Raw genomic sequence first — 71118 nt, 5'->3', positions numbered from 1 at the left:
TTTAAGTAGTGAAAAATAACTACCTTTCTTTTTATTTTTTATTTTAAAAAACAATTAATGAATAACTACCTTTTTTATTTTTTATTTAATTTAAATTTTAAAATTACTAAAGTATTCTTATATTTAAAGTATGTTTTTTTCTTAAATAAGAATATTTTTGTAACCTATTTAGTACACTTTGCTAAAATGTACAAATAGAAAAAGCACTTTACGTTTATATATATATATATATATATATATATATATATATATATATATATATATATATATATATATATATATATTTAAATTGTATATTCTGAAATATAAAATAAAAATATATTTTGAATTCTATTCAGAGTAAGATTTTTATATTTTGAATTATGTATTTTGAAATATAAAAAGTTGTATTTGAACTTTACGTTCTAATATTCGAAATGAAATGTATATTCTCAATTATCCTATGTAAAATATAAAATTTACAAATTACATAAAATATAAATTATGGAATATAAAATTTGTGTAAAGTACAGATTAAATTTATGGAAATACAGGAAAAAAAAGTTGTCTTTTATTAAATACCTTCTAATTTCGAGAGGATTTTTAGCTAAATACTAGTGGTTGAATCATTAAAGCACTCAACTTATAATTGGGGAATTCATAGATTTAATTCCTAATAGATACACATTAATAGGATTCTTCCTTCAAAAAGTCTATCAATTTTTTGTTTATGGTGGTGTTCGGTGGGATATGTTCCTACTATAAAGAATTGTTATTTAGCAGAAGACAAATTAATCATGGAAGGAATAACATAGAGAATGTGGAGGTAGTGTCCTTCAAGATTGACTTTGAAAAGGTCTCTCTCACTTAATGGGTTGGGTTTCCTAAATTTCATGATGTATGGAGTTTCATTCGAAAAGGAGGAAACATAAAAAATTTATCTCATTTATTTGTTTGGTCAATATGTGCCTTTTAGAAAAATTTAATAATGAAGGTGACCTCTTTTTATATTTTTCATAAAGTCTCAATATGATTTTTAATGAGGGAACAAGAGATAAATAAGTTTGTAGGGTTTGATTGATTAAAGTTAAGCAATGTTGTTTACTATGTTTTACCATTAGAGTAAATATTAGTGTTACTTGTATAAGTAACCATTACTGAGGATAAATTATATAATGAATAAGATAAACTAATAACAAAATAGGTACTAATAGAGTTAATAGTGTAACATCCCAATTATATAACAAATATATAATATGATAGTCCACAATTATAATATAAGAGAACAGTTAAAATTTAAACTTTTTAAATAAAGTCTTAAAAATTACAATCATTTTCGAAATACTTCCATAATTTAGAAAAACAACGTAGGTTCAAATGAGAAAGTCCTAATGGAACTAGGCTGCAGCGTCGTCCTCCTCCAATGCACGCTTCAGTGGCTCTTCATTAACCTCTGTTCACATCCAAGTGGATGATCATTGCAAAAGAAAAGCATACACAAGCAACACACAAACACAGAAGCAAGGGTGAGCTAGGTAAATAAACAATATACATATAGCACAATCCATCAGCACCATCATGTTTAGAGATATATAAAGTAAACAATTAAAGACATACAGATCTAACCATGCATCAAGTACTCAACACGACTATCCGAATTTGTATAATTGTCGAACTATTGGTCGTCTTTGCACTTGCATAGCTCAGTTGGCCCTCCCCAACACTATGCAAGGTAAATCCCCATACCAGTCTATAGCTTTACTCTGAGTCTACATATGAGGACCTCCCTCTACTCTCACCACTCACACCATTCTTCTCTATTTGAGCATGAACAATGCTTAGAGTGTAGGGATAGACATACCATTTCAAAGCTCCATACAATTATACAATACAACAACAATTCTCTACAACCACTTCCAATCATCTCACCCTAAATGTCCAATTCATACTCAATTACATCATTATAATTTACAATCATATTCTTTCCAACCACACAAGCCATATATATATAAACATACAAGACACTCTTTCAATCAAACAACATAAATCAATCCATGGCATAAGGATACTCAAATTTAGTTAAGGAAAACAACTCTGAAACCCTCACTAACAACTCCAAAAGGGTCCAAAACCCCAAAACGACCTAAGGAACATCCAAAATAGACATCCGAAACCCCAAAACTATCAAAAACAAAAACATGATGGTACGCCCAGGGGCGCTTGGGGGCGCCCAGCACAAATCGTTGCGGCTCCAGGAGCGCCAGGGCTCAACCAGGGGTTCTGGGGCACCATACCAGTTGACAACAACCATGAAAATTGGCTTACGATGCACTTGGAACCTATTATAATGACTAAAGGTGTTCTTTACACATTTGTATTGATGGGAAATGAAGTTTATAAGTTAAAACAAATATCCATTTATTTGATCACTAGATCTAAGACTAGGTATATCAAACCAGTTTTGACACTTTAAAATCCAAATTCACTTCTACAAGTTGCCCAATTTCATTTCTATTCTTTAAAACTCTCAAACCAGTTTGCAACCTGCATCAACAAGTACAATTGCACTTGCTAGGACTCTCCAAAATACAGAATACTTCCAGTAGTCCTACTTCTCATTTTCACCCCTGATAGGACTCCTAATAAGGATCACAAGGTGAGAAGTGCATATGGGCTTATTACTCAGCCAAGAAAAATTATAGAAGAAATAGATAGGCCCAAAATATGGAATGTGTATGTAAGAAGAAAGAAAGTGGGGTTAGGAAAAGAAATAGAGAAAAGTTAGTTAGGATGGGGAATGACATGTCAAGAACCCTGGGAGAATTCTGTTATAAGAGGAGTAGGGAGAGTGAGGGGGGATCACGGAAAAGAAAGTTGTGAGTTGGTTAGGAGGAGAGTCATCCTCTGGAGGAGTCTAGTACTCTGGTTTTTTTTCCTTGTTGCTGTAGAGCTTGCAGCTCAATCATCTTTTACTGCATAATACTTGAATAATATACCTGTGATATTCAGTTTATTGTTGGGTTTCTATCATTGGTCCGACCTGTCGGATCCCCGAGAAGAGCTAGCAGTGCTGTTCCATGCCACCCAAAATGTCCGACCGAGTTGAAGCATTGGAGGAAAGATTGTTAGCGGTGGAAGTGTCAGTACGTGAGACGTTGGGGGAATTTCGCCGATTAATGTTGGAAGAGTTTAATAAGTTGCGTAACGAGCAAGGGGGAGATCGTCGAGAATCTCCATTTTCAGATATGGATTCAGGGGTAGAATATAGGATGGCAGCAAAGAAGGTGGAATTGTCATCATTTGATGGTACGGATCCTGTGGGATGGATTACTAGGGCAGAGACATATTTTGAAGTGCAAGGCTCAACAGAGGAGGTGAAGGTTCGATTAGCCAAGTTGAGTATGGAAGGTGCATCCATTCATTGGTTCAACCTTCTACAAGAAGTAGAGGTGGGGTTGTCGTAGACCAAGTTAAAAAGGGAGTTGATCGGTCGTTACGGTGGTCATACTAGCGATAATCCTTTCGAAGAGTTGAAAGACTTGTCACAGACCGGTAGCGTAGATGAGTACCTGGCAGAGTTTGAATATATCTCGTCTCAAGTATATCGTTTACCAGAGGAGCAATATCTTGGCTATTTTATTGAAGGATTGCGATCGGAAATTCGGCGGAGGGTTCGAGCCTTCAACCAGGTGAATCGTCTCCAAGCCATGCGCTTGGCTCGAGATGTGGAAGCAGAATTACAAGGAGAATGATTTCAGCGTGGAGGAGGAGTACGAGGTTGGAAAAGCAATCGAGATTGGGGTACAGGTCAGGGAGAAAAGTTAGGATCCGGATCGGGTCAAGGCCCAAATTTAGGGAAATTAGGGGTTGGGTTAGGCCCAACCCAGAACACACAAACTAAACCCTCGGTAGGGAATTCAAGTCCTCATGAGTCTAGCAACGTTTCCGGTGATCGTTCTTCGGCTGCCGATCGGAATCGCAGCACGAAACATTTGCCTTACTCTGAATTGATGAATAGGAAAGCTCAAGGGCTTTGTTTTAGATGTGGTGAAAAATACCACCCCTTGCACAGATGCACGGAGCGGCAACTGCGGATGGTGGTGTTAGCGGACGACGAAACAGTAAATGAAGCAGGGGAGGTTGTCGCGAGTGAGATGCGAGAAGGGGAAGATGATTGTACCTTGGAGTGTGGTTCTATGGAGCTGTTCGCAGAGGTTGAAGCACCGTGGGATGGTCAAAATCGTCCTTCAACTCTGCGCATAAAGGGTAGTCTCAATGGAGTAACCGTGGGAGTGTTGATTGATAGTGGGGCTAGTCACAATTTCATCTCTCCTCATGTAGTAGCTGCTCTGGAGTTGAAAGTGGACAAAAGAAAAATGATTGGGGTGCGTTTAGGATATTGGCACCGGTTCTCTACTGTGAGAAAATGTGAGAAGTTGGATGTTACACTAGGAAAATTTTCTACTACGGTGGAGTCAAATGTGTTGGAGCTGGAAGACATAGACATGATTTTGGGAGTTTCGTGGTTGCGAAAATTTGGTAAGGTGACTTTTGATTGGGAAGAAATGACTCTAAGTTTTCTTTGGCAAGACAAATATCTTGAACTACAAGGTCAGAAACTGAAAGAATATGAAGCAACGTGTCCAATAGAAGTACTTCACCCCTTGCCTATTCCGGATAGAATTTAGGAAGATATTTCTTTAGACTTAATTACGGGTTCACCAAAATTGAAAGAGTTTCAAGCTATACTCGTAGTGGGGGATCACTTGTCCACATATGGCGACTTAATTCTGTGGAAACATCCTTACACGGTAAGGAAAATTGTTGAATTGCTTGCTAAGGAAATTGCATTATTTCACTTATTGGGAACAACGCTGAAAATGAGTTCTGGTTATTATACTGAGACCGATGGTCAAAAGGAAGTGATAAGTCGATGTTTAGAAGTTTATTTACAATGTTTGGTATCGGAACAACCCATGAATTGGTCATATTGGGTACCTTGGACAGAAATTGGAGAAGTGTTTTATAAGGTGCAACTATCGGAATTAACTAAAGTACATTTAGTTTTTCACATTTTCCAACTGAAAAAGGATATTGAAAACCTTGCAGTAGAACCGACTTTACCAACAAAGTTGACTCTTAAGGAGGAAAATAAGGAAGAGCTTGAGGCAGTGCTAGCAGTCAGAGAGGTTCCGAAGGGCGGTAACATCATCAAACAATGGGGGGTGGAATGGAAGAGAAGAACGAAGAAGGAGATAACTTGGGAAGGTGAGGTGCTACTGCAAGGTCAATTTCCTTCTTTCAGCCTTGAGGACAAGGTTGTTGTTGCAGAAGGGAGTAATGATAGGACTCCTAATAAGGATCACAAGGTGAGAAGTGCATATGGGCTTATTACTCAGCCAAGAAAAATTATAGAAGAAATAGATAGGCCCAAAATATGGAATGTGTATGTAAGAAGAAAGAAAGTGGGGTTAGGAAAAGAAATAGAGAAAAGTTAGTTAGGATGGGGAATGACGTGTCAAGAATCCTGGGAGAATTCTGTTATAAGAGGAGTAGGGAGAGTGAGGGGGGATCACGGAAAAGAAAGTTGTGAGTTGGTTAGGAGGAGAGTCATCCTCTAGAGGAGTCTAGTACTCTGGTTTTTTTTCCTTGTTGCTGTAGAGCTTTCAGCTCAATCATCTTTTACTGCATAATACTTGAATAATATACCTGTGATATTCAGTTTATTGTTGGGTTTCTATCAACCCCTTAGAACTCCTAAAATGAGCTAAAAACTCAACCTATGAAGCCATTTTCCATTTTAGAACAGATTTTACTGGTTTAGTCATCTAGACAAGTCCTAATAGGTGTGATAACATATCCCCAACCCTCCAAAATAATGCAGACATCTTACCTCACCATTTCACTACTTCCACACCCTCTTTTTTTCTAAAACCATGCACATAAACCCTCACAAGACCTCTACTCCAATATAGATTAGATTTTGTTGTTTTAAGAGTTCCAACAAGTCTAAGATAACTCAAAAACAGTCCCCAAACTTCTATTGTTATTAAACCATCATTCTCTCTAAAATTCACCTCTCAAAACCTCTCCAATTTCACTCTAAAATGGTATAGAATGCACTCAAATGTTACTTCTCAATTTCAACGTCATACTATAACTATTTTAGGATTTAAACCAAATATAATAGACCCCAAGACCTCTACCAAACTGTAGAATTTCCTTTTTAAACTCACTATTCCAAAATTTGACATGCTAACACCTATCACTTTAAATCTCTAATTTACACATCAAATCCTCAATTCTTCCAACTACCAATAATAACACAGTTTTATATCAACACCTATACCAGCTCAGAATTTAACATACATACATATCATACAACAAATTTTTAACAAGACACTAGCTTCCCTTACCTTGCGAGTTTCTCAACACGACTTAGAACACTGCTTCTAAAGTGCCTTCCCCGGAGGAAATGCAAACAGTGCCCCTACACCCACTAAAATGGTAGTAGAAATAAGCTCTTAGAGCTAGAATGGGCAGAGAAAATGAAAAGAAGGGAACACTAGGCACATGCGACTTGCCTTAGGTTTCAAACAGTAGAGAAGTGGGGAGAAAACTACTTATCGGTCCGAATCGAGAAACCAATCGGTTCAAACTAAAGTCTTCGACGTTGCAGACGCTTGGGTACCTTCAGAAGGAACATGCACCGAGTCAGTGAACTTGGAGTTTAAAAAGAAAGAAGAGAGAATGGAGGAATAAGCTTCTTAGAAAAAGAATAGAGTTAGAAAAATGAACAAGATTTGGTAAAATGTTGTACCCTTTTTCAAAATAAAGGAAAAAACGCTTTCCATATATATATATATATATATATATATATATATATATATATATATATATATATATATATATATATATATATATATATATAACATTTTCTAAGTCCTTACAAATAGCAAGACTTATAACATAAGATTAGTCATTCACTTCACCAACTTTTGCATTAGAGTGAATGTTTGTATAAAGTGCTTAATTTTACTGTATTATAAGACCTATAAAATTAAAATAAGGCACTGATGAGCAATCATGATGCTCACCTTTCAAAATTATTCTTGGATACATTAATCTATTTTTTCCTAATTGAGAAAAAGATTTTATTTCAGTGGCCTTTCATATGCCTTAAAAGCAAGTATATATCATGTTGTGATGAAAAAAATTGAATAAACACGTATGAGAAAACGATATCCTACTAACATTGAAAAGTTTTGAAACAATCAACTGCAAATCACAAGTAAATAATTTCTTAACATAGATTTTGAGATTTTAAATTAGAAATGATAAAGGTCTTCTCTGTTTAGCGTGCACAAAGTAAAAATTACTCATAATTAGTCTAACGTGAATTTCGGGTAAGACGAGTGAGGGAATCAGGAAGGGAAATGTTAGATAGTGTCAATAAATTTTCTCTAAGCATAAATAAAGATCCTAACACACCAACCAGACACTGGCCGACAATAACAATATCAACATTTGTCAATTGGTATTAATCTACATTAACACATTCCAACCTCCAAGGCGTTAGAAAGGTGAAGCTCTGTAAACCATCTAGAGGTGAATAACACCATCTGTCAATGTTTATCCCCATATGAAGGCTTCATACAAACAAGATGTCCACATGCACCGTAACAAGGGCCTCCGTGATGTTTCAGATAAAAACTTAAGGCCCCAAGAGGTTCTTTCTCTTAACAGTTAAAACTGCTTAGGTAAGATCTCAACTAGTGCTATCAAAGCCTACTACTACTCAGAGTTTAGACAGTAGGCGGAAAAAGGCAGTAGGTAAAATAGACTACAGATTAATTCTGGCCACATCTAATTCTAACAATTTACATTATTACACAGCAATTTCCCAGGGATGATATTGCTACAAGGTTTTGCAACAACGTTGGCCAATGATCTTCAAATCATGCTCACTGCCTAGGTACCGGGGGTGGTGTTGAGGGGTGACTTTGCCCATAAAACCCTATGCCAGGTGGCCTGTAATATCCCCCGGGAGAAGACTGCTGTTGCTGCTGTGCCGATTGATTACCAGGCATTGACAACCCCATTGCCACATGTGGAGGCAAAGGAGGTGGAGGTGGTAGGCCATTTGGTCCATATCCATAAGGAATTCCCCCAGCCATCAAACCAGTTGATTGGACATATTGGTTTGATGGTTGATTTGCTGAAGAATGAGGCGGGGGAGGGGGTGCTGAAGCAAATGCAGCTTGCAACTGATTGGCTTGAGACCCAGTTTGCATGCCAACTGACGGTGCAAGTGGTACACTTGCCAGTGATGGCTGTTGTATAGGGGCAGCATAAAAGGAAGAGCTGGTCATATCAGAACTGTTAACATCAAGAACAGGCGTTGGTTTTTCAAGTTTGGGTCTTTTCTCTGGGTTGAAAATAGGTAATCCTGATGAAAATCCTGTAGAATTTAAGCTGCCATTCAAGGAGGCAGCTTCTTCAGCTACAAAAGAACAAAAAACAGATGTAAGCATCTGGGCAGAGGATGCAGAGGCAGCAAGTTTAGCAGCAACAGCAGCTGCTGCTTCCTTCGCTTTCTTGTTATCATCTTCAGTAGTTTGGAAAGGTGCAAATGGTATTGATTGAGCGAATGCAGCCTGAGATGGATCTGCAGCTTCTGCTGCTTGGTTAAGCCGTTTCTTAATACCAACTGCTTTCTCGATCTGCCCTCGTGCAACCTTCAGAATATTAAAACCATCAATTTATATGAATAAAATACACGTGAATCAGTTTATAAATAGTAAATTTTTACACATTAAACCATCAATACACCCTTTTGATGAGTAATTGATCTTAGTTAAGTGTACTCTATCTTAGAGAATGACATACTAACTTTCTTCACATTTTAGACACAAAATCTAATGAATTAGTTATATTATACATATCTTTTTTAATAATCTTTAATATTTTTTAATATATACCATCTAGATTCTACTTAAATTAATTATGCGTGTCTATTTTATATGCGCCAATTTTTTCTTCGAAGTATTTCCTGTCAAATTGCCTTTTTTATATATCACCCGAGTTTGGAAAATGTTACTAAGAAGTTATATCTCATGGATGTAAAGAGAAAATTTAAACTGCGCCTATCAAATGTTAACCAGCTGCAGTTATTTTTTGATTGATTTATCTACAATCAAACCAACCCAATAACTGAACAGAAAAAGTTTCAAAACAAGCAGAACATAGAACCTCAAACAACTGTGATAGGTAAAATATATTTAAAAAGGAAGATTAGCTTATCAATTGTGATTTTTGTTTTTCCTTTATATAGAAACTGGGAAGCCAAAACAAATTTCATGAATCACTTGTTCAAATAATAATAATAAGCTCACAACACAAGTTCAGATTCCTTCAGACAAACATTTTCTGTTACAGTTAATATACAATTTGGTTTCTTAAAGTGGCAATTTGTTAATTTAGTCCCTAAAAGTGCACACTTATACAGTCTGGTCCTAAAAAGTGCCACTAGACAAAAAGTCCGAAATGTTATAAACTAGGCACGTTGAACAACCTACAAGCTAGACTCACTTAGTTAACTCATGTCCCATTAGTAAATATCTCACTGATATTTATCTTCCTCAGATTTCCTAACAGAATTTAAATATATGGGCTCAATCAACCCACTGACAGTAGTGTCTATAAAAAGTATTGTTTATTCTGGTCTATAGAAACAAATGTTTATCTTCCTTATAAAATTTAGAAAATTTGTTTTCATTTTCCTATAGAATGACTAAAATTTTGTTTGGGTCCATAGAAAAAAATGTTTATCTTATAAAATTTAGAAAATTTGTTCTCATTTTCCTATAAAATGACTAAAATTTTGTTTTGGTCCCTATGTATATTTTTCTTTGATTTTTGTCATTCCAAAATATGAAATTACTTGTGATCCGTAAAATTTATTTTTATTTTAGGGATCTATAAAAAAACTTAAAGTATTACATTTTGACATCATGTCAAAAACACTAACTCCCGTATGTTGGATAATCACCTAACTTTCATCAAACAAATAAACATATAACATAACTATTACATAATAGTAGGAACCAAAAACCAGATTTCAACTTTTTGAGAAATGAAAAGTAAAGAAAATTTTATAAGGACAAAAAACATATGTAAACCTATATATTTTTCATCTTGGTAATAAATTAATTGTGTTATGTCAGTGACCAATTGACCATATTGACGAAATCTATATATGACTTCAGTTCAAAATTTAGAAAATGTTCACCTTTCTTAGTCAGTGTAACATACTAGCCAAAGAAGACAGAAATCTTAAGAATGCTTGAAATGAACGTCATTAAGTGCCAACAAACATTTAAAATTATATTATAATTAGGAAGAGTAATACTAATAGAGACCAAGAAAGCAAATACACAGATTAAAGACAGGCTGTTCTTACAAGCAACTGGGAGTGAACAAGCTCTTGCCTTGATTCCTGAAAAGCAGTTTAGATTAGTAAACAACATCAATTTCAGTCTTTTAACATAAGCATACTTGTAGAGACAACTGTACTTGTTCCTGAAGTGCGTGTTTCAGCTGAGAAAGCAATGAATCCCTTGCCGCCTCAGCTTTTTCTAGTTTCTCAATGTACTGCTTAAGCTTTTTTTCCTGCTCTTGTAAGTCATTGAGCAAATCGTTGACCAAAGTGGATCCTAGCTGGTTTCCTGATGTGATATCCAACCAATAGTCAGCCTAACTAATTTAATAATGTATTGGTAGGCTATAGCAATAGAAATCATATAAAAGCAATACTGCTCTGCTAGAAATATAGAAGAGTCGTTAAGTAGAATTGGCCACAAGCCTTCACATGCTCTAAAAATCAAGTGCAATATACGGAATTACGGAATTACTTTTCTGATCTAAAAAGGAAACAATACATTGGTATTTAAAGGAAAATTGAAATCCTAATAAAAGGAAATAAAACTCCAGACATAGACTCTAAATATGGAGCAAATCCACCAAATAAACTCCTAATCACAATCCTTAATCTAAGGTATCTCTCACAAACAAATCTATGTTTATTATCCAATCAATCTATATTTACTGTACATTAAATATGCAATATTTACACCCATATTTCAGCACCACTTCTCAAGCTGAGGAATAAATGTCCTGCATTCCCAGCTTAGTTATGACATTATGGAAGTCTGAAGTAGTCAGTTATTTTTCTCAGCCACATGTTGAGGAATAATTGCCCTCCAGTCCCAGCTTAGTTAATGGAAGTCTGAGGTATTTAGTGCTTCTGTCAGCACATCAGCCACATGTTGCCCGTACGAAATGTATATGACATGAATAATAAACCTTCTCCTAATTTTTCCTCCCATCAATTTATTTCTATATTTTGTTCTATCAAGCTGAATAGTGCAATGTCTATTGATTATCACACTAGAGCTTCATGGGTCCCTCCAAATTAATCTTCAAGTCATCTAAGATAATTTTTAGCCATAATAACTAAGCCATTGTGCCATGGACCTGAATTTCTTATTCAACTGATGATCTTGCCACTACATTCTGTTTTTGGCTTCTCCATGCCACTATGTTCCCACCTACCCACCTAAAAAAGTACAACATTCAGCTGTTGATCTTCTATGAAGAACCTGCATAACCTGCATCAGTTTAAGCTTTAAGTGTCAGTCTTCCATTTCTTTTGAACAGTATTCCCTTGCGAGAGCTGCCCTTCAAGTAATGTAGGATTCTATAAGCAGCTTGAAGATGAAATTGTCTCAGTTCATGCATATACTAAACTGATGACACTCATTAATGAGCAATGTGTGGCCCTGTGTGAGCCAACTATATTAATTTTCCAACCAGTCTCTGATTCGTCTTTTTGTCTACTTCTGATTCCTCTTCAGCCTTATATAACTTGTGATTGGGATCTATTGGAGTTAACACTACTCTGCACCCAACTTTCCCAGTTTCTCCCACCAAATCAATTATATATTTTTGTTGAGATATGAAAATTCCCTGGTTAGATAGGCTACTTTCAATCCCTAAAAAATACTGTATCTCTCAGTTCAAATTCCTGGACCAGTCTATGTTTCAATTCTTTCTTCCCTTTTTCATCATTTCCATTCAGTATCATAAACATAAACTAGAAGCACTGTCACCCCCTCTTTCTCTGAATGATCAGTAAACGAAGTATGATTTCCTTGACTTTGTTTGTAGCCAAATCCCTTCATAGCTTTTGTGAATCTTCCAAACCAAGCTCTAGGGGACTGTTACAGTCCATAAACTTTTGCAGTCTGAACAACTTTTTCTGTCTCCTTCAAATCCAGATGGAATACCAATGGAGAGAGAATTTTTAATCAAAGTGGGCACTAAGGAAAAAATATTCTTTACAGTATTAATCTTAGCAACTGGTCCAAAAGTCTCCTTGTAGTCTATTCAATAAGCTTGAGTGTATCCCTTGGCAAACAACCTTCTTTTGTGCCTTTCAATAGACCCATCAGCCTTATTTCCCATGTACTGTTTTTTCCAAATGCATCCATCTCCACTTTGATGGCATCTTTCCATTCTTTTTCGTCAAAGCTTCAGTAAAAGTGTTAGGGACAACAACAAAATTCAAACTAACAACGAACCTTTTATGGTTAGCCAATAATCTATCCAGAGATACATAATTTGATAAAGGATAGAGAGGTTGTTTTGTGCAGTTCGTAGTACCTCTTTTATGGCTATTGGCAAATCAAGTTCATTTGGAGAGTTTGAAGAGTTTTCAGTTTCAGGTTCAACTATGTTTGCAGTTTTAGGTTTCAGAAATTGGATTTGATTGCTGAATCTTGGAAAACTATATGTACTAACTCTTGGGGCTGAATCTCTAATTCTTCAAGTATTTTCTGGTTGCAGTTCAGTAGCATAAATGATATTATTAGTTTCAATTTCTAATTCACCGAGAATTAATTTGCTCAGCAGTAGGTTCACTTTTGGAGGCTTCAGTTGGAGTATATAACAGAACAAAGGGTTTTGAAGGTGGTCATCACAATATGCTGAAAAAAATTATTCGGAGCCAGCATTGGAGAAAAAAATATCTGGTTTCAAACGAAGGTGATATTAATGGAGATATACAATTTTTTAGCTGAAGGGCTATAACATTTCTAACCTTTTTTAGTAGCTGAATACCAAGAAAGGCACATCTAACAGCACAGGTATCAAGTTTGTCCCAAATTGGTTGTGGATATATACAAAAGTTGTGCACCCAAACATTCTAGGAATGAAGCCATTTGAGATCTTAAAAGTGAGGGAAAAAGCTTTTTAGGGTTTCAAGAGAACTTTTGTTCTCTAGTATATGTGAAGGAATTCTATTTATCATATACGGCGCTGAGGATAAATTCTTCCCAATAATTTTAACTCTCCCTTGAAAGAGAAATACTCGAGTGGTGTTAACTCTCCCTTCCCAATTATTTTTCTTCTCTCCCGTTATCAGGGAAAACAGTTGTGGAAGATGTAGCACAGGATTTAGTGACTAGAGATGAAGCCCTCAAACAGCTCAAGTTTCATTTAGATAGAGCACAAGGACAGATGGTTAAATTTTCCAATTGCTGCAGGAAACCGTCACGATTAACGTAGGTGAGTGGGTGTACCTAAAGGCTGTTATGCAGGCAGTTATGCTTGCCCCCGACTAAAACATTAAAACTGCCAAATTGATTAAGAAAACTTTCAACAACTACTACAACAACTGTCTTATTTACTTCAGACCTTGCAGAAGCTTACTTCTGGTTTATCCTCTGATAATGCTTACTTATAAGAGGTCTAACAATTCTCCCCCCAAAAAGAGTCACCTTGTCCTCAAGGTGAAAAGAAGGAAACGGGTGCATCATGGTCTCCATTGATTCCCAAGAAGATTCCAATTTTGATAGATCAGTCCATTGAATGAGCACCTCCGCAGTTCCACTACTCAAGTTGCACACGACTTTCATAGCAGCTAGGGTGACTTGTAATTCAAATTCTTCAGATAACATAGGTGGTAGAGGTTGAGGCATTGTGGAGGGTGAGACAAGACTTCTTCAATAATGAAACATACCTTTATAGACCAGCTCTTTGTTTTAAAATTAAATACAGTCTTTACCACCCAAAACGACTTCTTCATTACATGTTTCAGCCAAAGTTGTGCTACAAAGGGATGACTTATAATTTCATAAAACCAAATTGAAAATCATTGACGAATGACTTCCATGTAAAAAACATTTGTCCTGAAGTCATCTTTGGTTTGCACGACCTATGATTAATCACATTAAAATGAAAGTTGTCTTCCCTCGGCACACGACTTTTTCATCCAAAAATTTCCACCAAAGTTTCCCCTTCAGCGACTTTTGAATTTTCAAAAAAATTAAAATAAGTAAGCCGTTCTCCCAGGACTCTACTTCAGTTTTACTTTTAGCCCACTTTGGAACCGTGTGCATGGGACACAACTTCTTAACCTAAAGTCACCCCAGCCATGCACGACTTACCCAAAAGTTGTAATAAAAATAAAATTTGGCCATTCTTGTAATTTATTTGTAAAACTACACCATTTCGGTAAAAAAGTCTAGTTGTTCTGACAGGGAATGCCCTGTGTGAAAGGAAGAGTTTCCCTTTGTAAGGTGATGTTTGTATTCAAAATTGACAATTGCTGAAATAACACAGAAAAAGTTTCTTAGTCTATATATTGTCTCTATATTGTTTTCAAATCTTTGAGGAGGCACGTAATACGCACAAGTATATAATATGTAAAAAATATGATTTTATCTTAGTAATTAGGAAAATATGTATAACCGAAAATTAGAGACATTCTTCATTATTAATCATAATTAAGTCTCCCGATATTATACTTTGAATTAATATAAATAAGGGATGCGCCAGATTAAACACAATAACAAGCCATCCTTTCAATATAATATACATCAAGTAAGAAACAAAACTCACCCAGCGTTGATTGAATTCAAGTGATAAAATCAACATTTTAATATGAAGTGAAACTTAAGTCAAATCAATAGTGAGATCATCACACTTAAGAATCTCGGTTTTTTTTATTTAACATGAGGTAATCCATTCCCCTTCAAGACCTATTACTTCTAATTTTCTTTATTCTTTCAGTCACAACCAAGTACAACCTAAGAATTTAATTTTCTGCATAATATTTTTACATTTTAAAATTGGTATTTCCGTTATAATAATTATTCCTCCAAAATAAAAATAAAAAGATTCATCATCATTTCATAGATGCAAGTAATTTAGAAAAATTCATCCATTTAACAGAAATGTTTCCATAAGTCAAGCTAGAGTAGCAGGCAGAAAAGATTGAGTCCCTCTAGAAATATTCTTACCTTGAGACAATGTATTTTCAACATCTTCCACAACTTTACCCACACCATGAACAGCAGCACTGCAGTTTTTTAAAGCAGCTTCCTCATTAAGATGTTCATCAAGAACAGGCTGAAAGGCAGAAAGTATTTTCTCTGGCAAACACCCAACAGCCAGTTTCTGCATTGAAGATAGCATTGACACATCTCAAAATCATAAAATATCACAGGATCAAAAAGGCAACAGATCAAACTCAGACGTGCTATTGCAACTTGCTTACTATTCTCACGTGGCCATCCCGCTTCGCTATCTTGATAGAATTTGAAATCTTTCCATTGCTTGTAGATGGAGGGGGAACCTTACCCATTATTATTATTTCATCCTTAAGACCTTGAAGTCGTGAACCAAAAACCTTCCTTTCCTCCCATACTTCAACCTATTAACATTACAATCCAGCACACCAACATCAAAAAAGATTCAAACCAAACGAAAATATTAAAGAGTCAACGGTCAGCTTAGAAAATACAAATTGATAAGAAGAATGACATAAAAAAAAAAATTAGAAAATAAAGGTTAGTAACTCAATCAAGCATTAATGGATTACTACCAAGCCCAGACCCACTAATGGATGTTCAGGATGAGTACACTTTCAATCACATTAAAAACACTTACTTTTAGATTTCTTGAATTATAATTGAGTGTAAATCCAATAGTTTGACTAGAATTTGTCCAATTAGGATTAATTGAGCTCTAACAAAAATCATTTATTAAAATCTGTTTTTAAAGCCATGGTAAATGCTAGATGTTCTAGGTAGACGACCTTTAATACACCTACAAATGACAAAAAATTCATACCCACAGGTAAAATATGTGAGGAATGCTAAAATGATATCCTTAAGGATACCCACGGGTAATGGGTATGGATATTTAATTACTTGCTTTTAGATAAGCCAGGAAGGGTGTCATGGAATCCAACATGTAGATTTCCACTACCTGCTAATAATTATTAATGAATTTTATTTGAGTACTTTTCTAAAATCCAAGTGATCAAAATAAAATTATTAGTGAAAAAGATATTAATCATGAAAGAATCATTTAAATTTTGACTTCATATATTTCTATTTTTTTTTATTTAGACCTACGGGATTGAAGTTATTTTTGTAAAAGATTAATTTTTTAAAATTTATATTTTGGCACAACTTATTTAAATTTGCCTTTTAAAAAGACCAAATTTATTTGCATTAGCATTTTATTGAGTAATTTGATTTAAATTGTACTTAAATTAATTTTCTTTTTATCTAAGTTAATATTTTAAAGAATTATTTTTAAATAATTTTATCTAAAATTTCAAATATATATACACTCACGGGTATGAAAAAAATCCACAAGTACTTTTTCATGGATAGTAATGAGGTGGATATTTTCATATGAGGCAAGTAATGGATAAGCACTACTCATACCCAACCCATTTCCATTCCTAAATACACCGTCAAACAAACGAATCTAATTAGAAGGCCTAGTCTACTAAAATTTCACTAGACGATCTGATGGACCATCCATGAGCTGAGTTTTGATAATATAGTGTAATGCATAAACGCTTCTTCAACATTCTACCTTATGTTTTGTGCAACTATAGTATAAGCAAGCTCATAAGTAATATATAGATGATGCGGTGATATATGGCCTAACGGACCTAGGACAATGTTAGTATATTGATTTGGTGATTTTCGAATGATTATGAGAAGCTAGAAATAAAATGTTTTAAAGGTTCAAAAGATGAGTTAATTCATGGAAAGTCAAATGCACTAGACTCGACCAATGTGTATATCACGAGACTCATCTAATATATGTACTACTAGCACGTCTACACTCAACTAATACTCACTTGATGCTTTGGAGGTCCATCAAGTCATCTACCATGTTGGACCTTCTGCAACAGAATTTGCTACCCTGGAGTATTTTTTGTGTTTGATTTTCTGCACAAAAATGTTATCTATCGTCGACTTTGCTAAATCCTCTGCAACAGAATAGTTTACTTTGGATAGAAAGAATCAAAGCCCAAAGATTGTCTCCGAGAGGTTCAGTTCATGAAAGACTCCTATAAATAGATGTCCATCAACATTTGTTTGAAGTCCCACATCGACTACAGACAATATCAATTTAGAGTACATAAGTGGATGCAAATCACACCTTATAAGTCAATTTTGTGGAGTTGAGTTAGACTTAAAGTCTACTTTTTAGCATAGTATCAAAGCCATGGGTTAGAGTCTATCCTAGCAAAATTTGATGTTTGTTGGGTTTAATGTTCCGCCCGCTAACAAACCATCCATTAATATCTAGTCTCATGCTAGAGATTTGTATACATCGACATAAAGGAAAGTGTTGTAAGTCCTATATCGACTAGAGATAAGGCCAATTTAGAATATATATATATATATATATATATATATATATATATATATATATATATATATATATATGTATGTGTGCGTGCGTGAGGATACAAACCTCATCACCAAAGCAGCCACACGCTCTCAAACGTCACTCAAAGTCGCACACTTGTTCTCTACTACTACTGCGTGCAGTGGTGTGTTACCCCTCTTCTCCGACAGCGATCACCTGTGTTGAGATCATCTCCTCCTCTTTTTGGGTCAGTGCTTGTTGCCTTGATTGGAAAACATTGGATTATAGGGTTTTTCAATCTCCTCTTCATTTATGGCCTTGTCGACTTCAACCTCTACTTTTCCCCTAATGCTACCAATTTGTTTGATCCGTCAATCTAAACTAATTGTGTTTGTGAGCATCTAACCATTGACAAATTAAATGGAACTAATTGTAAGACTTGGGTATCAACCATTAAACTTTGACTTAAGAGTAAGGAGTATGTTGATCATCTCACTCAACTTGTGACTTCTATTAATGCCAATGAAGCTTCCCGTGGGTTGAAAATTGATGCTAAGTTATGTATGGTCCTCAAATATACTATTTACTCATCTTTAAAACAATTATTTCGTACCTATGAAACATGTTCAAAAGTTTGAGAATATGCAAAATTGTTATACAACAATGACATTCAACATCCATATGGTGTTTTTCACAATCTTATTGATGTTGTTACTTTGAAACGTCATGGCTCCAATGGCTGAATATCTGTGTAAAATTCATTCTCTCCTTCATGACTTTAATGAGTTATTACCTCCTATCTGTACTCCTTCTCAAGAACTAGAGCAACAGTAAAAGTTGTTTAAGTTATTGGCTTTGCTTGGGCTTTTTGATGATTGTTCTCATGCTCACGATTAGATTTTGGTGTCCCTTGTCCTCAATTTTTCTTATACTTGTTCCACCATTGTGTGACCAAGTAACTCAATTGTTGTTATACCTACTTTTGTTGATGATGATTCCTCTACTTTGGTATCTCAACATGGTGAGCATAGTCGCTCTCGCAAGCCGAGCAAAAGACGTCACAAGTGTGAACATTGTCACAAGCTCGGTCATAAGATTGACAGGTGTTATGCCTTACATGGTAGTCATCCTCAATCTGCTGCAATGGTCCAAACCAATCCTCCCTCAGAACCATCTAATGTGGATCCTACTTCATCTGATACTGCAGGACAGTTTGCTATACTCACTGAAGTTCTCAAATGGTATGAGGATTATCAAAATCCTAGTTCCACTACTGTTGTTACACACTCAAGTACATCTTTTGTTGGCCTAAATCACTCTACTTCCCATGGACCTTGGGTTCTTAACCCATGTGCCATCAATCATATTACAGGTAACAAATCGTTGTTTTCTTCTCTATCATCAATAGGTTATTTACCTTTTGTAACCGTGGTTGATGGATCTAAGGTTTTATCCCACAGTGTTAGTATAGTTAATCTTTTTCCTTCTTTGCCCATTGATAATGCTCTTTATGTTCCTAAGTCTTCATTTAATTTATTATCCATCATTCATCTCACACGCTCCCCTGATTGTGTTATTTCTCTTACCAAAGATCTTTTTCCTTTATAGGACCAAAATGATTGGCACCAAATATGAGTCCCAAGTTATTTATCATCTACAACCTTCCACGCATGTTGCCACAATTATGGATTCTCCATCTCACTCTGTTAGGTCATCCTAGTCTTGGAAAAATGCAATACTTTGTTCCTAATTTGTCCAATTTATCTAATTTGTCGTGAGTTGTGTCAGTGAGGTAGATCATTCAATCTTTTATTGTCACTCAAGCATTGGGTGTATTTATTTAATAGTACATGTCGATGATATTGTTCTTACATGCAATGATCACCATGACATCTCTCGAATGAAACAACACATCTGTCACCACTTTCAAACCAAAGATCTTGGCGAACTTAGATATTTATTGGTGATTGAGGTAGCACAATCCAACAACGGTATTGTTATATCTCAAAGAAAGTATCCAATGGATATTTTGGAGGAAAATAGGTTGATGAACTCAAAATTTGTTGACAAACCCCATGGATCCCAATACCAAACTCCTAATCAAAGGGGTCCTTTCTTATAGATCTTGAGAAGTACAAAAGATTAGTTAGAAAATCGAACTATCTTACGTTACTTGTCCGCTTTGCAGTCAGTGTGATAAGTCAATTTCTTAATTCTCCATCTGCAGATCATTGGAATGCAGTCATTTGTATAGTAAAGTACAATAAAAGATCTCGTGGAAAAGGTTTGCTATATGGTCATAGTAACCATATTAAAGTTGTCTATTATTCAGATGTTGACCGGACAAGATCTTCTAATAGAATATCTACTTTCGATACTCTATTTCCATTGGAGGTAACTTGATTTCTTGGAAAAGAAAGAAACAAAGTGTTGCATCAAGATCTAGAATAGAAGCTTAATATAAAGTTATGGCCTCAATCACTTCTAAACTTGTTTAGCTTAAACAATTAATTAAAATTGCAACTTAGAGATGTCACTCAAATGACACTAATATGTGACAATCAGGTTCCTCTTCACATTAGCTCTAATCATGTCTTTCATCAAAGGATCCAACACATTGAGATTGATTGTGATTTTATTCAAGAAAAGATTACATCTGGAGACATCCAGACCGATTTTGTTAACTCAAGTGATCAATTAACATATATTTTCATTAAGTCTTTACAGAAACCTAGAATTGACTATATTTGTAACAAACTTGATACATATGATTTATATGCACCAGCTAAAGGAGAAATATTAGATATTGTTAAGATATTAATAGTTACAATATCTTATGTTAGTTACAATATTATGTGTATATGAGTTTAGCCCATATTTTCCTTTATTATTATTATAAATATATTACCCCATGTATCTTTTATACACAAGGGAATTAATCGTATACCTAAATTTCACTACTTTCAACATTAAGACAAAAATATTCTCAACTACTCCATAGTGATTAGGAAAGATATCTTTAGAATCTTCCTATTCATTTTAAAATACTATTTCCTCGTTTTGAAGAATTTAATTATTACAATAAGAGATTATTAGAATGTAATTTGTACGGTTGTTATCAATGAAAGAATTCTTTATTTCCTTACAAAGTTCAAGTAATACTACAAACTCTCAATTAAGTTTCCAATGTCATTACACATCTATAAATTTCATTCATGTTGATACTACAAATCCAACCCTCACTTTTGATGGTGAAAATCATGTTAGTACCAATATTGCATCTAAATAAACCCTAACATTACAAACCCCAGTTCATAATCCAATTTCATAGGTTCTAACAGTCATGGTGCTCCCAAAGGCAATTTTGGTCATTCACGTGGTCGTGGTGGCAAAAGCCCAACACATGATAAGTCTATTTTCACTATGGACATATTCAATCGTCATAATGAAGCTGTTTTCATTTACCAACGGTGCTTCAAACTAGTCTTGGCAGAGGTATCATCCAGCTTCAAATCAGTGCAATTTTCACTGTGGTCATATGCACTAAGTTGCTATATCATTTAACCCTAAGTTTGAGGCTGTCTCCATTGATCAATGGTGCTTCGAACGAGTCTTGGCAGTGGTGTCATCCAGCTTCAAATCAGTGCAACTCTCCGCAACCACCTTATGCTAACTCTGATTACTTTAATTTTCCTGGTCCCTATATAGTCGTGATCCTCACAGCAATTCAATCGCCCCAGCACTCCTAAGTCAATGTTGCTAACATTGCTCCTGCCACAGCTTCTACATGGTTTCCTGATTCTTGTCATGTAACAAATAATTCACAAAATATGCAGAAGCCTATAATTCATAGGTAATGGGCAAGGTTTGACCATTTTTAGCTGTAGTACATCTAGGTTTCAGTAAGCCTATAATCCTAATATCCAACTTGTTCTTCATAATTTGTTATGTGCTTCCCGGAGAACAAAAAATCTCATTAGCATAAGCAACTGGTGGTGCAGCACACTCCTGATCAAGATCAGTGGGCTGCCTGTTTACTAAGCCTTTGTCACTAGATTTTCTTTTCTTAAGCACAAACTCAGTCACCTTGAGTTTGCAGGGAGACGTGAGTGTATAACTCCATTGTACAAAATAAAACTGCCGTTGTTAGTATAGTAGTTAGTTATCAGTTTGATGTAACTAATTTAGTAAGTAGTTGCCTGGTACAACTGTCATGGTCAGTAAATTACAACTGTTTTACCATTGACTGTTAACATAGAGGTGTTAACATAGAATTCAATCAACAACATACATTTCATTCATTTTTCTTCCATAGCAAGAAATGAGAGTCAATGGCATTCTATTCTAAGAAAAAGAGAATGTTTTTCAAAGAGTCACCAAAGAAGAAAAGGTAAGATGAAACTGAACCCTGAGGCTACGAAAGGAGAGTTATCCACAGTGGATGAAGCACCACCATAGGGTCACATGTGGCTTACATGCACGATTGACAAAAACCATGTTTGGCAACGACTGCAAGTTGCAAACTGCACTGCTTAAGAATGCATTGATCTAGTATTAGCACTTATCACTGCAACAGTGGCTGGCAACAACAACAAAAACAAAGGCCACATAATTGAGGGCTCTAATACCAACTTGCATAGAGAAGAACTTTGAAAAGAGGATTATTCAATTTAATCAATTGTTGATAAATTGTAAGTTAAAACCTTGAACCATCATCCCCTTCCAAATAAAGGAATGATCTGGGTTTTCAAAGCATCCCATGGGAACACATGCTTTAAAATTAGATAGAATATGATATTTTAGTGGATTATACTAGGCAAAAATGAATTCCCAGAAAAGAAATCCACACCTGGAGGGATAAATGTTTGATATATGATGCAGGAGAAATATATACCAATTACAACATTGAATTCAAAACTACAGCACAATATAGACAAGTTAGATACTGTAACCTGAACAGTTTTAACATTCTGAACAATATACCTTACAATTCAGTTTACTCATTCTAATAAAAAGGGAAAATTCACAGAAAAATAGAAAGGGACAAGATATCACCCAAACCAGGCTCCTACAATTCTACACAGTTACAATATAAGGAAAGTATAAAAGATTGAAGAGAATAATCATACTGTGGTCTTGTACAATTAATTCTGAAAATTTGTAAAGAGTAAAAATGAGACTTACTAGTCTGGCTACTGCTTTCTTGCCAGAGTCATCATTACTTTCACATACACGCCTTAGAGCTTCTGGAAGAACTTTCCAGAATTCGTTGACAAACTCACTACCCTTTCGTCTACTATTTTGCAATATGTCATTAGCCAAGTGTAGATAAGCGATACGCTGATCTTTCTGGGAAGCATTGAATAATTTAACCCAAGTTTCAACTATTTCTTTTGCTCTCTTCTGGTGAGAAATACACCATCGGGACAAGGCTGAATTATTGCTTAAGAAATACAGATAGCAATACAAATCTCACTAATAGATAACCAGAAAGAGGTAGGAGGAATAATGTGAAGGAAATTAGATTGAACAACTGAAGTAAAATGAGAAAAATGCTACTATCATTTACCAACAGGAAAAATGCTACTAGCTTATTCATAACTCTGTTACTGACAGGCACAAATACATCTCAAACAAACTTTTAAACAAGTTATATTTAGCTTCCCTATACCATATGCTCGCTGTCTCTTGGGATGGATCTGGGAGGGGCCTCTCTTAAGGATTTGTAAAGGGACAAATAATGTTTTGTTAGTTCCTCTGTTTTGTGGCTTTATTTCGTTTCAGTATTCACTGTCCCCTTGATGATTCATACACATTTCTTTCTCTGACTAAAAACTCGTTATAATCATCAAAAAGATAGCTAAAATTTAAAACGTTATTGAAAATTTTAAGATATTGTACGACAAAAATACATATGTTATTGTGAGTTATTGAAATAACTAAATCATGCAACGGTGAAAAAACACACTGAGAAGGGGACGAAACTTCAAGACAAGAAAAAAATAATGAACAACGGGGCAAAAAAACTACAGCCCAATTTCATAACAGTATTAGCAAATCCATCACAAGCACCATAAACAAAACTTCAGTTGAGTAATTAATAGAAGCCAAAAAGATACGTCCCACCATAATGAATAAAAAGGAAGATCAAAGAGACATTTTCAAAAATAAATTACTCCCATCTAAAATTCACCATATAAGTGCATAAACAGCAAATACTAAAAAATCTTCATAAACATGTTACCAAGAAAGATCCTACACGAGAGGACACCCGCAAATTTTCACCCCTCCACCCAAAAATTCAATAAATATTCAATGAAAAATTAGCATACTATACAGAGTATCGATAGTGTTATGAAGAATATTCTTTAGACGTTCAGGCTGGGGATGATTTTAGCAGCATGAAAAGATATGACTATAACATTCAGAATTCTTTCATCTAGTCCCCTTCACACTCTTCAATTCAGTTTCAGTTGACCAAATACCATTATTGACTGTACCGACAATGCTTTTCTTAGTTACATTGCTTCTTCGGTCTTTACTTCTTTGCTGCGGGTGATTTCCTTATAAAGTTTCTTGCTTTATACTACCTCCAATCATATATAACAAGTAATTAATTCATCAAGTTCAATTAAAATAGTCAATTTTAACTAATCATGTGATAAATTTAAATTTTATTTAAGAATAACCATAGAACTAAGTGAATTAAGGGTAGTTATATTTAATGACTCAACTATAATCCAATGAATATTTTTTTCTGCCAATGAATGCATGCCCTTGCACGTATTGGGAGTATTGGGCGTTTCATTAATTGACTTCACAATACATGAAGAGTATAAAAAGATATTAGAAACTAATATATTTGAAAAATGGGTAATTTTTTCGAATAATGAGAAACAAAAAATGCACTAATTTGTTGCTTATATAAAGGATCAAATATAGTACTCGGTAAGGGTTAAAAACAAGTCAGAGGTGTAAAAGACTGATATTCACCTGTTTTTTATTTCAAATGAAACAAACAGTACCATCATATAAAGAAAATATTTACCAAAAATTAGCACAGATTTCCTGTAAAAACGTCAATAAAGAAAGCTTCAGTAGCAGCAACAATTTTCCCTCACTATGAACACAAGCATGGATGCTTAACAAACGAATAATATAAGATGCAACAATCCCTCCTATGATCTGATAAGAGTCAGGGTATTTAAGACCCAAAATACCAGCTTCCCAACAATAAACACAACTAAAATTTAAGAAATATTTTTCATGGTACTTAGGTAAAAAAGTAAATAAGTAAATGAAAAAAATATAATTGGATAAATTCCCCGTTACAATTCAAAGAAATTAAAATAAAAAGAAAAGAGTTAAATAAAATTCTCAATAAGCTAAAATTAGTTTATGCATAAGTTAATTTGTAGAACTCTTCCATATAGTTTCTCTAAAATCTAATTTTTTTGTGTATTAGCTAATTTAAGAAATATATTTTATTTTTTTTTCTCTTAGGGTGCATATGGAGAAATTTGTCCAAGCAGGACCAAAGTGTAATGGGCATTTTAACATAAAATACAAAAAGAAAAAAAAAATTAAAATCTATAGGTACTGCAAGTCAAAGTTATATCATAGTAATATCACATCCATTGTCTGCCAAATTTAGACATATCCTAATCCAAAACAAATGTTAACTCTATGTAGGCAAGATTTCAATTCGAACAGCAAATAAAAGAAAAACAGATTTTACATCAAGATGATATAGGTCACATTTCTTTACATCTATTTTTCTAAATCCAAAAAAGCCAAATTGAGGTGTTGTTGCAATTGTACTTCATGAAATGAATAAATCATGCCATACAAAGTTTGCATGAATAATGTATTGGCAACCTGATAATGCATATACAACCAAACAGAAAATTGTCATTAAAAACAAAAACAATAAAGAAAATAGGGATCAATGAAGGATACATTGAATGCTTTGTTGTGTATTGCTGACTTTCGACAACTTCTCAGCAAGCAACTGTCCGTCAAATATGTCGTCACTCATACTGCCTTTTGAAAAGTTTCACATATCTTGGAGATTTACCTATAATTTACATGAGTGGGATATAAATAACAGACAGAACATGATGTATATATCGAAAAGAAAAAAACAAAAACAAAATTCAAAATTGAACTAAGCTATATCTTTTTTTATTTTGATTTGGAAATAATGACCTAACATGCTTTCCTAGTTGAAATTGTTCACACTCTAACACTTGAAGTTGCTTAAGATTAGGAGCTATTATCTCCAACTTGGCTAGACTTGGCAGACACAGACAATCATGCAAAAAGCTTCAAACTTAAGGTAGAAAAACCGGACAAAGGAGGGCTCTTTTTCAAATAATAAAATCCTCCTGATTCATGTCCTTTTCCAACTAGACTAACATATTCTTATATGACAAAGGAATTAACACCAAAGATTATAGAACAATTCAAAGAGAATGTTAATTGGCTTAGAAAGCCTAAATTATAAAGACAGTGAGGATTGTACAAGGCAAAAAGATTTAAAGGGGATAAGAGAACTAGACCAATTCCTTTAGATATGTTAGAATATTTATCCTATTTATCATTGTTAGAGTATTTACCCTATTTATCATTGTTAGAACTACCCTATTTTATATCAAAACTTATATATAGAATGAGAGTGAGAGGGATCTTTCAAGACCTCTAGAAATATTTTTAGAGTTTCAAATCTCAAGTTGATATCACAGCAGATTGTTTGAGTCTCTTCCTACTCTATCTTTGTTGTTGTCGATGGCCGGTGGCCACCGCCACCAACAGTCTTAAAAAAGAAATTTGTCTTTTCTGCAATCAGGAATCTTGTTCTTCTAATCTCATAATCTGCAATATTCTTTTCACTGTTTTCCCTTGTTTACCGTTGCCGACCGCTATCATTCACCGTCACAGTTTCGTCCGACGACTAGTGGATCTGGATCGCCTCCTGGAGCAACGGCCAACCCTGCCGGTGTCGAGGGCTACTTCTCATCCAGGCATTGCCACGCACGCCACATTTATCTGACATCCGCTGCCACTACCGTCGCATTTTCTCCGACGAAGTTAGGGGAGTCTATTTCTGGCGAGATTCAAAATCCTAGTCAACAATTTCACCAACCCTTTGTCAGATTTGTTTTTGGGTGCTTTGATGAATAGAGGAGACCATTATGATCTTCCACCTTCAAGATTTGTCATCGACACACCACCATTTTCGTCATTTGTCGTGAGAGGGAGTATGTTTCCAGCCACTATAGGCCCCATCAATCAATGATGGCAGTCCTTGCAGTTTTTTCCTTTCAGCCACTACAGGCCCCATCACCCCATCAATCAGTGATAGCAGTCCCTGCAGTTTTGTCCTTTCAACCACTGCAGGCCCCATCACCCCATCAGTCAATGATAGCAATCCCTGTAGTTTTGTCCCTTCCAGCCACTATAGGCCCCATCAGTCAGTGATGGCAATTTAAATCCTTTATGAGTTTTTGCATAGAGATAAGACTATTACCTAATTGAGGAACAAGTAAAACATCCTTTAATACGATAGATGAGTCCAAAATTATATTCCCAAAGTCGGATATAGGTATACCCTGACCATTTGCAACTGTAATAAGTTGTTCTCTATTTCTTTTATCATGAGTCGAAGGACACTCGAAAAGGTGTCATATGATCAGTTGCTCCTGAATCAAGTATCCAAATACCTTGAGACACATGACCAACAGTATTGAGACAAATCTTACCTTACATGGATAGAGCACATGATCCAGAGAGCTTACTCATTGATTCAACTATTGCTTTCAAGCGCTCGAGTTCCTCCTTATAAGCTTTCATATAAAGATCTGGTGATGGTGAAGGACTAGATAGATTGGTGGCTTCCTGTTCTGAGGTAGTATGATTTACCCCGTCTTTGAGCAGACCCTTTGCTGTTTCCCATGCGCTCGAGAACATTCTTTCTTCCATGGAGTTTAAAGCATGTTTTCATGGTGTCTCCAAATATTTTACAATATGGACAATAGTCTCCATGAGTACCATTTTTAAACGACTTTCCTCATTCCTTTATGGACTCCCTTTCCAGTTGTTGGAGGTCCCCCATCAAGCATGACAGTTCTCTGAGTTCTTCTCCTCTTACCATAAAAAAACTTCTAATAGGGATGGTAATTTTTCTCTTCCTAAGATTTGTACCCAAATTGGGTCGTACTCAGGATTTAGGCCATGGAGAACTTAAGGATTCTTACTTTTTCCATGACTTCAGCAAGTGTGGCAGCATTTGTTTTACACATCTTTATTGTTTGGTTCTGATCTAAATCCATCCAGGATTCTGTGGACTCTGATGCGAAAAGGGAGCCTTGTTTTGTATGAAATATCCTGCTTTCAATGTCATAGCATGCAGCAAAAATCCTTTTTTAAGGAAAAAGTACACTATAAATCATCCCATATTTTTTTGGCAGAAGAATGAAACATATAATTTCTACTTATCTCAAGAATCATGGACTGCCACATCCAAGTCATAATTAGTGAATCTTCATTGTCCCAAATTGGAAAATAAGTGTTGTCTGGTCTTGGTCCTCCTTCATCTATGTGATCTAGTCTTGAACGTCCCTTAAGAGTCCTTCAAATATACTAGCACCATTGTAGGAAATCTCGACCATCCAACCGAGCACCCACCAAATTGCGTAGATCATTAGGACCCAAAGGAATAATTTTTACTTCAAACATCACGTAGAAGCAATCAGGTGTCTCGAGTGACCTTATCCAAGACAATGACGAGGTGTGGGTTACACCGGGAAAAAGAGCAGAAGTGAAATCTCATATCTACTCAAATCTAGGCAAAATGGGACGTTACCGACCCTTGGAACGGACTCAGGAGGCTTTGGCAACCTTGTCTATGACGGTGGCAGCGAGTGGGTCTCGCTAGAACTAGGCACGTGGCAGCTATTTCCCTGAGCGATATCCGGTGTTGTGATCACCGAAGTTGGGCACACCTTTTTGCCCTATCAACAACCCCAATCGGCTACGATGGCAACCGCAGTGGTCAGACAACAGCGACAATGGCTATTGTTGCAGCGGAAACGGATCTCCCAAGATCGAGAGGTCTGATACCAACTTGAAAAAGAATGATTTTATTATTATAATTCATGGTAATTACATTCTTCTTACCTCTATTTGTAGCAATCTAATCTTTAGAAAGGGAAATAAGGAAACAAAATAATCTAGAAGATCATACACATGTTTTCTCTAATTAGGAAGATTCCATAGATATTTTCTCTAATTAAGAAGATTCTAAAGATATTTCCTCTAATTACAACATTTGTCAATATGTGTTTTTGCACTTTTGCTATCTGCTGACCACTGTCATCGGTTTGTTGCACACTCTTGAAGAGAGTCCTATATTTCAAGAGGATTCTCTTTGGCTGTGCTAGATTGAGTTCAAATTTGGTTTATAGACATTCCCTCTCAATGGTTTGAAGCATACGTGCATCTTGTTCTAAGTCGAAGTTTCTAAGTTCCTAAAGAGATCTCAGATTGAGTTTATCTATTCCAAGCTTAATAAATACAATTTGAATGCTCCAATATAAGGGGGAGTGTTAGAATATTTATCCTATTTATCATTGTTAGAGTATTTACCCTATTTATCATTATTGTATCAGAACTACACTATTATGTATCAGAACTTTCTTATATTTAGAATGAGAGTGAGAGGAATCTTTCAAGCCCTCTAGAAATATTTCAAATCTCGAGTTGATACAACTTTAGATCCATTGACTAGAGTAACAAGGTGAAGAATTTCAAAAGAAAATATAAATGAAATGAAGAGCTATTACTGTAAATGTAATCTAAGGCACCCGAGTCAAGTATTCATGGATCTTGACCTTCCACAAATTGAGAAATACAAGTTGTAGAAACACTTAGCACCAAAGAAGATTAACATTGATGCTTGAATTTTTCAAATTTTAAATCTTGTACACTTATTACTCCTCATCAATGAACTTGAACTCTCCTTTATTAGACTTAGACACATGGTCTGCCTTGTCTGCAAAATCATGCAAGGAGTAGCAGCTTTCTTGGGTATGACCCATTCTCTTGCAATATGTGCATTAAGGACATTCAGCTAACCACCACATCCTCCTCAATAGCTTGACCTCTTCCTCTTCCTCATTTTATTGAGTTAGACACATGGTCTGCCTTGTCTGCAAAACCATGCAAGGAGTAGCAGCTTTCTTGGGTATGACCCATTCTCTTGCAATATGTGCATTAAGGACATCCACCTAACCACCACATCCTCCTCGATAGCTATGACCTCTTCATCTTCCTCGTGTGCTACCATTTTGATGCTCCATAACTTCAATTGAATTTTCACCTTTTAACAAGGTAGGCTCCCAAAGAAGGTTGGTGACTAAGTATCTCATAAAAGGAATTTGATCACCAGCTAAAATTTGATCACATGATAAAAACATGAGTGTAGACCTCTCAAAATTAAGACCATGTAAAACTTAAAAAGTTTTTCTATGATATCCTCTGATGAATCAGCCACAAATAAAATATCTTTAATTCTTCTACTGCAGGCAAGGACTTTGCTATATGTGACCAGATACTCATTTTCATATCAGCATTGTAATTCAATTCATTATAGACTAGTAGCATTTACTTCAACAATTTCAATTTGGTACAATTGGACCCATGAGTTTAATGTGTAAGAGAATATCACTTCTTGTATAGCCTAAATATTATAGACTAATTATTTTTCAGTCTCTTTTGGTTCTCCCTTGTAACTTTTTTAACATAAGACAAGTCGGGAATGTAAAGAAAAGAACAACCAATAACTACAAAAAGTGATGTGAATCATCATGAATGAACATAAACAGTGAGCAACTGTGATTAGCCGTGTCATGAACAGTGTGACCAGCCCTGATCAGCTGGTCGCAGCAGCAGCAAACAACAGCAGACTGGACAAGAAATTTCACCACAAGAGCAGACAGAAAGAGAAAGACCAAACCCACTCTAATACAAAGTTGAACGATAGTACTTAGTGAATTGCTACAGTAAAAAATAGCTCAGCAACCTTATATTTATATGGATTCAAGAGTTTTACATTTAATAGTAGTAAAGGGCACTAAATACATATTCCTAATAGCTACATGAATCTGGACAATCATGTGACTTATTAGATATTTTCCAACATATGTGAAGTTGTACCAGACTTTCCCTTAGTAAGTTGGTAGCATGTACTGAATTGCCTCCAGAGAATAACCCAGGAACTTTTACCACTCAAATCAATCATTTCAATAAACAGATGAATATTCACTTTCTCCCACTTCAACAACAGTAACAACAATTAAGCATTTTTCCTACTAGGTGATATTGGATACATCGATCAAATAACACTATGATGTTCTACTGTCAATCACGTCGATAGACAAAACCAATTAAATCTAAAATTTACTCATTATCTCCTATAGCCTCTAAGCAACCTGGCCAGAGAGCCACAACATAAAGAAGATTTCAGGATGAACACACATCACCAAGATTAATACATCAACCTTCTGTGAAAGAAAAATCAATTCATTAATATTCGTGCTTCAAAATCATTTGTTGTTTGGTCCAGGATCATGGCACTTAACACAGCTCAAGGTCAAGGGATTACCACCAGGAACTTCAAAATAAGCAAGAAGGAATTACAAAACATGGCACACAGCTAAAAATACGAGGGAAAGAATATTAGTAAGGTCTACAAGAAATTAATGAAGAGGGAAAAGGATATTCAAAAATTTAGTACAACACAGTTGACTCTTCCAGAAATAAGATTTTGTCACCAAGACACTGCAAAAGCAAGATGCCACAACCTCTTCCAATCTCAGTCCCACGCTCTAGTAAAGACCTATTAACTACAACTACAAACCAACGAACATAGCACATCCGCATCAACTAAAGCGGTAAAATAGTCAATAAATTGTAAGAATCTCTAAATCGAATAAAACAATTGAGAACAGCAAGTGATAGAAACACCACTTGTATTTCCTTAATGCATTAAGAATCAGAAGACAGTGCAATAGCCTTTAAGGGGATGTGAATGCATCGCATATAACATAACATAAAACCGACCAATAGGACCCATGTTTCTCCATAGTGGAATCTATAAGAGTCATTCGGTTCTCGACTCTATCATAATGTCGATAGTCAAGAAAATGGTTTGGTCAAAATCAATAAATGCAAAACTTGGTGGAAGAAGAGCGCCAGAACACACAGATAAACTTTGTAGATTTAATTTGTTTCAAGAACTCGAAACCTAGTATGCGATAAATAAATTAAGAGAAACTGCTCACGGTGAACAGTGGGAAGGAGAGTTCTTCGATGCCTCCTCGATAGATCCGAAATACTTACAGATGAAAGAAGTCTAGAAGGTGAAGCACCACCGTGCACGACCGCCGCCTCCTCCGTCTAGATGGAAGAGGTTTGGATGTTGGGGTTTTATTTTTCCTTTGGATAGTTTTTATTTATTTTTAACCCAAACTTATTGCTGTTGCAGTGTTGGATACTGGAATTGATAGCAAATTGGATACAAGGTTCTGTTTCCTGTGTTTTTTCGAGCTTATCATCTCTTTTTTCTAATTTAAATATTTATATAGATAAATATCTAAACAATACTGAGACCTGCTATGCTATATTTATTTAAATGTGTACTTTACTACAAAATTAAAAAATTGTATAACTTAAGGAATGAAAATAGATTGCTGGGTATATAAATTTGTTCCAGTACAATTTTACCTCATTCCACATTCTTTAAATTAGGATTTAGTTTTATTTAAATTAGATATAAAAATTAAATATTGTTGGATTTAATTTTGATAAATTTAATATAAAATTGAAATTCAACAAAATTATTGTTTATAATTCTACTTGAATTAGTTTTTTTAGGTTTTATTACTATAAAATTTTAAATTATGTTATTATTATATTTATTAGAGAAACACGTTGGTTTTAGAATAATAAAAAGTAATAAAATTATTATTTTTGTAATTTGTAGGCATTTTTATAATAAAAAAAATGGTTAAGTTTAAAAAAATCAAATTTAAATTTTAAAAAAATAATTATTTAAAAACTAAAATTGATAAAATAGTTATTTTTATTTTAAAAATATTTAAAAGATAAAATTAGAAAACAAATATGAAAAAAATCTCTTATAATAATTCCAACTTTCTTTTATATCTATAAACAAGTTATAGACTTTCATGACTAAATTTTACTACACAAGTCGTACTTTATTTTAATAAAAACGACTAAATTTTACTGCATGACTTGTACTTTATTTTAATAAAAATAAACCAAATTGAAGTATAAAACTAACTTTAAATCTTTGAAAGATATACAAATTAACATTATATTTAAGTATAATAATTAGTAAAATTAGTTTGTTGAGAAAAAGATAATACAAATATGCCTTGGTTTTCGTTTTTTTTATAGATTCGATCAGTGGATAATTGGTATTTATATATCTTTTAGGTAAGAAACCTTACATATATAGATTAGTGCGTGTTTATTTTTTATATAATAAATTATTATAATTAAATTTATAGAAGAAAATATAATTAATTTTTACAATTTATTATAAATAATTATGTTAATTTAAAAATATTAAATTAGAAAACAGTTAAATAAAAGTATCAATTTTTAAAAATGGTTACTTAAAAAAAATTGGTAAAATAGTTATTTTAATTTAAAAAACAATAAGAATTTTTAGTTATTATTATAAAAAAACTAAAAATATTAAAAATTTTACTTACAGCAAAGTAATTCTTAGGTTTAATGTATTAGGTCTTAATTTCGTTCAAAATTTCAAATAGGTCCCTTGTTTTTTTAGCATCTCAATTGGGTTTTTATTTTTGTTCTTTTAATGCAAATAAATTTTTCCATTAATTTAATCAAATGTGTTAACGAGTGTATGACGTAGTCTGGTGACACTGCAGTTTTAATACACGTATCAATAAAATTGTGTGTGAATTCCATTTTTTAAAATTTAGAATTAAAGAATTAAGTAAATATATTATAATTTTGGCTGAAATTAATTAAAGAAAGGGCAAAGGTGGAAAATGGTATTGTTCTTTTTGCTGAAACATCTATTGTCTCTGAATTGGGAAATCAAAATCAAATTGGGGAAATTTTGTGTTTTAGGGCTCGTTGATGGAAGAGCTGCAAAGCTTGGAGAAGCTGCTTGATTTGATCGATTTGCTTCTACAAGTGAAGCCCAGGAGCCTTCACATGAACATGGTGCTTGTTCTTGAGGTTATGGATTGTGTCATGGACGAGGTTTTGGAAGTGTATGAGAAGGGGCGTTTCTGTGATTCTGGGTTTACTTGGATGCAGGTTTGATGGCTGCGGTTAGAGCTGTCAAAACGGGAACCCGACTCGACCCGGCCCGGCCCACCACGGGTTGGTCACCTAGTGAGCTAACCCAACACCACGNGTTGGTCACCTAGTGAGCTAACCCAACACCACGGGTTGGTCACCTAGTGAGCTAACCCAACCTGGCTCATTTATTAGTGAGCTAGAAAAATTCGAACCCAGTCCGAACCACCATGGATTGATGGGTAAACGAGTTGGCTCACTGGCTCAATTAAATACAACTTTTTTTTTAAATAAAAAAATTATAAACTTTCTATAATTTAAATCTAAACAAATTTCACTTCTAAATTTCACTCCCAACATGGGTGTTTAATTAATTTAAAAAATAGGGAACTTAAATAATTATTTCAAGCAAAAAAATAATAATAAATATTTTTTTATAAAATTAAAATTAAATTTTAATAAAATAAAATTAGGTAGGTGGGTTTGTGGGCCAACCCAGCCCACCACGGGTTCAACCTGCATGAGCCGGTTTAAATGAGCCAGGTTGAAACCTAACCCGCATAAAAAAAATACAATTTTTTGAAACCCAACCCGGCCCGAACCCGTGGTGAGCCGGGTTGGTCGCGGGTTGTGACCCATTTTGACAACTTTAGTTACGGTGGCCTAAGCGACCAAAGGCAATGACGACACAATGATGAACTCACGAGAATGAGGTGCGTCACGATTCGGTTTCTGTGTGTTTTTGAATCATAGGTTGATCTGGGTTCAAATGGAAGTTTGGGTTCTCTACTGGTTTAGGTTGATGAAGACGAAGAAGAAGGGGCATTTATGTGATTCTGGGTTTGCTTGGATGCAGGTTTGATGGTTGCGGTGGCTTGAGCGAGCAAAGGCAATGGCGGCACAATGATGAACTCGCGAGAATGGGGGTGCGTCGCAATTTGGTTTTTGTGTGTTTTTGATTCACAGGTTGATCTGTGTTCAAATGGAGGTTTGGGCTCTTTGTTTGGGATTTTTAGGTTGAGGAAGTCGAAGAAGAAGGTGCGGTTTCTGTGAAGATGCGAAGACGACTCGCGATTCTGGTAGAGCGAGGAATATGGTGATGTGCGACGACGGCTTGGCTGCCATGGTTGCTGGACGAAAAAGCTTGGCTTGCAAAGGTCCTCCCATTCTGAACGACGAACTCGCACTCAATCGCGATTGGGTTTTCTCTTGCAGGTAGGGTTTGGCACTCAATCACAATTGCAGAGACAATGGAGCTTTCAGCAAAAAGAATAATACAATTTCCCAACTTTGCCCTTTCTTTAATTAATTTCAGCACAAAGTATAATATATTTAATTAATTCTTTAATTCTAAATTTTAAAAAATCGAATTCACACATGTTTTTATTGACACGTTTATTAAAACTGCAGTGTCACCAAGCCACGTCACACACTCATTGACGCCGTTTGATGAAATTGACAGAAAAAATTTATTTGCATCAAATTAACAAAAATAAGGATCCAATTAAGACGCCAAAAAATCAAGGGACCTATTTGAAATTTTTGACGAAAATAGGGACTATTGAGACATTAATCCTAATTCTTATATCATAATATATAGTCAGAAATATAGAAATACACTCTTATACTATTTTGTTCATATTTGTGTGCTTATTTTCTTGCTCTTTTCTTTGACATTCTTCAATATATAGGCTTCAAGAAAATGTCTATTAGATAGTACTTTGTTTTGATCTTCGAATCTTCTTAGTCTTGTCGTAGGTAGCAGCCATTGGTTAAAATCAACTTGTCACAGTAGACATACATTTTCAATTCTTTATCAAAAAGTAGGTTGTACGAGCTTTCTGATGCGACATTTGATAGAGATAACATTTTGTGAGTGTCTTGTTTGTCTATAATGTCCACTTTTGATTTGTATAAGATGAAGTAGGTGGATATTTGACATAGGTAGTATGCACAGAGTGTAGTAGATATGCATGTAGTCAGATATGTCTTTTTTTCTTATCACTTTTGTTTTTTTAAACATTATGCATTTAATGACATTTAATGCATGTTAAGAACAACAAATTGTTTTTCACATTTTATACCGTTCAAGCAAGATTTGATCATTTAAGTTTTTCACTAAGATATAAAATATTCAATTTAGACTTCATCGTTGGATAAAGGAAATCGTTTGGCACATGGTATCGTCTAACATGTGTAAACGCTTCTTTAAGTTGTCTTGCTTAATAAGAAAGCACGTATAACAAGGTGTTTTTCAACACAACTTTCTGGATAATCGTTTAAGACTTTTAGTGTACTTTCCAAAAACATATTTTGACACTTTTATCTATTAAGACAAGTTGAAAGTTTGTTTGATCATTGCTTGACAATGTATAATACCAGTTGAATTCAACAAGACTCTCTTTGGCGCATTTAATAGCGAAACCATTTAATAGTGCGTTTGTTCATGTATTGGTGTGTTTACTAAAGATTTTCTGAATATATTTAGATTTCACAAAGCTTTTTCATAAAGCACTTATATTTTAGCTATGTTTTTCTAGTGATAACACTTTGTCATATGCTCATTTCGTTTACTATTGTTTGTTAATCTTCAAAACATATGAGAACTTTTAGGTAGTTTAGTCTTATAGACAATCTTGTCTTAATATATCATTGTGTATATGTCAGATGCAAAAGTCATTAAAATTCAAAAGTCTTGACATGAAGGAAGAAATGAAAATAAAGGCACACGAGGTGATAATATGGATTGATATCACATTAACATGTTATCTTTTTATATATAGGCAAAAGATGACAAAATTACTATACAAAATAATAGCCTTATCCTTGAAGCAAAATGCATGCACTTTTTTGGTTCTAAAGATAACAATCCTCTTATGACTTCTATAAGATATTTTGCTATCATTGAAGAAATTAGGAGTTGGACTATGCGAAATTTAAAGTGCATGTATTTAAGTGCAAATGTATTTACAATATTACAGAAATGCAAGTTGATGAGTTAGGATTTACTCTGGTTGATCTTAAAAAGGTTGCTTATAAGGAAGATCTTTTGGAATACCAAGAAAAATAAGTTGTTTATGTCAATGGTCCTTCAAATGAGAGGTGGTAACTTGTTCTTCCAAGAAGAATTAAACATGATGGTCATGATCATGATGACTCAACACTCAATCTTATAGATACACCTTTATTCTTAAGGTGAACAGCTCCTCTTAATGAAGAAATTGATAATGATGAAGTTCATGCTCCACATAATGAGTCTATGACCTAATAACATAATGTGGTATAGCCATATGAAATTCTACTCGTGAATGTGTTAGCACAAAAGGTAGTTGTAGAGGAAGAAGAGAAGGACATAGAGACTATGTCTCCTATTGTTTGTTGGAGAAGTTCCTCCTCGTCTAGTGTTCATTTGAAGAGTCTAACATAGAGCGTCAACTATATGCACATTGTATCAATGCCTGATGATTTAGATATAATGGTTAGCATGCATGATAAACAATATTATTCTTCTCTCTTTATTATCTTAAGTTATCCACCTATTTAAATAACAATTTAAGCAATTCTTATTTTAGAAATATGACTCGGTTGAACTCCCAAAAGGCAGATATAAGAAAAAGAAATTAATATAAATGGGAAGAAAAAATATGTATAAACTTAATGAAAGATAGATTGTATATCCTATTTAATTAAAAAAAGGAAAAGAAAAGAAAAAGAAAGAGTATGGGTGTTGAGAGTCTATATCAAGAGATCAAAGGAAGAAAAGGAGTAAGGAGGAAGAATGAGAGTCATGTCTGAAGTAGGATTCTGGAGAGAAGTGTGTTGTGGAACAATCCTGTTTGGTTCTGAAAACGAATTTTCTTCTTTGACGTTAGGCCCTGTTATCACTGTTTTCGTTGCTCCATATGATTTAACCTTCAAATCCATACAAAACCTAAACTTCTGGGGATCACTGTCAAAGTTTACAACCTTTATTCTCAAATACTTTTTCTTCTCTGAAGGATTTCTGTATTCGATTGCTGATGCAACTATCTTATCGGAACTGCTTTCAAGACTTGAATCTAGCAATGTTGCTCCACTTGAACTGCTAAAAATATGTTGAATCCAATAGCTGGGAGTTCCATAGCTCTGGTGAGAGTCAAATACAATTGCATCCGGTGTCCACCTTCTGTCGTTTTTGTTTACAAACAGCGGTGCATAGCTAACCATGTGGACGATGTCACTGTTTGAAGAACAAAAATATATAATTTAGAAATAAGGAATGCAGTTTGAGCCAGAATATTGAAGAACAAAAGGAGACATATAATTAACCTATTCTTTTCCAATCCAATAAGGAATGCAGCTTCAGCCACGGCAGCAAGAAGAGTTCCATTACCAGCGTCCGATTGCCAAACTGCATACTCACTCACAAATGCCTGCCAACACAATCAAACTTCATCTTCCCTCTTCATAATCATTCATATCTCATAATCATATATAAATATAAATGCTCAAACCTTTGGACCGTATCGTGGTGCATCATCGAATTTCGTATGCTTCGAAAACATGTCGTTCGCATTTGTATAAATCTGAAAATAATGTAAACATTAAGAAAGAGTTGTTGTAGAGATAAAATTATTATGACATTCCAAGAAAAGTTTTTACATGAAAATCGTAGAAATCAGCTGGATGATCCAAAGGTTTTTGAGAAGCATCGCAGTTAGAGATAATCTGAATATCTGGATAAGCTTGCTTGATGGCATCATAAAATTTGAGGTAGTTTCCTCTATACTTAGACATGGCGCACTCTTCGTTTCCAATGGCAACAATTCTGAGATCGAATGGGTCGGGATGTCCCATGGAAGCCCTTAGAGATCCCCATTTTGACTTTGCCGAACCCTTTGCAAACTCAAGTCCATCCAAAGCTTCCTGTTACAAAATTCACTCACAATCTTTAAACTACCTACTAATCTAATAAATTTACAATAATTTCTATATAAACAAAATCAAGAAACTCTCACTTGAATGAAAGGTCCGATCATAGAAGTATCCACTTCGTCAGTGAGGCTGAGACCTATATATATACATATATTGGATTAGTATGAAATCTGAATGATATTTTTCATCTCACAAATAATGTTTTTACGTAACGAAATATACCATCGTTAAACACCCAGATTGGCAATGCACCGATATCCTCAGAGAACTGATGATGGAGGAGAAAGGAAAGAGAAAGATAAGATTTCTCTTATTAAAAAGGAAAAGAAAAAGAAAAAGGAAAAGTATAAGAAAGAAGGTACTTGAAGGCCCTCAAAATAGCCAAAACCATCATCGGTCCAATAACCCCAAACGTCTCCGAAGTGACCAGGTCTCTCCTCCCATGCTCCCACGCTGTCTTTCCATCTGAATGCGTTTCTCATATAACCTCCTTCAACGTAACATCCACCTAATGCAATTCACCAATACTATTATTACATATATTCTCAATACAACCTTTCTTATCATTAACTTTGAGCTTAAAACCTACGTACCAGGGAATCTGAAAAATTTTGGCTTCAAATCGGCCACCCTCTGAGCAAGGTCCTTTCGGAATCCATGACCCTGTGGGAACACAATGTTAACAAAAACTCACAACAAAAGTAATGCATTGCATTGGTGAGCGTCATGCATACTTACCTTGAACGTGTCTACTGGCATTGCTGAAACTTGATCTAACCATAAAACTCCTTTCTTGCTTGTCGTTATTTGGAGACTTGCATTGTGGTTAGTGGCCTTCGCTTCCAGTACGGTCTCCATCCTCGTCCACTCTGTAACATTGTCACCGAAAGACCCAATGCTGTTTGATGCCAACTCGGTATTATCGGATCCCACAAACGAGACCTGAAGATCAACCGCACCACTTGCTTTGGCAAACAACACTACTTTATACTTGTGTGCTTTCTCAATATTCTGATGGAATATTATAGATATCAGAAACATTTAAAAAGAAGAAAAAAAAAAAAAAAAAAGAGTTGTGAGAGATGAGAAAAGGCACTGACCATGCCCCAGAAACCAGGATTGGAGATGCCAACACCATCTGATGGGCAAGATTTAGGTCCATCACAGAGAACATCCATACGCAATGCAACTTTGTTTCGATCGAAGCAAGAGCTACGATCAGTTGAGATCTTTATGGTTGAATCATCTCCCACCATTGTCCATGGAAATATATTTGAGGGAACACTTGACCCTCCTTCTTCGAAACCTCGGTTTCGAACAAGCTCGGCCCACAATCCTCCAGCTCCTGCATGGTTTATTTCCTCAAAAAATGCTCCGAAAAAGGTATCTGGAATTTTTCTCCCAGCTCCTTCCGTCCCATTTATGTGCAATGTTGACCTTTGCTCTGCATAACAGCATAGTGTGAAGCAGCTCAAGTAGATAAGAAAGATCTTCATAGTCATCTTTTCTCTGATTCTTGGTTCCAATAATGGCTTATGTTGGTTCTTCCGTGCTGTATTTATAGAGTATGAGTGTACCAGAACTCATCTTCAAGTTAATTATTTGATCAGTTTAAATTTTCTGATAAACCAGTTATTCGGTTGAAATTCTTCAGTTGTACGTATTTTCTCAAATTGAAATAAAACNGTTNAAATTTTCTCCACATTTATAAATATCATCGGACTATCATTTGCTATAACTAGTAAAGTAAAAATATACTTATAATTTTTAAAAAAAGAAATAAAATATTATAATAGTCATTTAATAAAAAATAAAAATAGTGATTAAATATTAATATTGTTATAATTATATGAATATTAATATTTTTAGAAAGTGATCATGATTTTTTTTTCTTAACTTCAGATTAATTATATGAATATTAATATTGTTATCATTTTAGATTATAAAATTAGAATAATAAAATGTTAGTTTAATAAATATGAAATATACTGTTCAGTATTATTTTTCTTTTTCTTTATTTTCTTAGTGTGATTGAAGTAACAATTTTCAGTTTAACTTTTTGCTTTTAATTTAGTATTACTTTAGAAAACAATTATTATTTTCTGATGAGATTTTAGTTTTCTTTATATCTAAAACAATTTTACGTGAAAATTCACATATTTAAAATTATTTTTATTTTAAATATTGTTTATAAAACAAAATAATATATTTTTTAGTTTGGAATAAAATTTAATTCTTAATTAACCTTATGAATTAAGTATATTTATTAAAATTGATATTTTAAAATTCAAATTTATTTACATAAATATCAGATAATTGGGAAAAAATGAAAAAAAAATGAGAAATGTTGATTGTAGTTAAAATTGAGGTAACAGTTTAAGTTTTCAGTTTTTCTCGGTTAAAATTTCAGTTTGTTTGTAGTATTATTAAGAAAATAATTCAGTTATTATTTTCCGAAAAAAAAATTACTTCAACTGTACTTTTAATCTAAAAACTGAGTACAATTAAATCTAAATTGTTGCTCTGTTAATTTAAATTCTATAACTCGAAATATTTAAAATGTTTTTAAATTATAAGAATTTCTAAGTTAACATTTTAAAGTTATTAGAGAGTAAATTATTCTTTTAAAATGCTTTGTAAAAAGAGAATTCCAAATTCTGGTATATAAACTAAATTATTCTTTATTAAAAAAATTTCCCAATTTTTGTATATAAACGAAAATATTCTCTTAAAATTCTTTATTAAAACATATATCAAATTCTCTGACGTATATATAAAAAGAGATATCGTGTGACTGTATATTCAAATGAAATAAATAAATATTGATAACAATGATTAAATAATAAATAAATAAAATGGTAATTGTAGTTAGATAATAAATAGTGGTTTATTAATAATATAGTGTAATAAGTCTAAAATACAGTTATAAATGCATCATTGCCTTTATTAAACACAAGTCCTTAACAACATCGTCAAAAACTTGTTAGCATAAAGAATTAAACAACATGTACATCGGTCATAATCTATACTACAATAGATATTTATTATTCTATAAAAGATTTATGAAATACACGACAATTCTTGCAATCAATAACTAATTTAGACAAAAAAAATATTATACAAAAACACAAAATCTTTTTTCGGTTTTCATCAAACACTCAACATAATAAAATAGAAATGATAGGCATGTACATTTCTAGAATTAGATTCCACCAACTTCACTCCATACATATTCACTCAACTTAATTCTAATTTCATGTTAAAATTAACTAAAAGACTTGATCAAATTCTAATTCCTTAGAAACTTGAGTCTATGTTTTCTTATTAAGTTCCAATACCTTGAATCGTTAAAAAACAAACATGCCTTAAGATCAAGAATGTAACATTACTAACGAATCATGCTTTATCTCTAGATGGTACCTTGTCGTGGATAATTCCATTTGTGGTGGTGGAGAAGTTGGGTTTCATTTGTGATTTGTGGTCTCTCGCTTCTTGATTTTACAGGTTCAAACTTGTAATGAGACTTCATGTGGAAGAGACACAAAAGGAGTCGTTATGGTTTGGTCGTGGCTTCTGTTGGTGGTGCAAGGAAGTGGTGATTGATAGAGGTTTTTGTAGTGGTTCATAGTTGCGTTGTTGGTGGCTTCGCGTTTGGTTTGGGTGGCTGGCAATGGAGGTTATCGCGGTTTGGTGCACGATTTAGGGTTTTTCGCAGATTGTTCATGAAGTTGTAGATTTGCGATTTACGACTTGCTCAAAGAAGATGCTGACTGTCTTGCGGTAGTGGTAAGAGAAAGAAGACGATGATGTATTGTGACAACATGGTGACAGAGAAGGAAAGTTTGATGACCAGGTTGCGACAATTAAGTCAAAGATATTAAAAAGAAGATGAAATGATATGGTAGCCAGGTCATTAAGTGATGACTCTATTGAAGAAAGTGGTTAGTGGATTACTGTCAAATACAGTAACCACGCTCCTGGTTGTTAACTATTAATTAGGTTTTTTCCTTTTTCTGTTACCCTTTCCCCCTTAACCCCGAGAACTCTATAAATAAAGTTCCTTATCTTCATTTAAACAGATAGAACAACACAAATTATGCACGTTGTATCAGACATTTCATTTTTCATATAAACATAAATAAAGTTTACTTTTTACTAACCTCAGACTCTCCTCGTTCTTTTTCTCTTCATCAACTTTCTCCATTTTCGGTCACACAAGCAGATCGCCGGCCAAGGACTCTTCGAACCAGAGCTTCTGCGTTTCGCCTTGAGCCCTTGCTTTTCTCTCCCTCACCAACTCTCTGACAAGTGTAATGAAAGAGTGAGACTCTTCTCACTTATTGTTTCTGACTCTGGAATTGGGCCTGGACCTGGGTCGGCCCAATTCTTTTATGGTATCAAGAGCTGATCATCACTTCCGCTGCTAATCCTTGATTCTTGATACTTCTTGCTTGAATTTCTTGAAGCTTCTTGATTCTGGTATCAAGATGACAGAAGAAAAACTCAACCTAACCAACAATCCTGTCAGCCCCTACTACCTACATCCTTGAGAAAATCCAGGCTTGACATTGATTTCTCAGGTCCTAAATGAAACTAACTACTCTTCTTGGAGTAGAAGTATGAAAAGGGCACTCCTTTCCAAGAACAAGCTCAAATTTATTGATGGGTCAATCAAGAAACCCAACAAAACTGAAGAACTGTTTGATTCATGGGAGAGATGCAATATGATGGTGCTCTCATGGATCATTAAGACATTTTCTCCCCAAATTGCAGAAAGTGTGATATATGTTGAAGAAGCAAAGGAATTGTGGGATGAATTAAGAGAAAGATTCTCTAAGGGAGACTATTTTAAAATATCAGATCTCCTCCAAGATATCCACTCAATCAAACAAGGAGAAAGGAGTGTCAACCAATATTTTACTGATCTGAAAATCCTTTGGGAAGAACTGGAATCCCTTAGACCCATACCCAACTGCACCTGCAAAGTCCCCTGCAGCTGTGAGCTCTCCAAGATCTCTCTGAAGTACAGGAAGATTGAACACGTCATATGCTTTCTAAAGGGCCTCAATGACACTTACAGCACTGTTCGCACAACTCCTTTTAATGGAACCCCTTCCAGGCATAAAAAGAGTATTTTCTCTTATTATACAGCAAGAAAGACAAGAAAGGTCTGGTATTTCCTACACTCAACTTACTGAAACAACAAAAGTCCTTGCTACTGTGAATAACAAAGGCAGCAGCAATTGGAAAGGAGACCAGACCTGGAAAAACCAAGGTCGTGGTTCTGGACAGGGAAGGGGAAGAGGCAGAAATCCTAACTATGGGAAACAATGCTCATACTGCAACAAGATGAACCACACTATAGATGAATGCTATTCTAAGCATGGCTATCCACCCTGGTATAAAAAGGCTGACGGGAGTTCTGAAGCAAGGGGAGGCTGGAGTTCAACTAATGCTTGCCAAAGCACTACTGGACCAAAAACAGATCAGAAGAATAACACCACTACTGCCTTGAGTTCATTGACTCCAGAACAAATGCAAAAGCTTCTCAAAATGATTGAGAAAGCTAACGAGCCTAGGCACAATATCAACCACATACAAAGCAATAATGAAGAAGATGATCCAGGTACTTTCTCTTGGATTATTGATACTGGGGCCACAGATCATGTGACCCATGAAAAAGAAAATTTTACAACTTTCTATAAAATTAAACTCATCACTGTAAGGTTGCCTAATAATACTGTTATTACAGCTAGATATGCAGGGACAGTCCAATTTTCTGAAAATTTTGTCCTCTTTAATGTCTTATACATTCCTGATTTTTCATTCAATCTAATCTCAGTTCAAAGTCTTACAAAAGACTTAAATTGCAATCTAACCTTTTCTTCTAAGGATTGTCAGATAAGGGAGAATTCTACATTGAAGATGATTGGGTGTGCTAGCCCTCACAAAGGCCTATACTATCTACAAGATTTTACCAGACCTGATCAAAATTTTGTTTCTAAATCTGTTTTCTCTTTTAAACATGTTGACATTAATTTGTGACACTACAAGCTAGGCCACCCTAGACAAAAAGTTGTAAAACAAATATGTGAACATTTCCCTTATCTACAAATGAATACTAATGTTGTTTGTGATGTTTGTCACTATGCTAAACAACATAAATTGCCATTTCCTATAAGTGTTTCTTTATCTGCTGAATGTTTTGATCTTATTCATTGTGATATATGGGGTCCGTTTTCTGTTTCCTCTGTTCATGGGCACAAGTACTTCCTTACTATTGTTGATGATTATAGCCGACACACATGAATATTTTTAATGAACAATAAGGGACAAACTAGAAGTCTGCTGCAGAATTTCCTTGTTAAAATTAAGAATCAATTTGGTAAGATGATTAGAACCGTTAGGACAGATAACGACCCTGAATTCAACTGTGTTGATTTGTATAATTCCTATGGGATCAATCACCAAACTAGTTGTGTTGAGACTCCTCAGCAAAACTCTGCGGTGGAACGAAAACACCAACATATCCTTAATGTGACTCGTAGTCTTATGTTTCAATCTAATTTACCCACTGCTTATTGGTCTTATGCTGCCAGCCATGCTGTTTACCTCATAAATAGATTGCCCTCTCCCATACTTAATGGGAAAACCCCATATGGTCTCATTTATGACACCCCTCCCACTTATTTGAGTCTCAAAACCTTCGGGTGTCTCTGTTTTGCTTCCACCCTTGAAGGGGGCAGGAACAAACTCGAGCCAAGAGCTAGGAAGTGTATCTTCCTCGGGTACAAGAGTGGAGTTAAGGGATATACTGTACTTGACATTTATACCAGGGAGTTATTCATAAGCAGAAATGTTTTCTATGAAAACATCTTCCCTTGGAAGGACCAACAAAACAGTACAGAGGTTAATGACAAAGAAAATGATCCAATGACTCTTCTCAATGATCCTATGGACAACTCTATTCCTGGTAGTGGTGCAGGATCTATAGGTAGAAATGCAGAACAAAGTCAAAATGACCATGGTGATGGTGGAGATCAGGCCAGTAGCAGTGGGGAAGACCTTGGACACAGAAGGTCTGACAGAATTAGAAGGCATCCAGGATATTTGGCAGATTACATACACCAGGTGAATCAATCCTTGACTTTGAATAACAATTTGAAAACGCCCTATCCCATTTCTGATTCATTATCTTGTGAATCTTTGATAGGGAAACATCTAAGATACACTATGGCTATAACTACAAACAGCGAGCCAAAATCNTATAAAGAGGCTAAAGATGTGTCNGAGTGGGCAGANGCNATGCAAANGGAAATTGCAGCCTTAGAAGANAACAATACTTGGTTTATGACTGAACTTCCCCCAGGGAAAACTACCATTGGGTGTAGATGGGTGTATAAAATCAAGTACAAGGCTGATGGTACTGTGGAAAGACATAAAGCTCGCCTTGTGGCAAAGGGGTATACCCAACAGGAAGGGATTGATTTCTTAGATGCATTTTCCCTTGTTGCTAAGCTGACCACAGTAAGGTTACTTATTGCACTGGCAGCTTCTAAAAACTGGTTTTTGCACCAGCTGGATGTGGATAATGCATTCCTACATGGAGATTTAAAGGAGGAAGTATACATGGAACCCCCACCACGATTAAACACTTGCAAGACAGGTCAAGTTTGCAGGCTCACAAAATCTCTATATGGGCTAAAACAGGCTAGTAGGCAATGGTTTGAAAAACTGTCTACATTCCTCATTTCTGTTGGCTATGTGCAATCAAAATCAGACCATTTTCTTTTTGTTAAAAGCATAAACATGAGTTTCACAACCTTACTTGTCTATGTAGATGACATTATACTAGCAGGGAATTCCATGGAGGAAATCAATCATGTCAAGAACCTCTTGCACAACAGGTTTCACATAAAGAACCTAGGAGAACTCAAATATTTTCTTGGCCTTGAGGTAGCAAGATCTAAAAAGGGAGTTCATCTGTCTCAGAGAAAATATGCTCTAGATATCCTTAAGGAAACAGGGATGCTGGGCTGCAAGCCATGCACCACTCCCTTCTTAAGTGACACAAGTTCTTTGTACAAACAGGAGAGCTACTTAGAGGATCCAAGCTCCTATAGAAGGTTAATAGGAAAGTTGCTTTATCTGTCTAACACTAGACCCGATCTATGCTTCTCAATTAACTTACTTAGTCAGTTTATGCAATCACCTACTAATTTCCATTTTCGGGCTGTTCAACATGTTCTCAGGTACATCAAGTCTAAACCATCAGAAGGATTGTTCTTTCCAGCTGGTTCACCTATACATCTGAAAGCTTTCAGTGATTCAGACTTGGCAACATGTCCAAATACTAGAAGGTCTACTACGGGCTTTTGTGTCTTTCTTGGATCATCACTCATATCATGGAAATAAAAAAAAACAAAGCACAGTTTCTAGATCTTCCACAGAAGCAGAATACAGGGCTATAACAGCCACTACTTGTGAGATACAATGGCTCAACTATTTGTTGGATGATTTACAAGTACGACAAGTTGGAACTCCAGCCCTCTACTGTGACAGTAAATCTGCCAAACACATAGCACACAACCAAAGTTTTCACGAAAGGACCAAGCATATTGAGCTTGATTGCCATGTAGTTCGTGAGAAGATACAAGCTAATGCTCTAAGACTTCTCCCAGTTCGCTCCGACGAGCAACTAGCTGACATTTTTACAAAATTTCCACATCGTGTTCGGTTCAAGACCATTGTTCCCAAGCTTGGTTTGATGACCATACATTATCCAGCTTGAGGGGAGGCTATTGAAGAAAGTGGTTAGTGGATTACTGTCAAATACAGTAACCACGCTCCTGGTTGTTAACTATTAATTAAGTTTTTTCCTTTTTCTGTTACCCTTTCCCCCTTAACCCCGAGAACTCTATAAATAGAGTTCCTTATCTTCATTTAAACAGAGAGAACAACACAGATTATGCACGTTGTATCAGACATTTCATTTTTCTCAGAAACATAAATAAAGTTTACTTTTTACAAACCTCAGACTCTCCTCGTTCTTTTTCTCTTCATCAACTTTCTCCATTTCCGGTCACACAAGCAGATCGTCGGCCAAGGACTCTTCGAACCAGAGCTTCTGCGTTTCGCCTCGAGCCCTTGCTTTTCTCTCCCTCACCAACTCTCTGACAAGTGTAATGAAAGAGTGAGACTCTTCTCACTTATCGTTTCTGACTCTGGAATTGGGCCTGAACCTGGTCGGCCCAATTCTTTTAGACTCATGTATTAAACAAAAATTTAAGGTGTAATATATATTCCATATAATTTTATATAAAATTTTAAAAATAAAGTAATTCTAATTTCATATATAAGTACTAAGGTACTTATAATAATAACTTAACTTTGCCTTTATTTTATTTTTCTTTTCATCCCTCTCTCTTTAATTTATTTTTTATTTCCATTCATGAAAAGTAACTAACCCCAATAATTGGTGGAGAATACGGTATAGTTTAGAAGTGAATTGAAGCAAGGGGGAAGTAGGAAGAAACGTACGTTGATCTGCGTGGAGGAAGCAGATGGACGAGAATGAAGTGCTGCAGGAACTTCACAACCTAACGCACATAGAATCAGAAGAATCACTGAACCGCATCCTCTGCACCCTCTGGTCCACGCGCAACACCGGTCTTCCTCTCTCCGACAAGACTCGCTTCCAATCCCTCCTCCGCCTCTCTTCACTCTCTCAACTCGACCCCGTAAGTAACCCTCTCACTTCACCAATTTCACCGCCAATTCCCTCATTTCCATTATCACCTCACCTATCTCGCAGGTCTTGGCGTGCCTCCGCTCCCTCCTCCGAAAATGCGCGCGCTACAACCTTGCTCGCCCCGACCACCACCACGACGTCTTGAAGCTCTTTCCCCCCGACCTTCCGCAACAACTCCGAACCAATCTCCTCTCCTCGTTGAGGAAAAACTGTGATCAATGGAAGGAGGACGCGTCTCTGCAATTCAAGGGTACGGCGAATGTTGCTCCTTCTCTGCTCTGGCCGCGACATGACCCCGCCTCTGTTGCCTCGCTCAATCGCGCTGGTTCCGAAACGGCGTCGCCCAGCTTCCAGTGTGATGCCGTTGCTCCTTGTGATGACTTGGTAAGGAACTGGATTCAGTGCGGTCAGTTGTCTTGAAATTCGTGTAGCGACTGCGTTGATGTAAAATTGATTATACAGAATTTGAATGCCTGTTTTAAGTCTGACCTGTAAAAATAAAATGTGGAACGTTCGATTTTCATTTGATGGTTTAAGGAAAAGTTGTGCACTGATTTTTGTTCCAAATTACCTAGGGTGAACTGAGGAATATCAGTATTCCTCATTAATTTTAGTGATTATTTACTTTAGACCCATTTTCTTTATTATCTAAATTGAGTCTCTTACTGTAAAATATAAATATCCTTGCAAGTAGTACTTTCCTCCTGCTTCCCCTTTTCTCCTTTTCTTTTGGCTATTTACTGAATTTAGTTTGTTTTTATTGTAAAAATTTTAAAATAACATGGTAGCAAAGCATTCCTTGCCTCAAATCAATGACGTGGACCATGGAGAACCGTGGATCATCATCCCCTGCGAATAGAGTGGCTATAATCAGCCTCAAGGTAACGAAGAGAGTTATGTATTAAGCGTAGTTAGTATGAATCAAAATCTGCTTTTAGAAGGATTCACTGCAATTTTGTTAACGCGGTTAGATATTATGAAGTGCTAAAACGTACCTGCAATGTCTTCTTTTGGCTGTTGCTGTGATGTACCTTTGTGATACTACGAAGATTTCCTTGTGATATCTGCTTTTGTTTGTAGCTGCATGATTACAGCAAGTCTCCATCAGGTGAAACAGAGGTGAAGTTTTTTCTCACAAGGGACACTCTTGAAGCTATGCTGAGATCCTTGACATACATCAGGGAACAACTGAATACTGTAAGAAAAATATTTTCTTATATTTATGATGAATTTTATACTTTGAAGTTGGCAGAAACTTAGGTCTCCGTTGAACTTTTCATAGTATCTTATGGTTTATTTTTTAGTATATTATAACATTATATTCCGGGAGAGAAGTTTAGGAAAGAAACATGAATATCTTTTTCACCCTTTCAAATACCATGATTTTTGCTTTCGGTTGTAGCATTTTAATTTTTTGTTCACAATCCTTATAATTTCTAAATCCTCTGTTATCCTTCTGGTTAATTTTCTTCGCAAAAGTGCTTACATAGCTTCGTCTGACATGCACACAACACAAGTGTTTCTATTACAGTAAGATAGATGGACAAAAAACACAGAATTGGACATTAAAGGGATGATCAGATAAAAATATTATATGATAAAAATTAAAATTTATATATTTGCATGAATGCGGAGAAAAAGAAATTAAGCCCTAGGAAAATTTCATGAAGCAGTAGCTTTCCAGAGAAAAGCCCCTGGTATTCTATTTAATTGTGCAATTTTCAAATGTATTTGCAGGTTGAGACTTCTTCCGGGCCACCAAACAAGAAACAAAAGCTGTAGCTGGTCTTTCCAGAAATTAATGCTGTAGTTCCTTAGTCACAATACTTGGTAATATTATTAGGAGAAATATCTCATCTGTTTAAAACATCGACAGTAAAAATAGAGAGCCAGTGAAAGAAATGTTAACTAAGACATGTTGTAATGTCATTTGCCATCTTAATATATTGGATTCCATAACTGATTTTTGCTACTCTGATTTTATAAACACACCCGTCCATAAAAATTTGCATGTGAGGCTGTCCTTATAACGCTTTCTCTTTTCTATTTATCGTGGAACCGCAATAAATGTAAAAGTATCTTTTCAATTATTATCCGTCTTCTTTTTTGACATTGAAATTTAAGAGAAAGGATAAATTATAACTTTCGGAATGTCAAATATTATTATAAATTCTAAAACAGCAGCAAACTGGTCCGATTGGAATCAGAATTTTGAAACAAAACGATTTTCAATCTTGTCCAAAAATGGTTCCCTCAGCTTCATGTCACTCTATTGATAAAACTGTTACTAAACGCCACACCGCGCTATACAGAAAACTAGGCAAGATTCTCTTCCTACTGGGGATTCTGTTTGTTACCTTTTTTACATATTTTCTTATTATTTTACTTCTGATATTTCGATTACTGTTTTTAATTATAAGGATAATGATACTTTGACTCCCAGAATGTGACAAATTTTTTACACCGTCACGTGTCACATTCTGGGTGGTCTACATGTTTTAAAAAATAAAATGATAAAACATAGATTCAATGTGTAGTGACAGACCTGGTATCAATGTACAAATAAGTAGATAGTTTAGGTTAATTTTTAACACGAGAAGGTATCAATGTAAAAATAACGCAGATGCAAAAATGTCCTCCTCGTGCTAAAAGTTAGCCTAAACTACCCACTTATTTATACATTGATACCAGGTCTATCACTACACATTCAATCCATGTTCTGTCATTTTATTTTTTAAAACATGTGGACCACCCAGAATGTGACACGTGGCGGTGTAAAAAATTTGTCACATTCTGGGTGTCAAAGTATCATTATCCTTTACAGGTTATAACAATTGGAGTCCAAAAATTATTACAACCATAACCAGTAAAAATACACTTTAAAGAGGCCTCAATCCAACGTGGCGGCTACCTTTTAGATGCAGACTAATTCGATGAGTAGTCAGACAAGATGGGACTTAATAGAAGAAATGCAGTTAATATTAGGCAGAATCTCATCATTTTCTAATGGGCAGAATCTCATCATTTTCTAAAGAGTATCCGAAAATTAACGAGGTTAGTTTCTTGAATTGCTCAGTAGAGGCGGAACCAGATTATAGTTATTTATGTAAAATGTTAATGATGTAACGATATTTTCCTTGGAACCAAAAACTAAAGATTGTTGATGTATTGGTGACGAAAAAAAGTAGCAAATAAGAAAAGGAAAAGAAAAACAGAACCACTGATTGATGTATACAAATAAACAAAGTCCATTCACCATTTCTACAATCAAAGTATAATGTACAATACTCCAATTTCTCTTTCTTTTCTTCTTTTCGGACTACACAATGTGCACTTGTTGGAAATAAACACTCACCCTGTATATGCCAAATTGCTTACACTCGGGATAAAATTGAACAAAAAACTGCACGCTTCAAGAAATAAAACCAAAAACTCATTCTTGAAGAAACCAATCCAACAAAATTTACGAAACCTGACCTGACTACCATTAGCCAAGACTTGGTTGGCTAAATTCCCATCACTGAAGGATAAATAAATAAAACAACATAAATGAGAAACTTACGATTCTTTCTTCAGTGCTAAAAGTGGCCTCTCACCATATCAATCAGAATCGCTCGAGCTTGAGCTCGAGCTCGAGCTGGAACTGGAATTAGATTTCCTACTGTGAGATTTTTCCTTGACACTGGAGCCACTGTTGGGTACATTTTCCGATTTATCTGCCGTAGTTCTGTTAGTTTCTTCAGAACTGGATTCATTCACCTTTGATGAGCCAACTCCATTTTCTTCAACTTTGACTGAAGTGGCTTTCAAATCCAAGGAATTTGGAAGCTCCCCTTTATTTCCTTCAGATGCTTGCTTTAAAGCAATGTTAATATCTTCCAGAGATCTGGCTTCAACAACCTGAAGGTCTGAATTAGCTTCCAGATGATCTTTAGATTCTTCAATAGCATGCTGATCCTTAATGGTACTTGGAAGGATAACTTCTTTAACATCCACTCCTTCTTGAAGTTGCTTAAAAGCCAGGTTAACATCTTCAAGTGATCTTGCTTCAAGAACTGGGATGCCCTGTTCAATCTCTTCTATCTTTACATCCTTAGGGAGTGAAAAAACTTGAGAATCTCCAGTTTTCTCATTCTCATGTTCAGTGTCAGTACGCAGTGATACACCAGCATCATTGACACGAAAGTCTCCAACAGTGTCCAATTCTGACAAGAATCCTTCGTCAATTTCCTTCATATCATCAAATTCATTGCTATTTTCTTCAGTGACCTGAGACATGCTCTCTTCTGAAGCAAGTGCAGTTTCTAGCACTTCGGTTTCCTTTTCAACTGCCCCATGCCTATCAACTTCCAAATCCACTTCACCAGAGGGTGACCCGAATTCAGAGTTTTGGGATTTTTCTGAGGTCACAGAAGAAATGCTTGGTTGAACTTTTTGAGTCGCATCATGCAACTCTCCAGTTTCATCACTGGATCTGCCAAAGCTCTGTGCAGATTCATCCTGGATAGCATAAGAACTCTGCAGAATGTTAAAGAAATTATGATCAGTTTACTCAGCTAATTTAGAGTCTCAAATCCATAATAACACTTTTTGTGGAAGAAACCCAATGCCAGCAGAGCTGGTATGAGCTTCAGATAAAAAAGAAGTCAAAAGGACGAAACAAATTATTCACGTACATCCTTAAAACTTGCAGAAATAGTCATAGAATATATCGTTCAAACAATTAAAACTTGAAAAGAAAATATTCTATCACTAGTACAATGAAACTGAACTTCACATATATATTCTTACTAAACATCCTATGTGTTCGACATCTCATTCTCCTTCTGACTTCTGGGAATCACAGAAAAAAAAACTGAACAGTATTTGCGTTTTATATGTTTGGGATCTATTTACTTATTGAAGGGTATTATTCAATTGTCCATTCTTTAAATTTGAATGGAAAAAAATAGAGATAACTCTACCATATTCAATATCTCAATGTGGTAAAAAAAGGGAAAACAGCTATTAATACAATTTTTTTTCTCCTTAGCATTTTTTAGAATGGACAATATTTTATAACTTTTTTTTTTTTTTTGCAGAGGACATGCACATCAAATTAATTGAAACATAAAAAATATAACAGGTTATTTTTATATATACTACCCTTTTGGGTTCAAAATTAAAGCTTGTATATATACTACCAAAGTTGTGACAGGGCATCAGTGCTATGTGTAGATTCTGAATATATGTTAAGAAGATAAGATCTTTTTCTTCCCCCAAAGTGGAAAGTCTGTAGTATAGAAATTTCTTTGGGATGCAGATGTTATCTGAAGTAAGCAGTTATTGCCCCAGAAACAATCCTATGATTTAATGGCAAGTACAGATAAATAGAATTCCAAATCCCATTTGGATTTCGTAAGCATTGAGAATATTACCAATAGCATGTCCTCAAAATTAAAATAAAAAACACTACTATTTCCTTTTAGGACATCATCAAGTAATTTTCCTTGATAAATTAATGGACCCTTAAAGAAAAAGAAGTTTGGAAGATAAATTATTTAGATTATGGAGGCATAGATTGTCATGTCACTTACCTGACTTTCATCATGATCACTAAAAGATTGTTCAACAACTGATTTATCGGAGATTGATTTATGATTCTCCATGTTAGAAGAAGGCTTCTCGTCACTTTCCTGTTGACTGTCAGAAGTGAAAACGAACACATTCTTATCCAAATCTTCATAGATATTGGCTTCACCTTGCTCCACAGAACTTGTCAAGTGAATCTGATATATGCCATCATTATTTGATGAATTTTTTTCTGTATGTCCGCTTTCTTCAGAAGGTGGACTAGGATGATCCACTGGTCCTGGCCCTGCTGCTGGTGAAAGTTGCAAATCCTGTTGGGCAGGCATAAAGGAACCATCAGAAGCCCCAGAATCCAACATTTCATCTGCATCTTGGACTAACACAGACACATTTGCACTAAAAGATCTCGATATTTCGTTGGGCAGTGCACTTTCCTCTAGAGATTCATTATCTGATAGATGTGACTTTTCAGAATCTGAATCTACAGAATCTATATTGTCTTGGTGAAGAATTTCAGAATCAGCATGTATGTGGTCGGCTACATCCTGACCATGTACTAAGCCTGAATTAATCACACCGGTTATTGATCCCATATCTGAAGACAAATTTGAATCCACAGAAACAGGGATAACTTGAGGCTCAGCCACTGTAGATGTATTAGCTGCAGATAACTCATTCGCCGCAACATACACATCTTCAGATTTCTCAGACGTCATCTCATTTTGGGCTTCCACGTGATGTTCGGAAGAGGCTGCTTGAGTTTTATCACGATCAGAAGTATTACTTTCCTGTCTGTGATCATGAACATCCAACTCCTTATCTGCCACATTAGCAGTTTCTACTGAAGCAGGAGGCATTGCCCTCTGGGAAAACTCCAAAGCAGAATCATGAGAAGATTGTGAAGGAAATGATTGGAGTGTTTCAGAAGCCTGGGGACTAGAATCATAAACAGGTTCTACAGGGTGATTATCTTCCACCTCACTACTACTAACATGCTGCAAGTTAGATTCCTGCACTGAAGCTTGTGTTGAAATTCCAGATTCAGAGACATGATCATCTCCTTCTTGCAAACTCTCTATTTTCTCATCTGGCATGCTGTCAATTACTTCTGATAGTGAAGAATGGCTTGATCTGCTGCTGTGGCTGTCACTCTCCTCGTCACTTGGTTCTCTTCTCAAATGTGTTTCCCCTGCATTAAATTGTTCATGAATTTCAACCTCTCCTGTTTCAGGATAAAACGCCATCTCAGAAGGATTTTCCACCCCACCCAGCACTATCTCAACTTCATCATGGCGAACATTGCTCTCCTCAACTTGTATCATCTCCACAGAATCATTTTCTTCAGAGGTTTGGCTTCCATGTTCAACAACATCAGAAGCATTATCCATGTTGGATACCAATTCATTTTCTTGAGACAAGTCCTGCTCACTGAATTTCCTGTCATCTTGATCAATTGAACTCAAAGATTCAGTATCTGGAACAGAGCTCAACTTTGAATCACTTACTTCACTTGATTGCCTGTGAAATGAAGAATAACTTGTTCCCTCTGAAGCCATCCTTTCAGATACAAAGACAGGTTTCCAATCATACCTCTCTTGCCTGGATAACCCCAGTACTGAAGGTCCTACGCTGAAACTTTCATGCCGCCGAAAAAGGGCATCTTTTTGATGAAACACTGTAAACTCTTGTTGAAAACTGTCCCCCTTAAGATCAGGTTTCTCTTCATTTGAGTCATAGGGAATATCAAAAGGGTTTCGTCTAGGTTGTAGAATAGAAGGAGCAGATCCAGGAATGGGTGGTAATCCCATGGCAGCAAAGGAGTCATCAGGGAAATCAAATGGATTACGCCTGGTTGTAGCAATAGGTGCAACATTACTGGGAATATCAGTAAAGTCTAAGTCTATTAGATTCTTCTCAGACATCAATCTCCTTTGTCTTCTCCTGGCAATAAGATTCTCCAACCGCGTGTTCCTTTCCAGCTCTAAATTTCCCAGATCCATGAGGTTCTTTTGGTCATCCTCTGTCCATTTAATGGCAGATTTACTTTCATCTTCTTTGCCACCTGTAGCTTCTTCTTCCTCTTCATCATCGGGTTCATCAATACCATCATCTTCCACATCACCAGGGTTTTCAGTATCATCATCATCTGATTCAACACTGTCATCGTCACTATTCTGAGACTTCTCAGATGCAGCGTCAGAACCATCACGGGACACATGAGCTGGTTGTGGAGCGTCTAGGTCTAGTAGAGGGTGGAGTTCATCAAGTATTGGAATTATGTCAGCCATGGAAGCATCTGGTGAAGAGCTCTCAGCCCCATCAGAACCTGACTCCACCGAGACATTATCATCACCATCATCATCATTTTCCACCTGTTTCCAAGATGAGCTAGCCGAAAAGTCCACGTGATCTCTTGGAGGTTTCTCATTTTCAAATTCAAAAGTATCATCATCCAGTTTCTGAACCAAGACATATTGCTTCTCAATAGCTTCTTCATCACTTGAAACAGCTTCAGAAGTCAGGTTCTCTTCATGAATTTCCTTATTCTTTCCCAACTCAAAACTGTGGAGTTCCCTTTCCCCTTCCACTTCCCCTGTTTTTCTCTTCTCAGGCTGAATATCCAGCAAGTTTGCATCATCTGGGGGCAATTCAGAACGCAAGTCTTGATCTTCTTCTGTTCTATTATCCCTCTCAGCAACCAAACTTGCTTCCTCAATGCCCCTCTCTTCCACATCACTCTTATTTTGTGAATACCCCTTCACATAGTAGCTCTCATCTCTGTCAGAAAAAACAGTCTCCCCCTCCGAAAACCCAGCTTGGAAGGATGATAAGCTATGAGTAACTTTCTCATCCTTTTCAACTTCAGGCACATTTGGCTGCCCAAAACTGAGAAGGGTCCCAAGCAGAATAGCAGTGCAGACCAAAACAGGAGACGCAGAGACCAAAACAGAAAATAGAAAAGGAAAAGATCTGTACAGCAAAAGCAAGAAACACAAAAACCCCAAAAGGAATGGATGATTGCAAGCTGATCTGAAACCACCTCTGATTGAAATTACAACAACTTTCCTTATTTTGGTTCCAATTTCTGATCCCATCTTCCCCTCTCTGTCTCTCTCCTTTGACAACTCCCCCTAATTAAAACCTGTTTTGATTGATCAAGCACGAACAAACAAAAAAGGTACCCAAATAAGATCCAAAGAACGACCAACATCAGTTCCCTCAAAAAATAGAAAAAAAAAAGGGAAATTTACAAGCATTCAAACTTAAACGTACCTCAGCATGAATCAAAACAATCCCACAGATCAATCCAAGCCTGAAAACTCCAGAAATTCAGGAAAAATTTATGAGGTGATTACACTATAACCTAACCAAATAAAGAGGAAAAAGGTTATGGAAAAAAACTAATGTGGAGATAAATGACTCACCTGATATTATTGTGGAAACAAAAGAAAACAAAGGATAATTGAGAATCCTGTACTTTTCAATGTCCCTTCTTTTGTTTACTCTGTGTGGCAAACCATTGGCAACAGGAACTACGAGGAGCTGAACGTGTGTGTTATGTATTGGCTACGTGTATTTGATGGTTTGACAAAGAGAGTGTAGAGCGGCACCAAAAGAAGAGAAAGGGGAAGATTGAAGGTGAAGAAGAAGAAGAAGAAGAAAAAGAAAAAGAAAAAGAAAAGGACAAAGAAAGCTATCATTACATTATTACAACTAATTTTTATTTTTTTTTTCCTATGTTGCCTTCTCCAAAGAACCTTTTTCACTGTCATGCTTTCTTGTTATTGTGAAATGTATATTAAAAAAAAAAAGTAACTTCTATTACTTTGGATTCATACAAGATTCAATTTTTCATCCATTTTTTTTTATTCTGAAAGTATTTATTTTTTTGAAATAACTCTACTCAAGACATATCAACATTAAAAGTGAATACTTTCAATAGAAATTTTAATTTTAATTTATCACATTAAAAAGTATTAATTATTTTCGTTAAGGTTAACATAACTCATGTTAATTTCACCTATGTGATGACAATTGTTTAGTTTCTTTTTTTTTTATCAATGTTTTTAAGTTTAAGGGTTTTGTTTATGTTCAAATAACTTTGGTTGTTTTTTCTATTATGTTTAAAACTATACTTTTATTATTTCTCTAATATTTTTAAAATATAAAATTTTATTTTAATAATTTAAAAATATTAAAAACCAGAATACATAAATGTATCTTAAAAGTAAAACAAAGAAATAAGATAAAAAAACCAGCACAAATTAAAATTAGTAACGTGTTGTACAAGTATTTCTCCTAGCCAAATTTGTAACACTGACGTGCTTAAATTCTATATTCACTTCTCTTTTTATATGATAATTTATAAACGGAATTAAGAAAATGTAAAGAATGAAAGATGAATGTTGGTCATGATCATTCCATCCTCGATGACATGAATTTATTATTATTGTTTATTCCACAAAACGTGTATTTTTGTCTGAGTGCTTTTCTAGATTAGTGGTGAGATCACCAAACGCACTTTTTTTATAAATCTTTCGAAAATTTGATTCCTGATTTTAGCCGGCGAGTGAAGTCATTATGATAATTTATTGAAGTCATAGACTCGCAGAAAAAATCATAAATATTTGCAAATTATTAAGGAAGATGAGGGTGATTTAACAGAGAAAATATTAAAGTTGTAATGATATATAAATGGATATATGAATTTAATGACTGAGTAATTAAGTAGTATTTAAGAGTAATTATTTTAATGCACAGTGACAATATAGATGCAATTATTGATATTCAGGTGTGTTTGGGACAAAATTAACTTATATTAATACATAATTATATGTAAAATTGATTATTACTATAGCAATCATTATAATCAGAATTGTTTGTTATTCAATTAATTATAACCAGACTAGTTTTTCAACAATTAAGCTTTTTTTTTTATATACACGAAAATCAATTTTTACATGAGAAAAAATTGAAATAAAGTTGAAAGGAGAATAATCATGAGATATAAATTTTCATTTTCATAAAAACAGTTTATTTTAAAATAATTGACTAAATTTCAAATTGAAGTCCCAAACATCCATTTTATTTTGTAAACATATTATTTTTCATAAAAAATGACAAAAAAATCTATTTCAGCTCCTTTCTTCATTCTTATTATATTTTTTATATTTTAGTATTTTCTTAGGAATTTCATTCATTTCTTGATATAATTTAAAGGTCTTGATGTATATGCACTAAGCATTAAGTTTATGTACTTCTTCTCTGTCAAAAAAGAGTTGTGTACTTCCTAATCTTCATTTTTAAATTCACATTAAAGAAAAGTAGGAATAGACAGGCCATTAAGGCAGCAATATAGTATTAAAAGAATTACTAAGTTGAGAAATGCTTGAAAAAAAGTTACAAAACAAAATAAATATTATTTACTAATTCATATATTTTATATTTCTCTTTTTATTATGCCTCTTCCGTTTGAATTAGTAGAGCAAATTTTAAAAATGGCATTCATTTGTCCAAAAAATTATATAAAAAAATATTTTAAGTGTTTTTTAAAATTTTCAACCAATGGGATTGTTTTATTTTTTTTAAGTTTTTATTTTTTGACAGAAGATCTTTTTTAAGTTTACCTTATAAAATGTGTTGTGAGTACACTGCGTGAAATATAAAATTAAAATTCATTTTTAGAATTTATTTACTTACAATTATACACTTAAGATTAAGATGAATGTCCTTGTTTTCCCTAAAGAATATAAGATCAAGATGACACAGGGCCTTACAGAACTAAAGAGCTCACTTTTTGACTGTAAATTATGCTTAGCCAGTTAGAGAAAGGATCAAAAGATAAGCAACCTTTTTTCCTTTTTTTTTCTCCATCTTTAATTTCTGCCTATGAAAATACTTTATGGTAATTTGTATTAGAAATTTAGAATCTCATAGTACTAATAAATTAGTATGATTAATTCCTAAGTTAGATGTTTCCCTGAAAGAGTCACGTGCTTTCCTTTCTGTAAAGTCACAACCACTACTAGCCTGGTTTAAAATGCTGATTTGATGATGCAACTCCAGCTCCATGACACCCCATCACGAACTAACAAATACATTAATATGGAAAATGCTTCATCTCTACAAAATTTTCATGTTTAAAGGAAAATCCACTTTTTGTGAATTAGGTATTGGGTTGTACCTTAGTACATGAAAGGGTGGTAGGTGTTTCTCATCATAGCATTGAACAAATAGCAATCACAATCACTGAAACACCCTATCAGAACCCCACCACAACACACAGAAAGATAGAGAAACTGAGGGAGAGGGAAAAAGTAACATGAAAGAAATCTGAAATTTCTATTTCTTGAATTTTTCTGACATTCTCATGCCATATGAGCCAACTCAAACTTCTATCTTTTTGAGTGAGATATGGATCCATGCTAGTATGGACCATGGACCACAAGTGGCTTTGGTTCAGAAAGCAATGGTTCAGATGACACTTTCAAACCTATAATGCGTACTGATTGAAGTTAAGTGTTTGTGTAGTTTGAATGAGTAATATAATCCACCTTGCCTATCCCTACTTTTCTTCTGATTCAGCCTTTTATGTCTTTTTTGGTTCATTGACCTTATTGGATTCATACTGGGAGCAAGTTTTCTTTCCATTTGTACTACCATCAGCATCTTCCAAGTTTGGACAAATTGCTTTCTCCCAAGATGCTGCTTCACCCACAGAAGCACTGGTAACTGACTCCACTGGTTCGAGATATTTTGAGTCTAAAAGTCCGGGCAATGATGAACAACATGAATCAAATACACGAGACATGGTACTCTCATCTGCTTTCATTTTCCGAGCATAAGCTTCATAGTTGAATCCAACTGTATTTTTCCCACCAAAATGGGATTCCACCTTGTCCATGTCAAGGTGTTCTGTCATCACCGCGCAGCTTCTTGGGTTATGAGGGTAAACAAATATCACCTTTTTGTGAGTCTTGGGTTCTAGAAATGGTTTCACCATCTGGTAACATGAAAAGCACGATCATAAAAACCACGAAGCAAATACAACAATACTGAATTAAGAGATGTTATTGAGAAAATTTTAAGAAAGGAAAGCAACAAAAGAAATTCCAGCTGGTCTTTCTACTTATAAATCACAGGAGTCATTTCATCTGATCTGTCACAGCTCACTTGAAACTAATATTTAGCGATTCAGCACAGTGGAACAGAAATCAACCAAAAGTATCTCCAAACTGGGAGATGCATAATATAACTAAACAATGATGCATGTGCACATACAAGTTCTCATCAAGCACATGTGTTTATCTTCTCTTTCAACAAACAAGTTGCATGCAGAATCTTAAATTTTTACAACAGAAACAACGCAAACATCAGAAAAAAGTGAAGCAAAATGAGAAAAATATTTTCTCTACTAATGACAAACAACATCAGTAGGAGAATATCATTACATATTCAAGCCTCGTCTCACAAAATCATTGCCCTTCCCTTCCAATGAAAAGTAGACAGTGATGAAGACAGGGGATGTTATGGTGTCATACCGTCCAAAATGACTCAAACACTTTTGGTGGATTGTAAAAAATTGCAATGCCCAACCTCTCCGGGTAATGAGCCTGCAGGATTTGAGCAGTGTCTCGTGCAACCTTCATAGACAAGCATGCTGTGTTCCACCCTTGAAAATCAATGAGCCAAACCATCTGCTCTTGATCGGAACCTAGATTCCATATGGCATTCTCCAAACAGTAAATTAGGTACTTGATTTGCGCAATTGGAGTGTTTGTACTCTAAATTGGATAGATAAAGAAGTCTTAGTCAAAAGCATTGAAACTTCAAGACTAAAGGAACAATTAGTCCTTGAAATTGTAAACTACTCTAGTTTCCATCATTAACAAAACTTAAAATAAAAACTCCCAAGCTGTAATTTGGTTCACATTAGTCTGTGGACTCGAATCACAGATATTACAGTTTCGGAGATTTTCTTGAATTTTGTTAATTCTAGGGATTGAAGTGATAATAAATCACAATTTTAGAGATTAAATTCACCTTATACTCAGACTTCAATTATATTAACAATGATACCAAACAGCAAGAAGGCTCAGCTGCTAAGTACAACCACAAAAAAAGAAAAAGGAATGTTGAGCTTACTCTCTTCAAAATATTTAGACTACCTGAATACCAGGTCTAATAACAAAAACAATCCTTCCTTGCTTGTCCAAGTAATCAGCTTTATACAGCCTTCCTCTCTCAGCTTCTTGAGCAATATCACCCTAATTGCATAAAAAGTAGAAAAAAAAAACAAGATAATGTCTTTCATTTGCAGTTATCTAGTTAACAACATGCAACTCATCTATGTAATTGACTGAACAAAATAAAATCTGAGATAGAGAGAATTATACTGATAGAGCCACATAATTTGCAATTACATGGACAATTAGTATTACAAAATGATAGATCTATCCTAGTTACAGTCAATTCACCTATAAAACTAGACAGTGAATTTTAGTTGGGTTTGAGCTATATTTATCTATTCTGTTCACACGTTTTTACAGAGTAACTGTACTAGTAAACCTTTAGAAAACTAGCATATTTGACCAATTTTCATGCTTTGAACTCTAATATATTCTATTTTATTTTATGGAAAAAGATAGATAAAAAAAAAAAAAAAACATTTGTTGCACACCCATTGAATCTTCTCAGGCTTGAACTCCAGCCTCCATTTTATGGTGCCTATCAACATCTTTGCAGTCTTCTTAGTATTATAACTTCGCGCTCTAAGGTATCTTAGAATTGATGCATCCGAGCACAGAACTGAGCACTTCTCAGCAATTGGACCAATCATCTTTTTGACTTCTAGAACCTAAGACAAAAAGGGAAATCAAATAATTTTCCACTTTAAAATTCCTCCAAAAAACTTACCCTCGTCTATGATAAATTAACTGATTGCCTAAAAATGAAAAATTAAAGCAAACATTGGGATGGAAGATAAAATATCAGAGTCTGCACTAATGTACAATAACAATGCATCAGATTTATCATTTCACATTCATAAAATAAGGCCAGATGAATGTCAAGTACCTTCATCTGCTCCTCTTCAGTAGATAGAGTTCTTTCAGTTCCTGATTTTGATCTCTTAAACGACATTTTTTCCTTCAAACCCCAATGAAGCTAAAACAAGCTGAAAGTATGATACAAGAACAAAAAAAAATCACTTCCAGATAGTTGGCATGAGTACATAATTGAAGCACTCCATCAAAATTGCTATCAAATAGACTGCTTCAACTTAAAAGGCCCATTGGTGCTAAATTTTGCATTAAAACTTCCCAAAAAATCAGCATATGGGAATTTCATCTGTACATCATCAAATTGATGGAGTAGTTTGAGTTCATTATACTCTGTTGATTATGTCGCACGTATTTATTGATTGTCTCCTTATCGCTGTCGTGTTGCCAAGGTTTAAAAAAAATGATGCACTCATTTTTAAACTCAAAAGGATAAATAACTTTTTTCCTTTTATAAGGACAAAGTGATAAGACAAGAATAAGATTTTCTCCTACCCACCGCAATCCCAATTGAACAATCAGAAAGAATTAATGGTAGCAATCAAGCCCTATAATCCCTCTGTTCCCATGCACTTAAAAAGAAGAAGCAAATAATACACCAGATTAACAAAATTCACCTTCTGAACCTAATGAAGAAATAAAAATACCAGGGCTATGATATTGTCTTCTTGGTGCAAGACCTCTAACCTTCCAGTATGTTCTTTTTTGTCTTTTGTGATGCGAAAAAGTGATCTGGAAAATATTACATAAATGAAAAAAGTCATAACAGAGGATATATGTGATAATAGGATAGGATAACAAAATACACGTCTAGTATGATTAAATCTGCATTTGTGGGAAAACTATAGGTGTCATGTAGATCTGGAAAAATGAGAGAAAAAAAAAAGGTAGAAAACGGATGCCTGTTCATTTAGGGCTATTCTACAAAATTTCCTCAACATATACCCGTGATAAGTGGTACCATATTTTGTTCTAACACTAGTTCACAATCTAGCACATTCAATTTACCTTCAAGTTTTACATGGAGATCATTGTACACTCTATTGAATCATATTCACCCCCAAATCATCCTTTTCATTATGAAGAACATAACTAGCATGACCACACCCTATCCAGAAAACATGAACTCAAAATCCTGCCAACCCCAAACTATAACCAAGTTCCATTCCACAACCATCTCATACTCAATCAACTTACAGAGTTCTACCATTGGCCAAAAGAACAGGCTAAAATATATTTTTAATCTGTCACATCTTTATTTAGTTTCTACATTTTAACTGCAAAATGTTTTCTTTTAGTAGATAGAAACCTAAAATTACGTCACTTCTGATACGAATGTATTAAAATTTGAAATAAACTAAACTCAAATTTCAAAATAGTTTTAAGGAATAAAAGCATACTTTTAATATCCTTCTAACTAGAAGTACTGAACTTTCATCAAACAGACAAAAAACATCACAGTCTGCACAATGCAGCCAATCCATTAGTCCTTTTCTTATCCTAAAGTTGCACCACACGGAAGAACCTTCTCAAAGCAAACTACTTAAAAAATTCAAGCAAACCAACACAAACAAAGGAGTGAGCATCGTGACAATAAATTCCTACAACTAATACAATCAGTAAAGGGATCATTTCGTAATAAACCTTGCTTTTCAGTTTCACTGCTATATTCCTCAGCAGCACTCTTGTTGCTTGATATTGGTACACAGAGAAATATCCTTAGCATTTATTGATTCAGTTCAACAAGTTGCACATGCATCCAGAAGATCATTAAATAAGCAAGGATGTAACCAATTGTTGTAACACAAAATCAATGACAAAACACAGAAAAATCAAACCAATGGCATCATGATGCACTCTTCACAAGCTGCAGGAAATGAACAGTGTGTGCAATGAGAACAACTTGGAGAGAAAAAATAAGTGTTGAGAATATGAGAAGAATTAGGATCACTATGAAGAAGAGGAGGTGAGGTAGGACACGTGGCAAGCACAGAGAAGTGTAAGAACGTAAACAGTTGAAAATAGTCGCTTGAGACTCGGAGAAGAAAAGAAATAACTAAATTTCTCTCGATCTTATGGAACATCTACGTCAATTTCTAACCAACATTCAAACCGTCAAACTAAATTAAATATAATTCGGATAAATTGTAATAAAATATCAAAAATTAGAAAACAAAATAATTATAACTACGACATTCAAGGAGTACTTTTACCCAAATATTTGACATAAAGCTTCTTTCTAATTTTTGTCGAAAAAATAATTTTTATTATAGATAGTCTAAGGTTCTCATATATAAAATTGATAAATATTACACATATGTACATAACAGAATAACTCAAAAAGATTATCAGAATCGCTCAAAAACATTTTTTTCTTCTATCTTTTCAGTTTTTTATGTTTAAAATTGAATTTACCACAACATTCATAATCTCATTTATGATTTTTGAGGTAATTATCGTAAAAATCAATAAATTTACTATAGAGAATTGTTTCCGGTGATATTGACTTTACTAAACTAAGTCTAATAGATTTGTTGACTTTTATAATAACAATTACCTTTAAACTAATTAATTATCTCAACCAATAATAAAGCAAAATAGTATTTTACGATATAGGTATCCCATACTTTTTTTAAAATAAAATCTTGTGACAAAATTTAATCAAGCTTTATTTATATATATAAAAAAAAACATTAGGTCTACAAAAGAGGACTTTGATTTTCGGATAAACATACAAGTCAAAAAAGATTTTTTGATGACAGAGGATTTTCTGGACAGATATTTGTAGTCTTTCAATACCGTATTAAGGTTTTCATTCTCTTTTTCTCTTTGTTTCATGTTGCCGTAATCCAATAATAAAAATAATGTTAGTTTAACCACAAATTAAGTTGTTTAATATTAACAAAAATATTATATATGAAAATAATTAAGTGATAAGGCATGATAAGAAAATCATGTCACCCATTTAACTGAAAAATTAAATAGTAAGGATTTAATTAAAAAATATAGAAAAATTTAGTATTAAATAGACAAAAAGATGAACTCAATTAAAAATATTTAAATTTGTCATAGACTTAAAACTTAATTAAGCTTTTAATTTAATTTATTTTCACTTTTTTTTCTAATTAAGAGTGTATAGTTGAAATTTAATTTATCATATACTTAAAACTTAATTAAGTTTTTAATTTAATTTATTTTCACTTTCCTTCTGTCTAATTAGGAGTATATGGTTGTGGTGATGGTGTTTTGTAATGTTTAATAAAATGTATCAACAACAAAAAAAAAAAAAAGAAATAGTATCATTTGTGGAAGATTGGCATCTCAAAGTATTAGTCTAAGTGTTGTTAAGATCATACATTAAAAGAAATAGTATCACTTGTGGAAGATTGGCACAAATAAAATATAATGAAATATGTGCTAATCTTAATTTGATTGTTTTATGTACATGTTTGTGGACATCTCATTCTATAGAAAGGTTGAACACACGTTAGTCTACACCGAAAGGTTGAAGATGTATAAATTAATCTTACAATACGGATCTACATAAGCAATAAGACATAACAGATAAAGATATACGGCAAATTAAGGATAATTAAACAAATTATGAAATCCTAAGATAAGGTAAGTGATATGTTGCCTTTGACGCTATAAAATTATCACTACTTGATCAAGGTAACTTCAGTATTATCAAATTAGTATTTAACAAACTAGATAAGGTTAAGTTTATTTTGAGTCGTATCCTAACAAATATTAATTTTTTTTAATAATTTATTCATATTTACACGACAGGTTAATAAAACACAATGTAAATAATAAAAAAAATAAAAGTAAAAATCTACCTAATGGAATTGATATTTAAGAGTGATATATATGTGAATTTAATAACAATGAATGAAATAACAAATTAATAAAAGACTTTAAAATGATCATAGTAAAAGAAGTTAATTCTATTATTTTTCCAAATTAAATTCATTATTGGTTATCTACGTACTATTATTCAATTGATTATTGTTTTTTATTTCAAATTAATTAAAATAAATTTTTAATTAATTTTTTGGAATTCTTACTAATAACCAAAGTAGTTATCAATTAAAAGCAAAGTCTTTTTAAATTATTCATAATAAATTCAACCAAAGTACATTATTAATTAATTTGTATTGTATTTAATCATATTTATTCTTTTACCTTCTAACCAAGTAAAAAGTCAATTAATCAAAATACATTATTGATTAATTATTGTTAAGTTTTTATCACTAATCAAAGTATATCTTCAACACAATTAATGTAGATAAAAAAAACAACACGAGAATGCTACATTGCTATCCTGCAACTCCCCACACCATAAGTACCCATTCCTCTAGAGAAAGTTGTTTTCCAACAAGAGCTCATGTTAAAGAATCTGAACTTAAGAGTCGAAGATGAGAATCGCGACAAACCAGTTTGGGATACGAAACCCATCCCAATAATGATAGGAAAGTATTTTTAAAGATTGGTACCACTCTCCAAGGGCAATATGAGGAAAAAATTACTACAATTCTAAAGGATAATGTTAGATCATTTGCTTGGGTTATTGTAGACTTACCCGACACACATCCTAGTATAGCATGTCACACGTTGTCAACTTTCAAAGATGCCAGGACTATGGTCCAAAAGAAGAGGAAACTAAGGAAGGAGAAAAGAAAAGTTGCAAAAGTAGATGTGGAAAAGCTCTTACAAGGTGGTTTTATTCAAGAAGCACGTTACACAACAATCGCAGCACAACGAGTGCAAAGGTTCGTGTGAAAAACATAGTTTGCAGATTCAATGTCCCACACATCATTATCATAGATAATGAAAGGCAATTTATTGACAATAACCTTGCCAAGTTCTATTAGGGGTTTCATATCTGACATATTACGAGTTTAATAGAGCATTCCAAGGCTCATGGATAAGCAGAAACAACTAATAAAGTCATTCTCGACGAGCTTTTAAAAAGAGACTAAAAAGGCCAAGAATTGTTGGAAGTACTATAGGCATATCGATGCATGCCTCAATCTACCTCCAAAGAAACCCCTTATAACCTCACCCATGGTACCGATTTCATGATCCGATTGAAATTGAAGAATCATCAACTAGGTGACAACATTACAATCAAATAGAAAATAACCAGTGTCTGTCTGACAACACACTTAGACTTTCTCTCAGAAGTAAGGGAAAAGGTATGACATGGAGGAGTGATTGCTTTCCAGAAAAGAATTTCCAGAATTTTTTATTTTGTTCCAAAAAATAAATTTCTGAAGTGATAGGGTGTAGAAAGAAATTTGATAGAGTGTAGGAAGAAATAGCCTTAATTTTCTTTTGTTTCACTCTTCGAAAAGTCTTCTTCCCGAATAAACTCTGTTCATTCTTCAAAAGCATTAAAACAGTAGGCAGAGCGAAGACTACAAATGTACGTAGATGAAGATATATATGCATGTGGCACTGTGACTACTCATTTTACAATTTAAATATCTCACTCTAAAACAGATTTCCAAATTTAATTGTAACTCTCTTCACTCTGTTCCTTAATGAAGCATCCTTTTTCATTTAGTTTCTACAATATATATAACTAGCAAGTTAGATACTGATAGCCAAGGCGGCCCAAGCAACTAATTGAAATTATGGAACACACGATCATCACACAGAAAGCTCTAATGTTTTTATGATTTTAAATAATACATGTGATTTTTATTCAAAGTCAAATTCCTATTCTTACATGCACGAAGAAAAATAGATACAAAGGTGTTAGTTTGTATGTTATTAATAAGTGATTCCCTTTTAACTTTCGTCAATTAACTTCTCACAATGTAAACAACACTGTATTTCACCTACCAGACCTGAGGCATGAAACTTTAGCTGCCGTAAAGGAATTTCATACGAACACCGAATGAAGATGGATGTAAGGTAGCGCATCTGATATATAAATAGTTGTTTCTTTCTCCAAGGTTCTACGATGATGTTCTCAGTCTATCCCACAACAAATGGACAATTTAGATGGTGATAAAAACAACTACAACATCCCTTTTCCTCATGAAGTTGAAGGCTTAAAGCACATATATGGGAAATGGAAACAAATTAGAGACAGAAAATCAAAAGTGAAAAAGAAACCCGATGAACACAAGAAAAACGACACATTTACAGAATAGGTTTACATGTCATGTGCAGTTTGTACCGTTCAGAATCGCCAGGAGCCAAGCAACTGCACAAACACCAAGCATTCTAAAAAGACCTTTTTATCTTTACAAACGAATGATGTTATCAATACAGATTGATTACTTCGATTAGAAACTCATCACCAGAAAAATGAAATGGAAAGAAAGCTGTTAAAGTCATGTTTTGGCACCTCAAAATGAAGGAATGATTATTCTTCGTATACCCAAAGATGCCACCAATCAAGTCTCAAGATTTATGGAAAGATACAGCAGACCGACATGAGCAATCATGACATGCTCATTTCATGGAATGCACTAACCATTCCTCAAATAAATCGTTCTTGGTATATAAATGCATGAGCACCAGAGATCAAACCAATGACTTCCATGTTTTATTTACCACCCAAAAGTCCAAGCATTGCAATGAGAAACACGTTAAGACGAAGACTTTCCATTTCGGACATTGGACCCAGTTTGAAAGCCTAGCCTGTTGGATCAATTTCCTTTCCATGATCATCTTCGTGAATATTTCGCCTCAACCTTCTCAGCCATATTTCATAATCCATAGGATAAGGTGTCCCACATAGACTATCAACATAATCAGCAAAAGCTTTCAGCACTGTGGAAATATCACCCAGCTTCTGCTGAATTAATCTCCTTGACCAAGATGTCTCCCTCCATAGTAGAGCTCCCTCTACGGAATCTAGATCTGGGAAAACTCCACCACATGAATAATAAAGCATATAGACTAGGCTTTCAGCATCTGAAGCAGAGCATAGCTTTCCTTCTTGAAGTGCATAAGTAGATGAGAAATGAAGGTTCATAGCCGGACGATCTCTATCTTCAAGAATGGCATGACCCCATCCAATAAGAACAAAATAAGGGTGCCTCACGCCAGACTTTACACATATCACATTCTCTGGCCTGATGTCTCCATGCCGAATTCCAGCAGAAGCAACAGCTGAAAGCGCTGATAAGCAATCGTGGCAACATCTGATAGCTTCCTCTGAACCAAATTGACCATTGCGTACCATTTCAGCTACTGTTTCACCAACTGGACTGGTTACAAGAACAGGGGTCCCACACCACGGGTGGTCACAATTTCCACCAGAACTGGGTCGACGACAATGACCTGGGTGTATGATCCTACCAGAGGCACTCAATTGAGGCAGATATTTGCTTGAAAGACCTTTCTGCTTCATTACTGTCAATACTTTGGTCTGCCTCTGAACTTGATACCATAGATTCATATCTTCCCATGCTGGTTCCAGCTGGGACGGATGAGAGCCCACATATAGGAACAGATTTTTTCCTTGGTCTTCAACATGGGATGCAATGAAGTATGTCAATTCACCAGTGTTGATTACCTCTTTAATCTGATAACCCTTTTGCCAATCTGAATCCTCCAGCCATAATATGGTTCCTTCTGATATCACAGACTCCTTGGAATCAACTTTAACTGAATCATCTTCAACTTCAACAATTTCAGGGGAAACACTACGTTGTTGGTATCGATATACACCATTTCCATTTACGTTGCTATCTCCTAACTGCCTCTCAACTCTTCTTG

General features: G+C 34.7%; 6 protein-coding genes and 1 long non-coding RNA gene across 12 annotated transcripts in view; 1 reads left to right on the top strand and 6 right to left on the bottom strand.

Annotated features, from left to right (window-relative positions):
• Positions 1-1268: 1268 nt before the first annotated feature.
• Positions 1269-6464, bottom strand: LOC111241087. The gene is made up of 2 exons (XR_002666868.1): positions 6396-6464; positions 1269-1432 (listed from the first exon to the last, which is right to left on the bottom strand). It is a non-coding gene; the product is annotated as an uncharacterized LOC111241087 (long non-coding RNA).
• A 959-nt stretch (positions 6465-7423) lies between these two features.
• On the bottom strand, positions 7424-32317 carry LOC106753902 (regulation of nuclear pre-mRNA domain-containing protein 2). 2 transcript variants are annotated; one of them, XM_014635781.2, is made up of 8 exons: positions 32064-32317; positions 25681-25798; positions 22906-23153; positions 15599-15754; positions 15342-15498; positions 10555-10706; positions 10442-10477; positions 7424-8717 (listed from the first exon to the last, which is right to left on the bottom strand). In XM_014635781.2, the coding sequence occupies exons 2-8, from the start codon at positions 25757-25759 to the stop codon at positions 7944-7946; spliced, it is 1602 nt and encodes a 533-aa protein (XP_014491267.1). In that variant the 5' UTR covers positions 25760-25798; positions 32064-32317; the 3' UTR covers positions 7424-7943. The 2 variants fall into 2 exon arrangements, with proteins under 2 accessions (XP_014491267.1, XP_014491265.1); XM_014635779.2 differs by having other exon boundaries at positions 32122-32317.
• A 5415-nt stretch (positions 32318-37732) lies between these two features.
• LOC106753719 (alpha-L-arabinofuranosidase 1-like) lies at positions 37733-43516 on the bottom strand. Its single transcript, XM_014635572.2, has 11 exons — positions 43158-43516; positions 40098-40549; positions 39736-40008; positions 39591-39660; positions 39360-39505; positions 39220-39265; positions 39081-39133; positions 38725-38988; positions 38577-38648; positions 38392-38495; positions 37733-38302 (listed from the first exon to the last, which is right to left on the bottom strand). The coding sequence occupies exons 2-11, from the start codon at positions 40497-40499 to the stop codon at positions 37819-37821; spliced, it is 1914 nt and encodes a 637-aa protein (XP_014491058.1). The 5' UTR covers positions 40500-40549; positions 43158-43516; the 3' UTR covers positions 37733-37818.
• Positions 43517-48478: 4962 nt separating this feature from the next.
• LOC106753823 lies at positions 48479-50720 on the top strand. 2 transcript variants are annotated; one of them, XM_014635683.2, is made up of 5 exons: positions 48481-48737; positions 48812-49132; positions 49537-49629; positions 49829-49945; positions 50486-50720. In XM_014635683.2, the coding sequence occupies exons 1-5, from the start codon at positions 48561-48563 to the stop codon at positions 50528-50530; spliced, it is 753 nt and encodes a 250-aa protein (XP_014491169.1). In that variant the 5' UTR covers positions 48481-48560; the 3' UTR covers positions 50531-50720. The 2 variants fall into 2 exon arrangements, with proteins under 2 accessions (XP_022633495.1, XP_014491169.1); XM_022777774.1 differs by lacking the exon at positions 49537-49629 and having other exon boundaries at positions 48479-48737.
• A 1231-nt stretch (positions 50721-51951) lies between these two features.
• LOC106753904 (uncharacterized protein DDB_G0284459) lies at positions 51952-58008 on the bottom strand. 2 transcript variants are annotated; one of them, XM_022777752.1, is made up of 4 exons: positions 57745-58008; positions 57593-57639; positions 54325-57461; positions 51952-53266 (listed from the first exon to the last, which is right to left on the bottom strand). In XM_022777752.1, the coding sequence occupies exons 3-4, from the start codon at positions 57412-57414 to the stop codon at positions 52349-52351; spliced, it is 4008 nt and encodes a 1335-aa protein (XP_022633473.1). In that variant the 5' UTR covers positions 57415-57461; positions 57593-57639; positions 57745-58008; the 3' UTR covers positions 51952-52348. The 2 variants fall into 2 exon arrangements, with proteins under 2 accessions (XP_022633473.1, XP_014491269.1); XM_014635783.2 differs by having other exon boundaries at positions 57593-57632.
• Positions 58009-60283: 2275 nt separating this feature from the next.
• LOC106753825 (random slug protein 5) lies at positions 60284-65473 on the bottom strand. 3 transcript variants are annotated; one of them, XM_022777764.1, is made up of 8 exons: positions 65217-65473; positions 65023-65096; positions 64066-64110; positions 63395-63494; positions 63000-63176; positions 62488-62586; positions 61861-62103; positions 60284-61322 (listed from the first exon to the last, which is right to left on the bottom strand). In XM_022777764.1, the coding sequence occupies exons 4-8, from the start codon at positions 63458-63460 to the stop codon at positions 60909-60911; spliced, it is 999 nt and encodes a 332-aa protein (XP_022633485.1). In that variant the 5' UTR covers positions 63461-63494; positions 64066-64110; positions 65023-65096; positions 65217-65473; the 3' UTR covers positions 60284-60908. The 3 variants fall into 3 exon arrangements, with proteins under 3 accessions (XP_022633485.1, XP_014491171.1, XP_014491172.1); XM_014635686.2 differs by having other exon boundaries at positions 60285-61322; positions 64026-64110; positions 65217-65472; XM_014635685.2 differs by having other exon boundaries at positions 63996-64110; positions 65023-65473.
• A 4019-nt stretch (positions 65474-69492) lies between these two features.
• The window catches only part of LOC106753962, a 5401-nt gene continuing 3775 nt past the window's right edge, over positions 69493-71118 (bottom strand). The window contains exon 2 of the mRNA XM_014635867.2: positions 69493-71118. This exon is cut by the window's right edge and continues 996 nt beyond it. Within this exon, the coding sequence (XP_014491353.1) occupies positions 70031-71118 (1088 nt within the window). The 3' untranslated portion in view covers positions 69493-70030.

Source organism: Vigna radiata, unplaced genomic scaffold, assembly GCF_000741045.1.
Source record: "Vigna radiata var. radiata cultivar VC1973A unplaced genomic scaffold, Vradiata_ver6 scaffold_7, whole genome shotgun sequence".
In the NCBI taxonomy this organism is placed as follows: domain Eukaryota; kingdom Viridiplantae; phylum Streptophyta; class Magnoliopsida; order Fabales; family Fabaceae; genus Vigna; species Vigna radiata.
Note: the sequence above shows the minus strand (reverse complement) of the source record. Positions and strands in the feature narration are given on the sequence as shown.

Excerpts from the sequence above, each read along its gene's own strand:
- LOC106753902 (XM_014635781.2), bottom strand. The coding sequence starts at position 25,759 with ATGAGTGACGACATATTTGACGGACAGTTGCTTGCTGAGAAGTTGTCG. Across the intron at positions 23,154-25,680 it reads TACACAACAAAGCATTCAAT|CCTTGTCCCGATGGTGTATT; the intron begins GTATCCTTCATT and ends GCAATAATTCAG. Across the intron at positions 8,718-10,441 it reads TTGTTCACTCCCAGTTGCTT|GTTGCACGAGGGCAGATCGA; the intron begins GTAAGAACAGCC and ends AATATTCTGAAG.
- LOC106753719 (XM_014635572.2), bottom strand. The coding sequence starts at position 40,499 with ATGACTATGAAGATCTTTCTTATCTACTTGAGCTGCTTCACACTATGC. Across the intron at positions 40,009-40,097 it reads ATCCTGGTTTCTGGGGCATG|AATATTGAGAAAGCACACAA; the intron begins GTCAGTGCCTTT and ends ATATTCCATCAG. Across the intron at positions 39,661-39,735 it reads TGCCAGTAGACACGTTCAAG|GGTCATGGATTCCGAAAGGA; the intron begins GTAAGTATGCAT and ends GTGTTCCCACAG.
- LOC106753823 (XM_014635683.2), top strand. The coding sequence starts at position 48,561 with ATGGACGAGAATGAAGTGCTGCAGGAACTTCACAACCTAACGCACATA. Across the intron at positions 48,738-48,811 it reads CACTCTCTCAACTCGACCCC|GTCTTGGCGTGCCTCCGCTC; the intron begins GTAAGTAACCCT and ends CCTATCTCGCAG. Across the intron at positions 49,946-50,485 it reads TCAGGGAACAACTGAATACT|GTTGAGACTTCTTCCGGGCC; the intron begins GTAAGAAAAATA and ends ATGTATTTGCAG.
- LOC106753904 (XM_022777752.1), bottom strand. The coding sequence starts at position 57,414 with ATGGGATCAGAAATTGGAACCAAAATAAGGAAAGTTGTTGTAATTTCA. Across the intron at positions 53,267-54,324 it reads GTGATCATGATGAAAGTCAG|AGTTCTTATGCTATCCAGGA; the intron begins GTAAGTGACATG and ends AACATTCTGCAG.
- LOC106753825 (XM_014635685.2), bottom strand. The coding sequence starts at position 63,460 with ATGTCGTTTAAGAGATCAAAATCAGGAACTGAAAGAACTCTATCTACT. Across the intron at positions 62,587-62,999 it reads AGCCTGAGAAGATTCAATGG|GGTGATATTGCTCAAGAAGC; the intron begins GTGTGCAACAAA and ends TTATGCAATTAG. Across the intron at positions 62,104-62,487 it reads TTATTAGACCTGGTATTCAG|AGTACAAACACTCCAATTGC; the intron begins GTAGTCTAAATA and ends TATCCAATTTAG.